This window comes from Microchirus variegatus, assembly GCF_963457635.1.
Source record: "Microchirus variegatus genome assembly, chromosome: 7".
Taxonomy (NCBI): Eukaryota; Metazoa; Chordata; class Actinopteri; order Pleuronectiformes; family Soleidae; genus Microchirus; species Microchirus variegatus.
Window position 1 is genome coordinate 21,274,548 of NC_139808.1, and position 60,948 is coordinate 21,335,495.

Genomic DNA, 60,948 nt, shown 5'->3' on the forward strand with positions numbered 1-60,948 from the left:
ACTATCCCATAAACAGTAGAGATGTGACCCGAGTCTGATTGTCATTAAAACAGTTACTTTTCTAAAATGTGCTCCATCTTTGGGTTGATGAATGAAAAACCAGCAAAAGCTGACTGGTCCATGGAGTCTATGAAGTTCTTTTCGCTGTAAGAGAGACGAGGCTTCTCACTGAGGAACTCCCGATCAAAGTTGCTGCAATCATTCGGTGCTTTCTGCAATTAAACCACAAACATATGTCAGCTAAATAAGCCATACAATTATTACACCATAACCATAATTATCTGAGCAAAGCCTGGACTGTTTTTGTGTGTGAGACATACCACTTTGGGTTTGAAGGGGGGTTCAACCTCCCTCCTCTCCAAGGCCTGCCAGTTAATGGCTTTGAAGAAGGGCTGTAAACGAATATTACCCACGATTCCTAGCCGACGAGTGGGGTCTCTCTCAAACAACTGCAAGAAACGTAGTGATATGCAACATTAGAGCATAAAACACAGCAACTGTCAACAGGGATTGAATGAATAGTGCTATAGAAATATAGATATAAAATAATCAAATATAGATGCAAGGGTACTTCAAAAATTGCTCAGCCTAAACTGAAAACAAGAGCCATGACACGTTGACACACATGACCTTCTCCCAAGAGGAGATTGCAAAGCTGGACCATCAGTGGACCAAGTGCATTGATGTTAAAGGAGACAATGTTGAAGAATTTTTTGAAGTCACCCTTGTATAAAACACTCCAATAAGGAGAAATGGCATCATAAGACAAAAGGTATTAGTATAAGAAGTGAGGTGCAGACCCTCTCCATCAGGTCCTTGGCCTCTTTGTTGATCCAGCGAGGATAGTGAGGAGTATCCATGCGGATAGACTCAAACAGCTCGTCCTCATCATCTCCATGGAAAGGTGACTGTCCAACCAGCATCTCATACAGCAACACTCCAAACGACCACCAGTCAACTGAGAATGAGTACTTCTGTCCCAGCAGGATCTGAATTAATTATATAAAAAAAATATCAATTACATGCAAGATGATAAACAATAATTTGTTTGAGATTTGAACATATCAGAGCAGGAGAGCGTCTCCAAGTGTGAAACACTTCACCTCTGGAGCGATGTAGTCAGGAGTGCCGCAGAATGTCGTGGCGCGATTCTCTCCAAACACGTTCTCCTTACACATCCCGAAGTCTGCGATCTTTATGTGTCCCTCGTGATCCAACATCACATTGTCTAACTTAAGATCTCTGGAAACAAAACAATGTACTCTTTAGTGTTTATCACTTCAGAATGCCACCTAATGCAGTCTTAGATTTGTGAGCATAATGACAGATCTTTTAAGAGGCATGTTCCTGTGATTTGAAAATCAAAATGTGGTATCGAGCTGAGATTTGCCTGAGATGAGGACTGCAACTGACATTTATAATCACTTACTCCGGAGGTTCACAAATATGTAGAGGGGGACAACCCCCCCTAGGGGGTGCCAGAGCTCCAAAGGAACACCCTTTTGACGGTCTGATAATTTTTATATATCAAAATACAGGTGACTAAACATTTTGTTTTATTTTTTTGTTAAACAAAATAAGGGTCACAAAAGTACTTGTACTTAATTACATATTTTTCCAAATCTTGTTAGAATAAAGGTGTGTGTAGATAAGAACACCTGTCCCGCTTTACGTTGTACTGTACAGCAATTTGACCCGCCTCGCACAAATTGAGCGTCTGTCCCGCTTTTTCATTCGACCCTGCCAGAATTTTAGTTATGTGATAATGTGATTATAATCGTAATTATTATTTTTGCCATAATCGTCTAATCTATCTATCTATCTATCTATCTATCTATCTATCTATCTATCTATCTATCTATCTATCTATCTATCTATCTATCTATCTATCTATCTATCTACATTTAACATTTAACATTTAACATTTAGATTTAGATTTTTTATTCAGATTAAACATTGAAATTATATTTTCACAAGAGAAGTAAATATCACAAAATTCACAAATATCAGTGCCTCATACATTCATTCAGAAATGTATAATCGTTTCATGCCTCTACTGTTTTATTGGTTCTGCAAAGAATAAAATTCTAAATGTACGTGGGTTTTTTCTTCTTGTTTTGTAAGTGTGCGGTTTCTTTAATTTACACAATCACAGGAATATGGATCCCTCGAAAAAAAAAAAAAGGAAACTACTGGCTTAATCAGCCAGTTATTTTTTAGACTAATCAGAAAACAATGAGACTTTATTATTTCCCTGAGCAAGTGTAAGGATATATTGTCAAATGTCATGCTTTGTTTAGTCTGAACAGTCAAAGATCCAAAGATATTCAGTCTACTCTCACATAGAATGAATTGTGTGATCTAGATTTAGTCCACTCACTGTGTTGATAAAAAGTATTAGAAAACCTTCAGTATGTTCTCATGCGATTCTGTAAGTGTTTATTTTTCAACAATAAACAGATATAATCGCACTTCGCTCCACAGAATACATGTTTCATCGATTTCTGGACTGAAGCCACAGGGACAGTTTTCTTAACAGTGCCCTCTCACCACTGCAGCACTACCGCACAGTCATAATGAAACTTTCAGAGGTGTCAGAATGCGTGGGATTATCTAACCAAGCAAGTTTAGAAACTCTTTATTTTCACACGACACTTGCAGCTAAACTGACATCAAGGGGGGAAGTGAAATAGACAGCTGTGAAATAAAGAATATTGTTTTTGATGTGGAAACATACAAAGATATTAGTATGGTTGTGTATGTGTGTTGTATGATGTGTCTGTTCAGATGTAATAAGCAGTTTGCTCTGACCTGTAGATGATCCCTTTGGTATGTAAAAACTGAAGACCACAAATGATCTCAGCCGAGTAGAACCTGGAAAGACAAAGACAGAGGAGACAGTATACATCAGTACGGTTTATGTCAACTATTGATCTCTGTAGGAACCCTACAAATCTGCTCACTGCTGAGCTGGCCACTAAACATTGGTGCTACTGCAAACTTATTTCAGTGTCGAGCTGAATTATTGAGGAGGACATTTGTACGTAGCAGGGGACAGGTGAATAACACTTTCATAGTGTGAAACCTGAGAACTGCTCAGAGCTGAAAGATTAGCCTATCCCTCCGACCTGCTTCTCCTGGCATCTGTCTCAAGTGAAACTACCGAGTCCAAAGGGTAGATACGAGTAACCTCTGCTCTAACCCAGTAGCAGGTTGTTCTCTGTATTACCCACTCATGAGGACATTCAGAGTGGTTTATTGTATAATTCGCTTTAAAATAAAAACTATTTGGTTATGTAGCCTTGAAACCAAGTCTTCTATGTTCTTTGGGCGATGAGCTTGCTTTAAGGAGGCCCCCATCTTGAGCTGACGTGATTCTACAGCAGCACCAAAAGCTTATTATGTCAACAAGGAAGAACCAGCTCTGCCTGCATAGGTGAATGGAAAGAGATGAGTCCTCAATCTGTTGCAATCTGCAGAAAGTTTCACTATTAGATATCACTAATTACTACAGAAGTGTCCTACTCTTAAGAAAACGTTTTACTCAATATCTTTTACTTACCGAACTTTGACAGAATGAGTTAGAAAGTGCACACATTCACATCTAAAACCAGCTCAAAAACAACCATATAAACACTACAACAATGTAAATCCAAGTCTATGTATTTATGACTTAAAGAAGGGAAAAGTAACTTAGTCCTGCTGATGAAGACAGATGATGGAAATCTTCACAACACTGGTGTAGCAGGAGCTACGAGAGGAGCTGAGACTTTGAGCTAATAAAGAAACCTACAGTGAATCTGCAGTTCACTCACTGGCCAAGGAAAAACATTACATAACTAAATCCAGGAGATTATTTCCACTCCACTGTGACAGCTTGTGCAGTAGCATAAAAACTCATTTATAATATTTAAATATATGCAAACAAACGTGCAAACTCTCTGAGACGATGAAGCAGCCCTGTTTCTGTCTCACTCACTGTGGGGTAATCTATCCACCCATCCAGCCTAAATACAAGTCACTGAGTGAGGAGGATTTATGTAGATGCCAACACAAGATCAGGTGTCTGTGTTTGCCAAGTCGAGAATAACTCCTGTCATCTCACACATCGAGGAGGCAGACACGAGTTTAACTACAGGAGGTGTACAAGCAGACCACACAAAATCGGTGCACAACCACCATTTGTTTACACTCAAAACAGTAGTACACAAAACAGGTCACTCACTCATAACGGACATTTGAATAATTGCTTTTAGTCCAAGTCAATTTCACATAGCGAGTCCCAGGAATGCATTTCTGCTCTGATTGAGTAAAATACATGCACACATCAAAGTAAAATACCATCAAAGTACTACAGTTCTTGTGCAAGAAAGATTTGTGTAACATGACTTTTGCATATTTGCTTTAAAGCACAGATTTCAATAATGATTTGTGCATGATTTCAAAAGGTTCGTCCGCAGATGCATTTCCATGTTTGTAAACATGAGACTTTTAAAAATGTTACATAATTACCACAAAGATTTGGACTTTATAAAACTTCATGTTTATAGAGTTACTGCATTATTTTTGGAGGTGAGGAGGAATGAGTGGTGAGGTGGGTGGAAGTAACTAATACTTCTGCTTACAATGTGTACACTAAGAGCTGCTCACTCCTTACAAGGTCATCTGGTTAGTGAGCAGCAGCTAATGGATGCCATTCCAGCCCTAGTCCATCAGGGTTCAATATATAATGTAAAAAAAACATATTGGGAGAGAGAGAAAGTGAGTGACAAATGGAGAGAGTACACATAGGCTGCGCTTTACGAGTCTCTGCTTTACATCAGCTAATTGATTGTGTATGTGAGTCTCTGTGCAGCTACACAAATGAGCGTTCAGTAACAATATCAGGTTTTGTGTTGTATATTATTTATGTTGGTGGGACAGGAAAAACTTACGTGGTTCTGTAGAGTTCAAAGCGCCCTTTCTCTTGAATGTGAAACATCAAGTCTCCTCCATTCAAATACTCCATCACAAAGAACAGATGCTCCTGTAAACAAGTTTTACTTCAGTATTAATAATATAACCCAAGCTAATTATGTAGAATGCGGAAAAATTTGACTATGCGAGAAAGGGGGACTACCTTGGTCTGGAAGGTGGAATAAAGGTGTGTGAGAAAGGGGTTATCCCAGGCTAAAGCCAAGACTCTCTTCTCTACCATAGTGCACTCCACATCATCATCCATCAGCACTACGTCTTTCTTCAGTGCCTTCACAGCAAAGTACTCGCCGTGACCTTTCAGCTCTGCTAGAAGAACCTGTGGAAGCAGAGGGAAGTTGTTGCGATGTTCTTGCTTTCATTGTAGGAAAGGTCATTTTTCATTGATAAATCATCACAGTGTGGTTGCTATTGGCGGGCTATCTCTGTAAAAGGGGCTATACAGTATGTAAGAAATGTATTGTATGAAGTCATAAAATACCGCCCCTGATATGTAGGGCTGTAACGATACACAAACTCACAATTTGATTCGTATCACGATTTTTGACCCACGATTTGATACATTCCACGATTTTTTTTTTTTTAATTTAAAAAACATTTTATTTAAACAACATTTACTTGTATAACAACTTAATGTAACATTAAATAACACATATTTTGGAACACTGTGAACAGATTTGAACATAAATAAATAAATAACCAAGGATTTCTCTCTTTTCTGTAACAAAACAATACTGTTGAAAAATACAAAGTAAATGATCAATCAGACTGGGATTTGTCCCCAAAGCATGCTGGGAAGTGTAGTTCTTCATGAGAAGCAGTTTTGTTCCGGTGGAAATAACTTTCAGTCAGTTGTTGTTTTGCTCTTATTTTGGGGCTGGATCTGTGAATTTTGTTCGTAGAGTGATAAAAATGGTACCGTTAAAATCTATGAATTCTCCGCTGTTTACATAATCACGCTGACACTCCTGTGCCGCTTTTCAATGTGTGCGCTGGAACGGGTTTTTCAGCTCCTGCGGGTTTGATCCATCGGTGTTTTGACTGTGTTTGGTGAACATAAGAATGATTTATATGAGCTTTTAGCTGTGTTTCTGAGCTTTCTGTGGGTATGCAGCATGTCTGTGTTTGTTAAAGTTAGACATGGTTTTATGACGCTTTTGTCGCTGCGTCTGACGCTGCCCCCTGGACCGGGGACATCAGTAAAGAAGAGATTAATGCGATTAGAAAACATAACCCGTTAATGATGACTGTAATTAATTAATCACAATTAAAGCGATAATTTGACACCAAATAAAAATAAGTTTGGTAGCACTAACAGCTCATATCATGTGGCTGACTGGAAAAATAACTGCGAGTTATCGAAAACCGCGATTTCGATACGCATATCGTTACAGCCCTACTGATATGTCATCAGAGGTTAAGGATACATTGAAAACACCAGCATTTGTGGCCCACAAGATCTTGTTTATTATTTGGCTTTGTGTTGTGTTCCATTGTCCCATCCATCACTACCCAGTACCCACACCACAACACAGCTCACGGCATCCAACAGACTCCAACGAAGCAAACTGCAGCTATGGCTTGGAAATGCAGGACATTAACACATCTACAAAGCCTCAATACCACTCCCAAAAAACATCTTAACCAGAGGACAGGTTGTTGGTGGATATTAATGTCATGTGTGATAACAGTCTGTCATATGACAAGTCTCCGCTGCTCTAAAGCAGACCGGTGTTCATTGCCAATCTCTCGCCTGTTGCTAATGTGTGAAAATTAACCAATGATAAACACATACAAAACATAAGGTGGCATAGTTATATATGCATATGTGCATGAACACATTGTAATGCCAGGTATAAGCGCAGTTCCTATTTTTCTGTTTCAAACACAGAAACATTGGCAACCATAGTCTACAATGTTCTGAGTTAGGATAGCAGTAACCTTTTTCAATGCTCAAGGTCGTTGTTGTACATATTTTCCTTTAATGGTCTGTTAAGGGGCACTGAATTTTGGATCGAGTATAATTACTGGGTTCAGTCAATTTGAGTTCAGGAAGGTGGGTCTGTGTGAGTGCCTGCAGCTCTGTTTGATCCAACACCTACCTTTCAGTCATAGTTATGACAGCTGTGTTGTTGTTGTTGTTATGTTAAAATGTGATTTTTCAATACATAGACAACCCACATCAACTAAGCAAAGCAAAAAGACTAAACTGAAAATATGACAGACTTTTACTTCACACATCAAACAAACAATCTCAACCTCACTATTGTCATATCAGATAATCTAACATGGAATCTGTTAGATATAAAGTCCATATATTTTCACCCCTGTGAAAATGTGTTTAAGTGAAAAACAATGTTTCTCAAAACAATTGAGACACATTAAACCAAAATTTTAAACACGTGCCACATTTGAATTTTCTGTATATTTCCTTTCAAATTGAGTTGATAAGTTCTATTTGGTGGCTATAGTGTTTTCCATGTTTCCACCTTTGCATTCCAGTGTAGTTACTGTATGTGGGAGGCTATGTGGATATCACCAGGAGTTTCTAGTTCCTACATACAAAAGTGGATGTCACACTTTATCCCAAAACTTATCCTAGATTGAAATTAAATGCCATCCATAATATTCCCCTTCAAATGTTGTATATTGTGTATTTTATTCACAGATATCATTTTTTGCTTTTAGTTCACACCCATGAAGTTTGAACTTTGAACTTAAGGCAGTCTGGTCACACAGTTAAAGGTCACATAGAGTGGTCCTGTTGCACATATATGTTATTTATGGAGGTCTACTTTTTTTTATGGTCAAAAACCTCCTAGTTGCTGTAAACGAGCCGATAGAAATCCTCTTTTCTGACGGTGTTTCCCAGCTGCAAGATTTGAGACTCAACTCTCTCACCCAGAAGACAGAGTCTTGTGATTGGCCAGTACCCGGAAGTACACCCGCTCTCAGAAGCACAGCTCCCCCCTCTGGAACGATGGATGCACTGCTCCTCATTATCAAAACATTGTTTTAACAATGTTTAAAAATAGCTTCTTCACGACTCCCCGCCGCAGTCCCTTTATGACTTTGACCCGGAGTCAGACCCAGAGTCAGAAGTAGGGATGGGACTTTTTTTGACGACAAATCGATTGACAATCGACACGTGCGCACCTCGACAAAAAAATGTATAGTAAAAAAAGTCGAAGTGTCACAAACACGTAAAGTTCACGACCATGGAGGTTAAAGAAGCTGTGCACGAAAAGGTGATCCTGCTTTCCAGGCTCTGTGCGCTCTCTCTTATGTGCGCGTCACCGGCTTGTTCTCTCGAGTGTCTGTGCGCGTCCAAGCGTGTGTGTGTGTGTGCAGTGCGAACAAGGTTGCGCTTAAGTTTAGGGCGGGGGTGGGGGACATAACACGAGCGCTAAATGAAGACGGCATCTCACCCAGTCAGGATCACTGTACTTCACTCTGGTGGACACCTAACGAGCGCAGGTTCAAAAACCTGAGTCGTCTGGCGAGTGGCGACACACGCGTTCCCCCTCATTTTTATTATCGCTGTTCTGATGGTTAATAATGGACATTACAGCCATGTTTTTGAGCATAAAATGAAGTAGTACAGTGTAGAATAGTTTACACCCCTGCATTGCTGCTGTTGCTGCAATGAAAAAAAAAAAAGTCGACAAAATATTCAACACGTGGACCTCGACAATCGAATCTAAAAATAAGTGAAATCCCCAACCCTAGTCAGAAGACACTGTCGCTCGTGAAACACCTCCACAACGGACGTTATTCTTCTTCTGTGGTTCAATGTATGCAACTGGATGTGCCCGGACTAGTGCCCGGAGCAGGACGATCTGCTGTTCAGGAGAACCGCTGTTTACGTAACCGGACCGGGTTTTTTCAGAGATCTCGCTGAGCCCGAGATTACAATAAAACACAGCGTTCTCAGCAGTGGCTGTTTGTTTCGAAACTTCAGGGCTTCTTAAACAAGGTAATGACGCAGATACACACTAAAAAACAGCGTTAATTGGAACTTCCAATCTATGTCCGCTTTAAATTCACACCGAGGTGGTTGTATCGTACCTTGCCAAAGCTGCCTTTCCCCAAAACCTTGTGGAGGATGAAGTTGTCCACGTTGATGCGGGTCAGATGGGTAATACGCGACTGAGGCCGTGGACTGGATCCCTCCCACAGTCTGCCATAGGCAGATCCATCTAACAGTCAAACGCACATGAAAAGTATAAGTAACTTCATAAATACTCATTTACTCAGCATTGTGATAACCCTTGTGTTACCATAACTGAGCGTTCTTGACGCTTCTCATGTGCACATACACAGCATTACTCACTGACCATTGATTTCCAGTCCAGCAAGTTTGTTAACTTCGTCGTAGATTCCAATATCTGGCAGACCAGGCAGATTTGGATCTGAACGGCGGGTGGACGATTTCTGAGGGAATAAAGAAAGAAAACCAAAAATGAAGCATGAAACAGCCACAGTTTCCCAGAAATTGTTACCCATTTGGATTTACGTTCAAGTAATTAAAGCACAATCTGTCGGATCCTCCCTTTTAGCACTGTTTGTATGTCTGTATGTACTGTATGACCCATCTGTCCCTCAAACAATATACATGTGTTTGTAAACATGTCATGTAAAAGAGGGGAAGAGAACTGGGAGTTCCACAACAGGTCTGTCCTTAAACACACCAGGGCAGGAGGCTCGGGTTACTGTTGAGGTCCGGTTAGGTGTCACAGTGTGGGTGGATAAATGTGACACTCTGACAGTCTGATGGTTACACTACAGAGGCAGTCTATTGTTAATCATCAGCTTAATCATCCAAGTGATAATAATACATGAGTGACTGAGTGTAGTCATGATACCGTGAGGAAGGTTTCACCAGATATCCTGTATGCTCTGTCTGTGTTTGGACTTGTCTGTGTTGGGATTAATGTTACAAACAGCCTCCTATAAAACTAAAATGGACTTGAGGGTTCAGCAGCCGTGATGGTGGTATAATAGAAAATATAGTGAGGTTCAGTGGTGACACCATAACGTGTCACTTGTTTTAACATCTGGATATTTGCATGGCTGTCTCAAAAAAAAAAAAAATTCCCTTCCTGGATTTGTTCGAGAATTTAATTCAAAACAAGAGCCTCTTACATTTTACACCTGGGATTTGTGAAATGATGTTGTCTTTAACAGATTAATCTGACCACTCGAACAGGAAATAATGGTAATACTTCTCTGCATTTTTATACAGTCTTTTAGCAGATCATAATATATAATGTATCCCCGTCAGAATGTTTTAATAAGTCTTATTACATTAATCACTGTAAATTAAATTGTTGTGTCTTATATTTTTGCTAACATATTGCTTCAGTAACACACTCTTGTTTGAACAAACTCACTTCACACTGTCCTCCAGACCAGTGTTTCCCAACCCTGGTGCTCAGGGCACACTGCCCTGCATGTTTTAGATGTTGCCCTGCTTCAACACACCTGATTCAGCTAAACAGCTCATCATCAGGGCAGTGTGCCCTGAGGGCCAGGGTTGGGAAACACTGCTCCAGACATCCAAGTATATTGTATACATAAGTGTAATGTAAATAAATGTGGGAAAAGGCATTCAAACATATGGGTTAGTGTTTATTTTCAACTCCCTTTTCAATAGTAAGACAGAGGAGTATTTGTATCTGTACTTTTATTTATAGTAATAATAATATTACTGCTGCCCTGTAGTAACCTGCTTGGAGCTGCTCCTCATCTACCTGACTTGAACCCTCATCCCTCCCCTCTGCACACCCTAACCCCATCATCTCTGGTATTATATCCATCAACCAAACCTGTTACAAAAAGGCCCAGGTCATAGTCTCCACATCCATGTGTCTAAATGAAAAGTCCGTCATCAACTGCCGTGGTGGTCCCAATGGACCCTCTTCAGACAAACACAAGCACACCTACAGTTTGAGACTATGCAATCCGTGCACAACAACTGTAGATGCTCCCTGGAGCTTGTTTTAGTCAAAAGAGAAAACAAACAAGATGAAACCATGGACACTTGCTTGAGATTATGTGAGTACCTATGCAAACCCCTGGTGAGAAAGAGCCCCTACTTTAATGAAATTAAGTACATATGAGGAGAATGATAGACTGACACAGACCCCTATTTCAGTATGAACCAAACCACAGTAATACAGAAATACCAAGCAGCTCATGGAATTTTGAAAGTATGACCCACACCTAAATCCTTTGATTATTCTTCTTGCCTCTTTTTGCTGCTGAGCTCACTCCAAGTAAGGCAATTCCATGACTTTATACTGACTCAAACACTTAAAAAGACAACTGATCTCGAAATGCACTAAAAGGACTAACTCTAATGTCTCCATGAACTCACCTGGCTGACTTGTGTCAGTGCTTCAGCGAGCAGCTTCTGGTTGATACCACAAAGGTTGGCGACTTTATCCTGACACTTGTGATGAACATTCATAGTACAATCTACAAACATAATAAAAGAAAGGAAAGGATTTTAAAGTAAAATAGAACACTTTGACCGGAGCAATCGTTTGGTCAAACACTTTATGCACTGTACCTTCACACTTCAGGCCTTGTTTGACGATACCCCACAGCAGACTTCCACAGTGGTCGCAGAAGGTGGGACTCATGTAGTTGTGGGTCTTGAAGCGGTGCGGCATGTCAATTTTAAAGCGCTCCTTTTGGAACTGTGTGAACAAAAATGGTTCATCGTCAACAGCTCCATGTGTGACTGGTGAAGGAATCCACATACATGGCCTGGGACGCCGTACAGCCCTTCTGCACCTGATCATGTCTGGGTCTCCACTGTGACCACACTCCTAAATATAATGTTACATGGGTTTTTTCCAAGGTCTTTCCCCACTCTGTCTTTATAATGCCTCCCCCATTGTGTGGGTGTTTGTTCATGAACACATGTTGTGGTTATCTGGGTCATTTAGTCTTTGATGTCTTTATTGACCAATACTGATGATCAGTGAAAAGAGATGTGGACCCTAGACGATATCTATTTAAACTCTGACCCATTAGCACATTAATTCAATGAAATAAGCACCATTGTTTACATTGTCGGGGAAAGACATTTCACAAAAGCACAAACTGGAGTGAGAACTGCCCACATAAGAGTGACATTTGGAGATGGCTCACAGTACATGGTGTACTACAGAAATGTGTGTTACTTGCCATAGTATCCCGACTGTTAGCAGCAGTACCGGTGCATCTGCCAATAATCTTGTCTATGCATTTCTTGTGGATGGCTGCATTGCATTCTGATTTTAAAAAAAATAAAAAAACATCAGTATACTCTGATTCTGTATGTGAACATCATATCTGGCAAACTGGAAATGGTGACAAAACTAAAATGTATTACACACACAATTCATGCTCTGAACTGCTTCTTCAAGTGTTATTCAAAGAATTGGGATTTTTGTAATGCATTGTACACTTACGTCTGCATTTGTAGCCTTGTTTGTTGAGCCCCCTGTAGGAGACAGAAGCAGAGAGAGAGGAATCATTCTTTGATCATGTTAACGGTTTACTGATTAATCCTGGTAATAATGAATAGCTGGAGGACACCCGACCTGATTTGTTTATCACGGTTTAATTTTTTAAGTAAACTTCCTTTGTGATGAGACCAGGATGGGCTTGAAAGCAGATTACTGAAGATCCTCTCGGGAGACAAACATTATCTTTGTCCAAGAAAGATATTGCAACTTAATGGAAAGTTGAACTCATCGATTTTTGATCAATAATTTAAAAAGCAAAAAGGTCATCAAATACAGTAAATCAGTGTGAGTTCAGCTGCCTTACAGCTTTAAGTTTTGTTTACATGAGGCTAAAATGTAGGCCTCACTTACCAAACAAACTCTCTGCAGACGGAGCAGAAAGTGGGCTGTCTGAAGAACGTGGCAATGAACTCATGGTTTTTTATGAAGTGGATCTTGGCTTGCTTGATTGCCCCTCGTCTGCGGTTCAGAGTAGGTGCCTCTTCCTCTTTTGTGTCCTGCTTTCTCTCTTCGAGGTACACAGAGAAACACAGATCATTCATCCAATAATACTGCAAATACTGAAAAAAACAAGCTAATTTTGTCTACAGTATGTCACAAATTATTAGCCTTAACAATAATCCATGGGTTGATGAAAATAAACAAAAAGGAGTGTCTTTTTTTCCCAAAAACACCTTGGTTGGATCACTGAACCAGAATGATAGGAATGACAAGCATGAAAACTTCAGAATATAAATCAGACAAACTGATTGGGTCAGTACAGTTTGTGCTCGATCAATACAGTATTTGATTAACTCTTAAGTTACAAGACAGAATTATTATTTTATATAATATACTTATTTTGTATCGGCAGCATCGGTATAGAAGTGCGAAAAAATTGTGTATTTATGTAAAATTATGTATTAAAATATAAAAAAAATTAAAGGACTAATCTTACAAATATTGTTGCGCAGTTAACTTACATTAGACAATGTGTTTTCAGACGTTATTAAATCTTTACAAATGTGTATTTATCTTTATATATACAGATTTGTATAGCAAAAACACACACGGGTAACCAAACAAGAAAAGAAGACTTCCCAAGAATACATCCTTTTTTTACTGTTTTGATTAAGAGACCCCCTAGAGGAAGAAATTATATACTGTGTATGTATAAAGTATTAAAGGAGTGCAAAAAAACAGCTCCAGAAAGTCATACAGATAAGCATGAAAAAATCCACAAAAAGGTAAAGAAAAATAAGTGTTTTCATTTTTGTTCAATTCACCTGTATCCGCTCCCTCCAGAAAATACTGCACTGCCATCATTACTTTCCCAGAAGGATGGAGATCAACCTGAACACAGTTAAACACAAAGTTACTCTCGGCCAACCTAAAACATCGCTCTGGCAAAAAAACAGAGAAACATTTCGAAACATACCCAGAATTCCGCACGTCCGTTGGCTTTCTTGCATCGCTCGGCGAGGACAGACACACCAACAGAGACTTCAGCCAGAGGCTCTTCTGCTGTCTTCATCAGCAATACCTCAAGCACACGGCCCTCATAGATGTGCGCATCAAAACTGGCCTTCCATGCTGGGTACATGGTAGGTTTCCTCTGAACCAGAGTCTTACCTCGTTCTTAGAGAAGGCAGAGGGACAGAGGGACGATGGAGAAACGTGTTTATTCAGGAGTCATTTTAAATATTGTTATTATTACAATAGATAAAATAAGAATGATGAGAAAGCTTAATGCTGAGGTCAAACTACACAATTTGGTCTATTACTATGGCATCACACCTGACAGGAGGTGGACCATGGGGCGAGTCTAGTCGACATTGAGAGAGTATTGTAAACAAACAATGGCAAAAGCAGTGTGAGTGATACTTGTTGAGTTGATGTGGGAGAAGAGAAGAACTTGAGGTAACTTAATCAATCCTCTTTCCACTTAACTATTTTGTTTGAAAGTGCTTGTTACTTTTGAATATGTAGAGCACTCATTGGTCAACATCAACTGAGGTGAAGGAATACGTCATAGACGGCAGGAGAAAACTCAAACATGCCAACATCGTCTACACCTCAATTTTGTGGGCTGACGTTTCCTGACACACTAGGTCTGTCTGTTATAATGTGTAGTCTGATCTCATCATTAGAAAGACTCTGATAAAGAAAGAACAAAGGGATTTTTTTTGTTTACCAGTTGTCAAGGCCTCCTTCATCTTGATTGCACAGAAGGGAGCATCCTCCAGTGGGGGCAGGACTCCCAACTCATACGAGTTAAAGGTGATCCTCAAGAAAGGAGCCATGGTGACAAGTACCAGGGTCACCTGCTGTCAAAGATGGACAAAGCCATTGTTACCTTGGTGGTATTTATCGTTGATATGCTAGTAACAAACACAGATAAAGTGGTCACTGTTGTCTTGGCTGCAGCTCAACCAAGACCACTTTGCCTTCACTCTTGTGCCTGTTCAGAACCATAATTAACATGCATGATATGTAGAGATTAACATGGTTTTTTTTCTATGGCTGAAGACTATCGTATCTATCGATCTAAACCAGTGCAATAATGTTTGGCTGATTTTTATTTTTTCTCATTCTGAAAAACATCAGGCTAATGATACACAAAATTGCTCAACTTAAACATTCACTGAACAACACTTATGATCCCTCTCTCCAAACTGCATGTTGGGTCTGCACTGCACTGCAGTGCATTTATATCTGCTAAATAAAAATAATGTATGAACTAAATCCAAAAATAGATAACAGCACACAGATGGGCCTTCCCCAGCTGAGAGAGTCTTGTGATAAATGGCCGAAATACCCAATGACGTTAGGGTACACAACTGATGATGTGTCATAGAGGAACTAACTGGTCACCATCTGAACACCCCAAATTAGTCCAACTAGCAGAATATAATCTCCTCCCCTCTATTCCCACCTAGTGATCGGAGCAGGGGGGGCGGAGTGTACAGCCCAGCACAGCGGGGGTGCTGGACTCTACCTGAATCTGCCTTCTCCTCCCCATCTTTCTACTAAAAGAGATTTCAACGGTGCAATGCAGATAGTTTAGATAGATACTCTTATAAAATTGTTCGCACCTGACATAAGAATGTATTTACATACATATGTACATACATATCTACATCATGGCTGCTTGCAAGGACCAGATTGTGATTTTTGTTTTATCTTAGACAGCTTCTGTATGTCTGTGTGTGAGAGAGACAGAATCAGTGCACCAGCTCCACAACAAGGTGTGATTTACTCATGTGGGTCATATCAAATGTGTGAAAAACCCATACGTGACAGTGACATGTTACAATGTGATCTCAAAAGCCTCTACTGCATGTTGGGTCCATTCACAGAGACATTTAAACTTAGTCACACCCATGAAGAGGAGGGAAATGAAACATTTTTACACACCTGTTTCTATGTGGAGGATAGATACTCATATATTTTTTATTTCATCTTTTTTGTAATGAAGGAGGAGTGCCAATAGAGGCATATTGGTGAGTGATCAATATGGTCCTACATACTGGGCATACTTACATGTCACAACTCTTTCTACAAAACAAACTACCGTTTCAATATTGTATGCAATGAAAGAGGTAACTCCCATAAACTTGTGCTGGCAGGAACTACAGACACTCCCATGTTACTCTATATCCTCTTTCTTCGTTCTACACCTACAACTATAGCGTCAAATGTGTCAACCTCATAATTGTGCCTCTGCTGCTTGTTGGCTCCCTGTCACTTTGGTGTTTTCAGTTCTGCAGATACTGTAAAGCCGCAGCTGCATAAGTGGAGGTATTTTTCCGTCCTGCAAAAGCAGAGCGAGTCTCAACATGTTGCCGATCCAAACACAGGCATGCAAGTGCTCTGCAGAAGAGCTGGTTTTTACAACCCTGATCTATCCATGCTGAGGCCAGACAGAAACACAAGAAGGAAAACAAAGTGAGATGAAAGATTGGAGGGGGTTAAATGCACAAGCACTGCTGCAGTGAGCTGTGATTTTGGGGCGTTCATCAATAGCAAACACACTGTGTGACTGTGAGTGGGGTAGTGATTGATTTCCTAGCAAACTGTTCATGAGCAGGTTTTCGATTTGTCCCATCTGTTAAATTCACTAGCAACAGCATGCTTGCAGACTTCCACTTGACTTCCCTCCTCATCTTTATGTAAAAAAGTATCAAGTCATTATGTTATTATAATATCTCATCTCGACTTCTGTGTGCATCAAACACCTTTTTAAACACTGTTTTCATCTCAAAATATAAGATAAGCATCCATAATACAGGTATCAAATGAAGAATCTGATCTGTTTTACGGTATTATGGTGCATTAACAAACTCAGTAACAAGAAAATAAGACTAAAGAAGTCTTCAGATCCACTGATTAAAGCAGATTTAATAAAGAAAAGCAATCACTTAACAAGAATGAACAAAAAACAAATTGCATAAAACAGTGCAATTTGAAATAACTGAATAATGGAGGAGAGATGTTTAAAAAGGTAGAAAGGTGACTGAGTGGTTTAAGTAGAAATTCCAGGTTGTGATATTGGTATCATATCAGACACAAAAATGCTTATTCTAATGATCAATAACAAAACACTTACACAAACATATTTAGGGCTAGTTTACTCAATTTCTGTCAATATACCCTATACATTTAAGGGTTTACACGCTGGACATTTAAGCTGTTTTGTGTATCATTTGTTATTAACCTGTTTTGTTATCAGATGGATTCTGCATCACAAATTGGGGTTGCCCTGATTTCTAAATATAGACACTGAAAAGCTACACACAAACCCTTACGGTGGACTTTATTCTCCAAACTATTTTATTCATTCATCGTAGCGGCGAGTCAGTAATTTCTCTTTCTTTCAGTAAGAAGGAGGTTTACCTGTGAATGGTGTGGTTGAGCAGCAGTTTGCTGAACAGAAGGCATCTTTGGCCACAGTTAGAAATCAGACTTTCCTCAGCATGAATGAATGAATGAATGAATGAATGAATGAATGCAGGACAACACACTGATCATTTATCACAATTGGGATTTTGAGATGCAGTGTTTTGCGCTGTCCTTCAATATTTGTGGTATCATAGAGCTTAACTGCAGATGATACCACAAAAATATGAATTATTACTCCCTAATGCAAGGATGAGACCTTTAAAATATGTTTTTAAAGGCACAGAACAAAGCACAATCCAAAACAGAATGGTTAAATTGCAGCCTTTGTGATTTGCTTCACTGCATTGTTTGACATTATCGTTCACCTTAATATCGAGATATATCGTATATCGGGGCATATCTGTCTGCTGTTCAGACTTGCCTTCATCCCTCCTCCTCCTCCTTGTTCTAACGTTTTCTGTGATCCGTGAAATTCCGTGACCTTAACTGGAATTCCACAACGACACCATGGCCACAGCTGAGCACCACCCCGTGGGTTATAGGCCATTACATGACAGATGAATGTGGGCTTTTTTCGTAGTTTGTGTCACAGATTCCGTCACATGGTTTTCAAATGATACTCGCGATACTAAAAAAGAGGAACCAGTGGAGTTTTATAAAGTCTAGTTCATAATTTCCAGTAAACCAGCAGAGCTCGGTAAGAGTCGACGGTGCTCACTGCTGTCACTGTCACTAAGTCACTACTGTACACACACACACACACACACACACACAGGCGCACACTGACTGTTAACGTTACTGATGTTAAGCTAACTTCAGCGCCGACTGTTACGGAAGAAGAAGTCGTAAAAGAAGAAGTAGAAGAGCATGAAGACGAAGAAGAGTAAGAACAAGAAGAAGAAGAAGAAGTAGCTATAACTTTTTTGCGAACGTTACAAACACTCAAAAAGCTCGTGTGTAGAGGAAAACGACAGACACTCACCTCAGTGCTCGCTCTTTTTCACCGCAGCAGACTCGCGCAAAGTCACTCGTTCTTTTCCACACGGTTTTTTTTTCGTTCAGTGATTCCGTCGATTGAGGAAGTGAGGCGCGCGCTCTCTCTCTCGCGCTCTCTCTCTCTCTCTCTCTCTCCCCTCCCTCTCCCTCCTTCCACACACACACACACACACAGACTGTGACGTTCACCTGAGAGAGAGAGAAGAAATAGAGGGAGGGAGGGGTGTTCACCTTGTGTAAAGATAGAGAGAAAAGGACAAAGCAAAAGGAGGGAAAAAAGACAAGAGAGAGAGAGGCTAAGAGGGCAGGATGTGATGTTCAACAGCAAGACATAGAGAGAGAGAGCGAGAGAGAGAGAGCGAGAGAGAGAGAGAAGTCCACCTGCTGTTGGGAGGGAGAGAAGTGAAAGGGGCGGGGGAGTGGGGGGGGTCCCATCTGCCCTATTTTGAATAAAAGTCCTGTCATGACTATTCTGTCACAATAGAATGTCTATAATGTACATTCTATTTTAACTTTGTATCGTATTGCTAACATCTTTCTATATTGTTCTTTCTTGGAAATGCATGTTTATTGTGTATTATCTCTATCTTTACTGTCTTTGTGTGTGCTGAGACAATGTAAATGTCCCCACTGCAGGACTAATAAAGGACTGTCTTATCTTATCATGGATTATACTGCATGTTTCCACACTTCACTTGTTCTTTGAAAATATGTGAAAATGGACTGCAGTCTCACACTGATGTTGACTACCGTAATGACTGTAATGAAGGAGGAGGCCTGTGACAGAGGCAGGCCTTTAATGTTTCATATATAAAGCATGAAGCATGTAACTCCAAGTAAAAGTAAACTGCTGTTAACTTTGTCAGTTTGACCCCTTTATTAGGCACAGTATGAAAAGCGCCCTTCTCATGTCGACAATAAAACACTTTAAATCGGCTTAAATTAAATCCCGGTTTGAGGACATAATGGTATTTTAATATTGATATCAAACCCTAACCCTTATCAAGATGAGAAAAAGACTGACTTTAAAATGTATCAGATTATTGCTCAGATTAGCCCAGATTACCACTTTACACTAATGATTGACATGATTGCGCCACAACTCCAGGGAATATCCTGAGTTTATGTTCCGACATGGGGAAAATAGACATTGGTGAATTTCCGTCATTTGAATAATTGTGAATGGGCGGAATTCTTAAAGGTGCCATATGTAAGAATGTGGCCAAAAACGGGTACTACATTAAAAAAAAAATTGTTACTTCTACTACTACTACTACTTTTGAATTCTACTTTTAGGTTTCGTTTTCGTTTTAATATGAACATTATTCCTGAGTCTCTGTGACACATTAGGAGGATTTTATGGCCAGTTGCTTTAGATGTATTACATAATGCACCTTTAATATTTCATGTGAGTCTTGCTTGCCAACATACAGTCCTGCTGATTGATTTTAAAGAGTCTACCACACATCACAATTAAAAAAAACACTCACAGTAAGTTGATCGTGGAGAATTTCCATCATTAAGTTAATCGTGAATGAGGAAAATTGTAAATATTTCACACGACTAGCTTATGAATTGTCCAGCTCGCTAACATACAGTCTCAGTGATTTATTGTGAGGTGCCACAGGACGGGGGTTCTGATGAAAATGTAAGGTAAAGTGAGTTCTGTGTGTTTTAGAAACATTACATTATACAACAATAACAGAGTGAGTTGTAATTAGTTTGGTGAGGACAATCATGATCATCAGTTAAGTGATGGAGCTGTTTTGACTGCTTTAAACTCTGTATGTTATGATCTAACTCTATTATTATTCTGTGAAGCACTTTGACCATTGTTTTGTAAAGTATTATAATAATATAGTTATTATTGTCTCATATACTGTGCAGTGACAGTGGGTTGATCACCCGAGTTGAGAAGACAAATGCTTGTACACATATATACAAGCATGTGCATGGCTGTCGAGAGAGTGCCCTAGATTTCTGTGAAATAGTCTCATATGTGTGTGTGGGGGGTGGGAGGTTTTCTTTTCTTTCTGGGGTCACGTGGCTGGCAGGCTGCGGGGGCCGTTTTTTTGAGGTTTGAGCTTGGTTTTGCTGAAGAGGTGGCAGCTTTGTCTCCTGCAGCCAAGAAGATATGTTCTTTTCTAAACTGAGCACAAGCACTTTGGAATTATCCACAACCTCACATTTATGTTTGTGTTCATCCACCACCCGTCCGCCCGCCCGCCCGCCCGCACACCCACAAGTGAGCAAGGGTAAAGCCTCATTTATGCCAACTGAGCTATTCCCATCCTGATGACAGAAGTAAATTATTGGCCGAATTGTAGAAGCTCTAAATAGGGAAGGCAGCAGATAAGATAGATTCCTCCAGGGTGAGTCATGATTCCATTTAAATGTTTATACAACTGTATGTGCTTTTGTTAGTAAAGTGAAAGCTGCCAGGGAGGAGGCACAGACGAGGCACAGGTGTGTCCGTGCTCTCCCTTTCTCCTCTGAGGATTTATGTAACAGGCAGATTGTTGACTCATGGCAGACACAGGAAGTTTAGGCAGTGGGATGTATACAGGCGGAGGGTAAATTTAGCATGCACAGCTTAAAGAGAGCCTGGCCAAGAGCCACACACAGAATGCAGAGTCGATGTTTGTATATGACAATGATAACTCAAATAACCACTTGTTACAACCAAGGTATAAAGACGATCATGTGTACCCAATAAAGTGGCCAGTGAGTGTCCGGGTGTATACAGTAAAATATAAATGATAAAAGGCCATACTCAACTATATGATGGTGGAATTACAATCTTATGTGACACATGGTCCATGTGAAGAAGCTGCTTATCACGAGCTGGAGCAAGTTAGACATTGTCTCTCAGCTCATAAACACACTATGATCATGCAGTTGTTGTCTTCTCTCATTATTCAGCATGGACACCATGTATCCTGCGCTTCACCTCAGCATTATCAGATCAACACAGGACACTCGATTGTGAACACGTACAGAAATACCCAGGGGAATGACCACTGAGTGTAGCTTTCTTGTATTTCTGCTTTCTTTTATTTAAAAGACGTACTCTGGGCCCATAAGAATAATGTAAATGAATGAATCTAAAAAGAAATGCTGACAGTTTTGTTGAATTTGATTCCAATAATGTCAACAAAATCATAGATTAGTGGGTTGCACACCAACAAGGATGGGAAGGAGAGAGTTGAGAACTTTTACATTGTTTTTCTCTCTTTTTCACAACTAAAACATATTCAAACTAAATATAAATCAGTGTAAACTCTATGAAACAGGCAGACAAAGAAACAGTGTAATCTTCAAGTGAAAACTAAAACTGGAAACACTGCAGGCCAATTATCGCCTTTTTAAACTGTTCAGTGGGATTTCTACAAACAATCCCATGATACTGTATGTTCTGCTTCTTTTACTTATTTGGATCCTTTGCTGGCCATTAACTAGTCCCACATATGTCAACATAGAAACTTCATTCAAATGTTTACAGCACTAATTAATCATTTCATACTTTCCAAAAAAAAGCAACTATAAAGAAAGTTTATCACACAAATTAATTAAAAGACACTTCAGACACAACGATTACTTACTTACAGTATTTGCCTTTTCTAGGTAGTGACCAAGTTATACTTAGATGCACAGAAAGAATGGAAAGCACATTGCAGAAGGCAACAGGGATAATAAAAGTTCAGTCAGAGGTGCAGCTTGTGCTGCAGGCTGTGTGTTTTTCTGTTTTTGTGCTGTTGAGGGAGAATGGGCTTTTTAAAGCTTTAGGGGAGGAGGAATAGGTGTTACATTGACTTGGCAGTGTAGGCTGCAAAGAGTTTGCAAAGTGGGACATGAGAGTCCGTCCCTCTTTTCTTCCAGCCTCTCCACGTCGATTTTTTTTCTCTCCATCTCCCTCTACCTCCCTGACTCAGAGGGGAACTGAGAAACGCAAGACCAGGTGTAAACCCAGAAGTGTCAAGCCAATGTCAAGGCGGACAAACTATTTCCATGTAAATTTTTAGCTACCGTAGAATGAAATACAACATAATCCTTGCCTTTTCCTGAGAATCTGCAGCCCACACATTCCTGCAGAGGCTTTGTTTGTCACCAGGCTCATGACATCAACACAATCATTGCATTTCCTTTTCTTCATCAAACTGAAAATGCTCAGAAAATGTTATTGTGCGAGTCTGTTGTTACAACAGGTACGTTCTCACAAGTCTGATTTTAGAGCATTTTAAGTTTGTAAAATAATAAGTAGCTTCACCTTTGTAGCATCAGCTGTTAATGACTTCTGAGGACATGTCACGGAACTGTGTCTTCATTAAGTGAGTGTGTTCTCGTATGGGTAACTTTGTGAGGACCAAAAACACCACAGGAAGTGAGGACCTCACATGTGACCCCTTAAAAGGGCTTTTTGAGGGATTGGGCTTAGGTTAAGGTTAGTGTAAGGGTTAGACTTAGGCATTTAGTTGTGATGGTTAAGGTTAAGGGCTAGACAATGCATTAAGTATGAGTGTCCTCACTACAACTGCAGTGCAAACATGTATGTGTATATGATTGATTATTTGCTTTCTGCTTTGCTACAGCCTGTGGCAGAATGGAAGTAGGCTTGGATTATGACACTGTTGGTGCCCCACTGTAAAAAAAAGAAAAGAAAATGAAAAAGCTCCACTATCGGTCCAACAGCCAGCTGTCATTACATTGCAGTACTTGTCATTTTAATTATTTAGTATACACACACACAGTCTTTTATGAGGTCACTTGACTTTCCAGTTTGAGCTCGGTCTGTTAGCCATAAGTCAACAGTTTTCTGCGCTCTGTGGTGAAACCGAGACACAACGCAATAAAAATAAGTAAGGCTAAAAATACAGACGATTTCACATCAAACTTTTACAGTGAACTGCAAAACAAAGTTAAAACCCAGTGAAAGGATAAAGTGAGGAGGAGCAGTAAATGTGGGACAACACACATACAGTATATACTGTTGTTTGTGCATAAGTGTGCCTTCTGTGGCAGCAGCTAAGGAAAGACAACTGGGGTATTTAATTAAAATAACAGAGAGAAGGTGAAAACAGAACTGGGGCTAGAGATGGAGAAGAGTGTGATGAATGATCTGTCCTCTATATAGGACGACGTGTCTGCAACTTTTCAGGAGCCCCAGAAAGAAAACTTTGTGCCTGATATTATTCTGGGTCAGCAAGCCTCGGGAGTGTGGGGGGGAGATGAGAAGCAGAGCAGTTCTGGCCTTTCTCTGGCCACAGAGCTCGTTGGTTGGTCGTTGTTTCACTCCATCCTGAGTGTGATCTCATACACACACTCGTCAGCCGGGGCGTTTGAACAGAACAGGTCCCACATGGGCAACACGCCAGCACAGACAGGAGATGCTGCAAATGCAGTGCAAACAGCAAGGCAACATGGATGTCTCTGTTTTTGATGTACTGATCTCCATCAGCAAGAGCACACGAGTGACAGGAAGTCAATGACGGCCCGCTGTATGTTAATGTTTAGTTCATAAAGAGATGACGCAGACACACATGCTTCAATAATGAACCACCTCCTTTACTTGATTATAAAATAATACTGTTAGAAACAAAGTCAACAAATCATTAACTACAGTACAAAGTTCAAGACACATGAGGAAAATTGGTGATTCTTGGCTGAATGTGGGAGTTTTTACACAAATGTGACTTTATATTTATATTTATTTAAATCAGTTGATAGATATATGATATATGCGCGTCCACATTTACCAATAATAATAATAAAAAAGAGTAGGTATAGTAAATGAAGTAAGTAAGTTTTGCCCTCCATCCCTAATATCAGCGCAAATTAAAGGCATAATAACTATTCACTGGCAGGAACAACAATACAGTACATGACACTTCTATAAAATTCTTTGATTCAGCCTGTGCTTTAACAAATACATACTTTAAACTGAAAACCAGGCCATTTCTGATTCAGGCATTTCTGTGTGAGGTTGAATTTGTGTGTCCACGTCCCGAAAATGAAGGTGAATGTCATTGAGCAGATTATTCATAATGTCCTTGTCCATGTCCTTTTTCCAAATATCCACAATCTTCCAAGTGATTGGGGAGGGGGTGATGATGATGATGATGAGGATGATGATCCGTCGCTGGGGAAAATGCAGGTTATATGAACGTACTGTTCCACACTGGCCGGAATCTGGGCCATGGCCACTCGTGGCTCTGAGCCTCACACCTGCTGCTATAGCAGGTGACAAAGTAGGTGAACGCGTCCTCTCTCAAAGGACAAAATGCCTTCATTTCTTCAGTCCAGTCAGACTAGTCAGATAAGCCTTAATGGTTTCACAGACAGGCAGCATTAGTGCACCTATAAAACTGTGGCTTCTTCCATAGCATTTGCCCACCTGTATGAGGAGCACAGTATTTATTAGGACGAAGAAACAGCATCAACTGCAATGGTGCTAAAAGTGACAGTCCTCTGTCTCTCACAGCACATGTACCCACACAACATCAGTTCTGGCTTATTTTAGTTTATTGCAGAAATCTTGCAGATGTATTTATATGTAAAATAAATGCAATTGCTGTTTTTATTTTGTACATATGTTGTAAATTTTGTATTTTTTAAATATATATATTACCTTTTTACTTTTCACAGTTGAACTGTTGTTGAGGGCCCACTAATTTGTTTTTTCATCGTACCCTAATGTGCAGTGACAAAGTCTATTCTATTCCAGAGTATCTATTTTAAAAAACTTGCACTAAGAAAATATATAAAGTTAAAACATTCTTACATGTTCCGCTGTGACTCGTGGAAAAATATTAAATGACCGCTGATTAATGTGAACATTATAAAGGTGACTTGTCTCCCAAACAGCAATAACTGTGAGCCTTCACACGACAAAACATTGTAGCATAAGCGTCTGGTGAGTCTCTTGTCATCTAAAATTGATTGATTTTCTTTTATGTTCTTACTTTCTTGTATCTGCCTCTTATGCTGCCTCTTGGCCAGCTCCTCATTGCAAACTAGAATTGTTTCTCAATTGACTCACCTGGTTAAATAAAAATAAATAAAAATCTTAAAAAATCCTCAGATCTGATCATAGAAACGGCATTTGAATTGAGGATTGAGACATGTGGTCACATTTGTGAGCTTGAATGCAATCTATCCTCAGGACACATTCAAGATCAGTTTCTGATTTTTATTTCACACTGATCACCATGTGATTTCCTTTTTCTCATGGTTAAAACTTGTCAGACTCATTGACACCACATCTGATCACAGACGACACTTCCAGGATGCATTTTAATGCCAGGTGTGAACAATCCTAATTAAGGCATCATCAGGTCTGAATGGGTTCTTTTTTTTTTAATTTAAAAATTTAATTGATTGATTGAATAATGTATTTAGATTGTACATTTCTTTAGCTATCAGTAAACCCTGGCTCTCACCTCTGGGCTGTGTAGTTGTCCTCAGCTTTAAAGGCGTAATACAAAGTGTTTTTGTGGTAGAGCTTGAAGACGTTGGCCTCCTCCTGTCCCTCCTGTCTGTCAGGCAACTTCACTGTGAAACCCAGCAGAGGCAAACTCTCTGACGCTACTTTCTCCTGGAAACAGAAACTCCATCAGAAAAAAAAGTGATATATAATAATGAGGTTATGTTTTTAACCATGCTTGTCTGTTTGTTTACTTGTCAGCACTATAACTCAAAAAGTAAATGACAGATTTATATGTACACTACCGTTCAAAAATTTGGGGTCACTTAGAAATGTCTTTATTTTTGAAGGAAAAACACTTTTTTTCAATGAATATAACATTAAATGAATCAGAAATACACTCTATACATTGTTAATGTGGTAAACGACTATTCTAGCTGCAAACTGGTTTTACTGGTCTGGTTTTTATTGGAATATGTACATAGGTGTATAGAGGCCCATTTCCAGTGTTCTAATGGTACATTGTGTTTCCTAATCGCGTTAGAAGGCTATTGATGATTAGAAAACCCTTGAAAACCCTTGTGCAATGATGTTAGCACAGCTGAAAAAAGTTTTGCTGGTCCTTTGACGAAATGGAGTAATTATTATTTTGAATAAAAAAATCATTATTTCTAATCTTGCCAATGTCTTGACTATATTTTCTATTAATTTTGCATCTCTTTTGATGAATAAATGCGTGAGTTTTAATGGAAAACACAAAAAAATTGTGTAGGTGACCCCAAACTTTTGAACGGTAGTGTATGTCAAGGTGGAAAAAAAAAATTTGATTTTGGTGTTGATCCACATTTGGATGTAGGATTTTTAAAGTGTATTGATAGTGTTTAGACACTGTGAGTAGCCCTGGAGAAGGTTTGTGCTGTCTGAGTGCTTGAATCAGAGCTGTGCAGGTTGAAGGGGAGCGCATGTGTCCCCTCACCTCTTGAGCTCGGTAGGTGTAAAGCACCTTGTCTTTTAGAAGGAACCACAGTCTCTTCCAGTTCCTCTTGCTCTTCTTGCTGCGCTGCAGGCTGCCACTAACAGAGCCTTCCTCTGACACCGATACCTGCACAAGAGTGGCAGCATTACTTAAAAAAACAATGCTGTCGATCATACAACATCATCAGGAATCTGAACTGTGCAGTGAACATGGCCTCAGGCCTCAGGCCACAGGCAGAGGCAGCGGTGTACCTGGTTGAAGGACAGAGTGCCTTTGCGATGTCTCCAGATGTTGGGCGGATGAATGTTTTGGAAGACAGCAGAGAGAGGGCGGGTGGAGCGGTTTGGACGAGGGCTGTTTTTACCTGCAGACATGTCTCCTGCAGAGACATACGACTTTATATCAACCAGAGCAAAGGACAGGTACAAATGCAACACCCACAGAATAAAAAGCAGAATATGGCAGGTTAAATGGCAGCCGGCTTGTATAAACTAAACTGCACACAATGTGCTGCATACATCTTTGTTAAATAATTGTAAAGAACAGTATCACAAGTTTTGCTTTATCTAAAGGCACATTACAGTGCTGTGCAAAATATTTAGGCCACCATTTCATTTGTTGTTTTAGCAATGCTAAAACTTCCGCAACAAAACAGCTTCAACAGGTTAAAGTGCCAAGTATTTAGTGTGACCTACTATTACAAATGAACAATTGTACAACCTCGGCTCTGGTTAGCTGTAATTAATATAATGTGTTTGTTCTTCGCTTACATGTTAAAATGATCTGCTTTGGATTGTTACACTGGGTTCATTCAAGACAAGCTTGAGCATCACATGCATATATGAGTTAAGCTGTTAAATAGTTTGTTAATATAAAAGACCGTGAAGATCACAGAATGAGACTGTATATTTTTGTGTGGACACAAAATTCCATAAACATTATCCTGCGAACAAACGTGTTTGAACTACAAACAGTACAATAATGATATTAGTACTGATGTACTTGTACACTACGTTTGTTGTACTGTAAATGTGCAACTTCCTGTGCTTTCTGAATATCCTTCCAGCTCTATTTGAATTCCGAGCCTCACATGTTTGACTTCCATCACTAGGTTTCATACTGATAAAGGTAAATAAGGGATGCAGCAGTTAACTGTCAGAAGTTACCATGCTGCCTCTACTGGTTAAAAAACGGCAACACTAACATTTAAAGGCAGTCAGACAGAAGAGTGGAGTTCACCCACCTCTCTTCTTTAGTTCATTGTAACAGTGGTCACACACTTTGGCCATGTGGTCGTTCATGTATTTCAGTGGATATCTGTTCCTGGAGCAGCTTCGACAAACAATCTGAATTACAAACAAAACAAAACAAAACACAGGCCCCAATTAAAACATGAAACACACTTTATTAATCCACTCTGTTGGATATCACAGTCTCATAGAGTACAGAGATGTTGTGTGTGTGTGACTCACTCTCCCGCAGCCATGACAGTGGTGTCTGCGAAGTGTGAGGCTGAAATCTGCCGTGCAGTTCATGCACATCATCACCTGTGAGATGGGAACAAGTGTGGGGGCTTTGTCTCCCAGAGAGAGATGCAGACCGTCTCTGGCCTGAAACAAACAAAAACACAAACACATACACGCATGTTTCTTTGTGGTTGTTGAGGATGAAATGATGAAAAGAGGAAGAGTTAACTCACCTCTCCTGAGCAGCTGTTGAACGCTGCAGATCCTCGGGTGTGTTCAGCCACGGTGCGACTCAGTGTGTGAAACCAGTCCTCTCGTTCAAGGAAGGAGCTGTTAATGATATACATACGTATACATAAAATCAGAATTATCACAAATTGAATGATTGATTTTACAACAATATGACATTTCTCGCCCAGCGTGACCCACCTCGCAGTCAAAATGATGGAGATATCTGTTCCTTCGATCTTCAGTGCATTCAGGACATTCTCTATGATGGGTTTACTGACCTGTAGAATGAATCAGTTTCAATAATATTGTCATTAATCAAAAGATGAAACAATTGAGCAAGAGAATATATTTCTTCTTTTGTCACATTTTCTGTTAACTGGGTTGGTGGCACCATTTCACCATATTAACAATATAATATAAAACATTAATTTACCTTTAATCCAGTGAGAGGCAACAAGTTCTTCAGTCTGTATTTCCCGTCCTGCTGAGGATACGTGTAGAGCAACACATCGTTCATCTGAAAATAGAAGAGCATTTATAACTCACTGCACACACTAGGATGTTTTATTATTATTATTATTATTATTATTATTGTTTTATTATTATATTTTTTTTTTTATGTATGTATACATATATATATATATATATATATATATATATATATGTACATATATATATATATATATATGTACATATATATATAAAATCATGTGTACATGCAGAAGTGTAGCTTTACTTAAATGGTGCAACATCTTCAGCTGCACCATCTTGATGAGTTCACCTCACTCATGTGTTTGCAGAGAACCTCCACAAGGTGGCACTTTAAGCTAATGAAAAAAGAGGTAAAACTGAGCTGAATATAGAGCTATACTTCGTTATTTTCAATAGGATACCAGGCACAAAGCATGCTGGGTGTTCTTTTAAACCTGCTCATAAACAAGCACAAACACAACCAATGTCCACCTAAAGAGAACCGACTTACTTTAGAAGATATAATAGCTATAATAGTTCATATTAATTAAACATGTTTTAATTTCTCCAAGAAGTGTCACTTTTGATTTGACACGTTAGTGTAGAAGTGCAGGAATCATTTCTGTGTGCTTTCTTTAAGCCTTTAAATACAGTGGAATCGTGACAAAACAACTCGGTAGAGCGTAAGAGAGTTGTGGTCTATTGGGCAACCTACCCAAGTGTGATGGAAAACCTGAAGGCTTTAGTACAAACACCCTGAGACCGCAAGTTGGGGAAAACTTTTGTTCAGTAATTACTGTTTTAAATTGTTTTTCCAAGCACCCACTTCGTATACGTCTTAAAGTGTGCCACCGTCGCAGTACAAACCCCTATGATCGTACATGAAGAAGATACTTCAGTAAATAGGAATCACATTGCATCATTAATCTCTGTATTATTTTTCCAGTGTGGTTTCCAGTGTGTACACACTGTCGCTGTGTGTTTTACTACCTTCTTGTGGAGACACTCGGCTCCTGCAGACCTGTTTTATGACGCCGTTTTCCAACATTAATAACAGTTAAAAGCGTGTGATGAGGATAAACTTGCAGGGTATAAGTTATGTAGTGTTGATTACCAACATTCTTCCAGCAGAGACATTTATGAGCATTTTTAGTGTCGAGCCCAGATTTAGAAAATTTAAAAAGACGCCACAGGAGGGAAAAGTGGTGCACTTAGCTGATGCTCTGTGGATGATGAGCTAAGATCTTCGTTTTTTAGAGCTATCTCTATTTTATCTGTTAACAAACTGAATGTTTGGGACAGTCTATTGTTTTCTTTCACTCTCTTTTTATGAAAATATGTGTGGATGTGGCAGTAAAAATTGCAGTTGCACCTATTTTACTCTAAACTAGATCTAATTGCCACTTTATATTAGTACGGTATACAGTTATAAAGCTGCTGAAGCAGACTAATATTAACATAAACATTATATATACATTCACAGGTGTATATATATGCCTCCATTTATAGGAGTAGGTGGTGACCTTTCCCATGCTGTCAGTAAAGAACTGACTCAGGAAGTCGGCATTCAAAAAACATCCTGCAAGGAAATGGCTCAGTCTGGGAAAAGAAACAATCAAAAAATAAATAACCCAACAGGTATCTCTTCAAGGTCCAGTGTGTGACATTTCAGAGGGTTTATCAGCAGAAATTGAATAGAAAACCTACAAGTTGTGTTTGTATATGTGTGTCACTTTAAGATAAAAGAAAATAATGAATTTGTTTTCATGGCTTCTTAATTTAAAGAGGCTGCCATCATGTGCCGCCATGCTTACAACGCAAAGAAAGAAAAATGGCTCCAACCACAGAATTGAAAAGAGGGAGAGTGGAAGAGTTTTGACAAACAGTTTACATCATTTCTGGTACATGAAGGCCACCATAGATCCCTGAAGCATTTGGGAATGAGAAAGGTGAGCAGAGGAGTCCTCATCATTAAACGTCACTAATTCTTACACACTGGACCTTAACCTGTTTACGAAAACCAGTAAAAAAAAAGTATTTACCAAAAACAGATGCCTTGGCTGCTGACTCTTCCTGCTGACCTTCATCAGGGTTCCCTCCTTTACAAAGACCTGATTAAAAAGACAAAATACATACATGATTAAGTCACACTGAACATCCGGTGTCTGATGGTGACACGTACAGGACGTCTGCAATCATTAATGTTGTTTTATTCCAAAGCGGTTGGGGATTCCCGGCTGACTGTGTAAAGGGCAGCACAGGGGTGGTGCAGAGCAGACATGCTGGACAGGCAAGACTCAAACAATGCTCTTATCAGTGACTTACCCTGCCAGGCTGCAGCAGGTCTCGCTGGCCGTGAACGCTGTACTCGATGTTGACGAGACGCAACAAGTTCTCCTGAGCCGCGAAGACATAACAGAGCAGAGAGATGGGGACAGAATTAAGATGGCAGACATAAGAGAAAAGATGAAAGAGTTTTCATTCATCATCTCATGTGGTTGCAACAAGATAGTCTACACAGAAACATCATGATTGGGTAAATCATTTCAACTGATGTCCATCAGAATGTTTTTTTAATCTAAATTTTGGCATAAAATAAAACCTGAATGGAGACATAGAAGATTCATAGTTACATAAAGTTTTTATGCTTATAGGTGAATCAGTGAAAGGTAAATGTAATTTAATGCAGCAGAAACAGGTTCAGTAAATGATGTATGACGTTTAAAAAACATGTGACTGAAAAGTCCATCAAGCTTGAAACCACAACATTTCAAAACCCAGAACAAATGGGAAGCAGCAATTTGCTTTTTGACCACATACACTATTTGATGTTGCATGGTGCTCTTTAATTACAGTATGTAATTATTAATACTAACATTAATATCATAATGTTGCTGTTCTTGGTGAACGATCTCTCAAAATTAACTTGACAGCATGAAATGGAAACAGAAATACATTCATTTGTAGTTTAAATGTGTGATTTTAGTGGACACAAGGCTAATGTATACACCACATTTGACCTTATCTGTCATATATCATGTTATCTGTCATAGCCTTTTCAACACTGGCAACTCCTTGGCTTTTAACCCAGCATGTGAATTGTGTCTCTGGTGTTTTTTTTAGTCGTTTTTATGTCTTTTAATGTTAATTTAGGCTTTTAATGTTTTGTTTTTTTAGTCATTGTTAGAGTTAAGAATCAGTGTGCTGTAAAAGTAGTCGTGATCACATTATCATGATACTGATCATAACTTTTATAATTTTTTACTTTTACCTAAAAGCTTAATTTCTTTTAAGCTTATTCAACTCTAAATAAAGAGTATGTTCATATTGATATTGTATCATTATAAAATAGGAGGTATAAGGGATTTGGGATATAGAGTGATATGTCTTTCTCTGTATAATCTTGTACTGTGGTGCTGCATTTATTCAGGAAACAATTCTTTGTAGATTTATCTGAGTGTGATGTACAATATATTAATGTGCATGTGTATATCAGTGCTGGAAGACTGTCATCTGCGTTTGTACCTACATGTGTACATCATGGTGTTGTGGTTATTCATGTGTTTCTGTTGCATTCAAACAGACAGTGAAAACAAATTTCCTGCTGGACGATAGAGATGATATCTTAACCTTCAGGTGAATGAGTTATTACAGAAGAGTTTTAATACACAGAACCAGCTGACATGCTTACAAAATGAAACATACCCCATGTCTTAAGCTGTCATTTACTTGATCTTCAATATCAGACACTATTCCCACAGCAGCTGAAGAAGACAAACACAGATGAGAAAAATGTAAACAAGTGAACATTCACATATTTGTGCAAAAACAAAACAAAATCTAAAAGTCTGAATTAGTCAAGCGCGTGGACGTGACTGCATGTCTGGAATGGCTCTTATCGGAGATACAGCCAAAGATAGTGTGACTGCAACGTGCCTTCTCATGAATTACACATCGCACAGAAGAGAGCTGAAACATCTTCCTGGAGAGTTTCTAACACAGACAAAGACATCTAAATTGGCCCTCTCATGGCCAGCTCTTCATGCCAAATGAGCATATATCAATTCCCTGGAACACACAGCGACAAACAGAAGCCAATAAGGCTCTCCTGTGAGTAGATGAGAGCGGAGCCAGAGGCCTCTGCTCACACTGACGCTGCACTTTGTTTACGGTACCTTGGGTGTCCTCATATTCCTTGGAATCAGGGGAGAGGTTGTTCAGGTAATCTGTGGGAGGAGTGAAATACATTAATTCCCCTTAAGTGTCAAGAAGGAAACCACTATAAGTGAATTATATTTGCAGTCAGGGAAACTCCACATTTCACTGAGCCTCACCTGTGAGGAGCATGCGATACTGAGCAACGCGCACGATGACCCGCAGGAGCTGATGTTTGAGAGAAACCTTTTCCCCGACTGGACTCTGCTGCTGCTGCTGAAACACAGACATCAAACACACGTTAACATTGTATTCACATCACTGCTGGTCATCAGGACAGTCAAGGCTTTTCCAAGAGTCTGTACAAAAAAACAATGAAAATTAAATTTCTACTGAGAAGTAAGTTATTCCATGTGGGAGCTTTGAATTAGATTCATGTTCTAAGTGTGAACCACGGTCACAGACACTTACTGCTTTCCAGCACAGTGTGTCTTCCATGCTGCAGGGACTGGGCACATATATCTCTTTTAAAATTTACATTAACACAATTTATGTTTAATCATAAAAGGTGCAGTGTTTAAAATTCAGCAACATTTATTGGTGATGTTTTACGTTGCACCTCTCAAGTATGTTGTTGAACCTACGTCGCCTTCAGTTCCTATCTAAACTCAAAAGATGTTTAGTTTGTCCATTGTGGGCTATTGTAAACACATGATGGTCCAAAATGGTGGCCTTCGTAGAGCTGATATGAATATAAATATAAATGGTGTAATGAAAAACATAAATTCTTACAACAAGGTGACTGTACATGTATAAAAAAAATCAAGTATTATTTTATCTTGTGGCTCGTAACAGCCATGTTTGTGCATCTTGGGCTCAGGCCAAAATGTTGGTTCCATGGTAATTTTATTTATTTACTCATGGAGAATATGTACATTGATGAGGTAAAAGCAACAGTTTCAGTTTTGGCCCAACGGGCCGCTCTTAATCAAACTTTCTTTTGCTTTTTTTTGCACATCTGGGGTTTGCTTTGTGCTTGGAGCACAAAAGTCATTGATTTTTAGCAGAATTCATTCCGTCACAAACTACAACTCACTCACGACTCACTGCTTTTTTAACAGAGAACAGAAGTCAGCTGACTTCGCTCCAGTTAAAAGTCAGCCTAAAGGCCACAGTAGACAACGGAGAAGATCTCATTCTTTTGAAGTATGTTATGATCTGTTCAATCCTTAGCATCAAAAAAATTATCGGAATGCTTGTACTGACGTTGCAAAACTGGACTAGTACTGCAGCACCTCAACACTCTCCAGCGTATTCCACCTCAACAATACAAAAGCTTCCACAGAGCTAAACATCCAACTCAGTGGAGTTGAGTTGAAGCAAACCACTAGAGCTGTAACCATACACAAACTCACCATTCGATTTGTATCACAAATGTTTTTTAAATTTAAAAAACATTTTATTTAAACTTATACAAATATATTGGAACACTGTGAACAGATTTGAACATAAATAAATAAATAACCAAAGATTTCTCTCTTTTCTGTAACAACATAATACTGTTGAAAAATACAAAGTAAATGATCGATCAGACTGGGATTTGTCCCCAAAGCATGCTGGGAAGTGTAGTTCTTCGTGGTTTTGTTCCGGTGGAAATAACTTGTTTTGATAAACAGCAAAGGTAAGACAACATTTCTGCTTGTATTTCTTGAAAGTCAGTTGTTGTTTTGCTCTTATTTTGGGGCTGGATCCGTGAATCGTGTTCGTAGAGTGATAAAAATGGTACCGTTGGAATCTGTGAATTCTCCGCTGTTTACATAATCACACTGACGCTCCTGCTTTTAAACATGTGCGCTGTAACGTTTTTTTTTCACCTCCTGCGGGTTTGATCCATCGGTGTTTTAACTGTGTTTGGTGAACATAAGAATGGTTTATATGAGCTTTTAGCTGAGTTTCTGACCTTTCTGTGGGTATGCAGCATGTCTGTGTTTGTTAAAGTTAGACATGGTTTTATGACGCTTTTGTCGCTGCGTCTGACGCTGCCCCTGGTACTGAGGACATCAGTAAAGAAGAGATTAACACGTTCATGATGACTGTAATTAATTAATCACAATTAAAGCGATAATTTGACACCACTAATAAAAATAATAGTTCTTTGAAAAGTTTGGTAGCACAAACAGCTCATATCATGTGGCTGACTGGAAAAATAACTGGGAGTTAGAAAGGGCGTTTCGCGATTCTGTTTTCTCAGCCACGAGACAGGTTCGTGGCTCTGAGTGTCGCGATTTCGATTTCGATACGCATATCGTTACAGCCCTACACACCACTAATCCAAACTACCTAGGAGGGACCCCTGACAGGACCCTATCCTTTAAGGAACACCTGAAAGACATGGCAGCAAAGGTCAAGTCCAGGAACAACCTGCTCTGTAAGCTTCAAAACACTGCACACTGCAGCACTGGCCTTAGCGTTCTCTACAGCAGAATACTGTGTCATCCCACACACACCATGTGGACACCAGGTTCAACACAACTGTGAATCATAACCGGGACTATTGGTTCAGCACCACTCCCCTGGCTTCCTCTTCTATCAAATATAACTCCCCCACACATCCGACGAGTAGCACTTACTCAAAGGATGCTTCAAAAAGTCAAAGACTCCCACCCCATCTGCCAATCCATGCCGACCTTTTCAACCCACCCACTGCTCGTGAACCATGTAGAAGACCGATTTGGAAGAACTCAAACACCTGCCAACTTCACCACCCAGTCAGTTCAGAAAAAGGAATGGGAGTCCAAGGACAAACATCTGGTCAGAGCCCACACAACAACCTCTCAAGAAGACAGTGGTCAACCCTGAACATATTCAGGACTGGATATGGCCTCACAGCCTTCACAAATGGGGAAGTAGCCCACGCTCATTGTGTGCTTGTAGAGAACAATGGAACATATCACTGAAGCTTCTCTGCTCCACAGACTGAAAGGAAGGCGGGTCGCCCTCCACACAGCAGACCAGGAGGCATCTGTTTGTCTTGAAGACTCCTATTATTGAGACATTTGACTCTAAACAACACATTTAAGAGTCAAGAGGAGACAACTTCATCCTCTAAGGACAATAAAGTTCATTATCATTGAATTAATAGCTTTTGAGGTTTTTCAGTTTGGACTAAAGCGGTGAACCAGAACCTTCTGTATGCTGAAGAAAGTGCTTCAAACCTGAGCACTTTGAAACACTTGTGCTGTTAAATCAAACAGAGTGAAAATGCCTCCTCTCCTCAGTGGTCTATAAACGGGAGAGGAAACATAGAAAAGTTGTTTGTTCATAGATAAAATGAATGTATATATTGGGACAGCTAGATTATTAGAAAAGGACATAATAGTCTAAAACACCAATTCTACCACTGACTTTGTACTTAGCAGCTGGCTTGATATATTTTATGTACAAATTTAAAAAGGTGAACAGATGCTGGATTCCTATTATCACATCCTTTTATTTGATGTTTTTTATTTTACCTTAAACATATCAACTCAATATATTCTATTAAGTCGTCTCTGGCTGACTAGTTAATGAAAAAACATGTTCATTTAATTGAAGCTAATTATAACTCCTCACTTAAGCGCCTGAAACATCTGCTGGGGAATGCAAACTACATTAATTTTAAGATTCCCCTGTTTTTAAAGATATGTCCAGAGTTGTTTCATTGCTCTTCTGAGTGGCTCAAGCCAAAAATATGTGTTCCTAACTTCGAATACTTAACACATAAAATGTATATGTTTCCTTTGTGTGTCGTGAATGTTTTCTTGGTTCTTTGAGCAGCAGAGGAAACAGTGTGGTTGCTCTCCTTTAAATTAAATTACTACTTCACTTCACCGCTACGGCACGAGGGACACTTCATCTATGTCACTGCACACACAAACACACACAAACACACACAAACACACACAAACACACACAAACACACACAAACACACACACTGCAGATAAGAGATCATGTGCACAGCTGAGATAAAGATCAAATATACAAGGTTGGCACCAAATGTCCATTATTATTTTTAATTAAAAAAACAGAGATGTTTCTCGAGTGCAAGTATGTTTCCCTATTTTCCTGCAGGCTTTGACTACAAATTGTATTTTCTAATAAATTACAAAACAGAACATTTTATGTATTTGCTTTTATTTGCAGCAAACAGACTCTGGTCAGAACAAGGGCCTTTCTGCATGATTGCCTGTTCTTCCTATGTGTGAGTGGGTTTTTTTCTAGGTTCTCTAAAAACATTCAGAGGATAAGTGGACATTTAAATTGTCCATAGGTGTGAGTGTGAGAGTAAATGGTTGTTTATCCCTGTGGTAGACTGGCGATCTATCCATGGTGCACCCTGCCTTTCGCCCTATGTCAGCAGGGACTGGAACCAGCAGCATTAAGGTCACATTATACTTCTCCGACTGCGTAATGCGTTATCCGACTGCGTAACCACAGAGACCCCTCTAGCCTTCATACTTCTGCGTCGTGGACGGATACGCGCTGCAATTTCCCGCCTGATCAGTAGGGGTCACTGCGCAAGGTTGTTGTGCTTTTGGCTACAGTGAGCAATCACGTCCGAGAGAGAAAGAGAGAGAAAGACTGTTGTTGTTGAAACAGTGTCCCTTGACGGAGTGACGGACAAAATATTTCGTGCAGTCGGAGACGACGCAGAGGGCTCTGCGTAACCTACGTAGAGCACTTTACGTAGGAGTATAAATCGGGCTTTACAAACCTCATGTAGAGGATAAAATGGTAGACTATCTATGGATGAATATGAGTTTGGAGTGACTGTAGGTCTGACCTCAAACTGGTGAACAATCGCTGCAAAGCCAGGTGAAGTCCGGCAGCTCTCCTCCAGCAGGTTCATACTCCGGTCATAATGGCCGATGTAGGTGGTAAAAACCAAGAACTCTGGTTTTCTGGTGAGGAAGATATCAGCGATCTTCTGGCTCTCCTCCCTGCGCAGGGACACAGATGTAAGAGGAAGAAGAAGAAGAAGAAGCAGAAAGAACATGCACCAGATTTCAGATTATATTTATTGCTTTCTGAGGTGCATTAGTGAGCACACTCCTTGGAGCTATGGAAGAAAGTCTATTATAATTAATTATATAAATGATATAAATGTGTGCCAGTATTCCTCACCAGTGTCTGAGTCGATTCTCAAGCTCTGTGAGGATTCTGCGGTGCAGGGTGTAAACATCAGGCAGCTCGTTCAGAATCTCTCGCAGTCTCTCCTCTTCCAAAACGGGCTCCCCCTCATCCCCGACAGCTGCCCCCACTGCCTCCCGAAAGTCCTGGCACATTTATTTAGGTTTATGTTTAAAACAAAGTCTTAAGGCTGCTTTTTATGCCCTTCAGCAGTATGAACATCACACCACAAGACTAACTCTTGGCAGGCAAGTGAAAGAGCAGCACTTGTGTTCCTCTTAATACAAACGTGAACTTGCTGAGCAAGGCACAAAATGCCCTTCCTGCTCCATTCCAGCTGCTCAGAAGTTAAAGGTTCAGACTGCATTTAAACTGAAGGTCTACTAATATGAGTTTCATAAAGGCAGGTGCTATCTATCTATCTATCTATCTATCTATCTATCTATCTATCTATCTATCTATCTATCTATCTATCTATCTATCTATCTATCTATCTATCTATCTATCTATCTATCTATCTATCTATCTATCTATCTATCTATCTATCTATCTATCTATCTATCTATCTACTGTATGTATATCTATAGACACAGTGAGAGAGCGTTAGAACAGACAAAGAGAGAGAGCAATTCATATAGAATTCATTGGCAAATCAAATAAGATTATTGCACTCACTTCCTGAAGAAGCTTCAGGGCTTTCACGTGTCTGTGGACAAAGAAAGTTTAACAAGAGGCTGTGAAGTTTTCACAGGAAGGTAGTGATGTTTTACAGGGAAAGAATTGTTAAAACAACACTTACAATCTCTCTGTATCCACCAGTTCTTTTGCAACGTAAAAGGCTCTGGACCGGCCATCAGGCTGTAAAAACAGAATTATATAATTTACTCAAAATGACCTAAGGGCTGAAAAAAGCTGGAGCATTTTTGGCTGGTTCAACAGCTACAACTGGCTCACACATCACCTCTTAACAGCTATAAAAATATTATTATAATAATAATGAGGACAGCCTGTTCAGAAGCCCATTAACCTCCATTAACCCACATTCAAATCCAGACCTGTGAGGGCAATATAAGCCACTGTTCAAGATGAAAAGCTTGCTTTATTTTGTCATGTTCTTTTATGCTTGCATTTCATAAAAAGGTGTTACCTTCCCCTTTCAAATGATGGTACAGAACAAATCAAATGAAAGCAAACTTATTGAGTAAATAAATTTCCTTTGTGAAAACAGTAAAAACATGAATAAAACAGGTCCAGATCTCAGATGGTTACTCAGTGATGAAGATGATTAAAGGTCCAGTGTGTAAGAATAAGTTACATCTAATGCTGAGATTATAAACTGATTGGAACAACTGTAGGACTCGTCCACTTCCTCTTATCATTCACCACATGAGAGAACTACAGTGGCCTTTGCATACCAAAAAGATGTTGGTCTACCTTAATAGTAAATAAAGCTTTTGCTTCAAAATGCACACTCTGGCTGGTTTGTCTGTTTGGTCTCATGTAAAACACGGTGGCACAAGATGGCGGGCACAAAAAAAGCAATGTTCTTGCATACAGTACATATCAAAGGTTTATTCCAAGGTTCACTCACTCTCACTCATCTTCTACCACTTTATCCTCCACATGAGTGTCACTGGTGCCAATAATGATAATCCATCCATCCATTATCTACCGCTTTATCCTCCACAGGAGGGTCGCGGGGGTGTTGGGCCTCTCTCAGCTGACATAGGGCGATAGGTGGGGTAAACCCTGGACAGATCACCAGTCCATCACAGGGACACATACAGAGACAAACAACCATTCACTCTCACACCTATGGTCAATTTACTGTGATCAATTTACCTAATCCTCATATTGTATGTGTTTGGACTGTGGGAGGAAACCAGAGAACCCAGAGAAAACCACAGGGAGAATATGTAAACTCCATGCAGAAAGGACCTTATTCTGACCGGGTCATGGACCTGGGTCTTGCATCCTTGCTGCAAAGGCAAGAGTGCTAACCATGTGGCCTATTCCAAGGCTACAAAACACAAATTCACTTTAAAGCCATGATACCCTTATTCAAAAATTAATGTGTGGTATATTCAATTTCTGCCAATAAAGCATTCTAAATGTTACACACTGGACCGTTAAGATTGAATCCCATATTAGTTAATTTAATTTTGTTGTTGTTTTTTTGCTACTTAATTTACAAAGTTCTACAACAAATGTGCAGATGCACAATTGCACTGTGGAGCCCAAGATTTGTAATATTTCTCCTGTGAGCCATGCTGGAGTTGGAGAACTCCTTCCTCTGCAATTAAGTGAGATGGTAGATGAGCAGTGATGCATTAGTGAGTGCATTTTTATGGTTTTAAGGTGAAAAGTGCTTTTCCCAACATTTAACTCACTGACTCACATACTTAGTCCGTATTTACATCATCACTTTTTGACTGAACTTACCTGTCTGTTGTAAGTGCTGTGCGTGACTCCGTCTTCCTCATCAGACGTGCGTGCCTGGTCTTCCTCACGCGTCATCTCTCCCCTGACTTCACCCACTGAACCTGCCAGTGGACTCACAGCCAGCGAACATACATTGTACGCTTCCGTATAGGCACTTTGTATGGAGGGAAGGACAGGTTAATCAGGTCAGTGAACAATACTGTAGGTTACACACAAATGCACTGTAGCATCTTGAATACATTCATGCTTCATTCACTCAGTAAAAAGCGCTGAGGGTCAAGCAATCATTTAAGTATATTTCAGAAAATATTGATTATTAGGAAGAGCAGTGATTCAACGTGGTCTCCTGACAAAATTCAAACCAGAATATTTTAAACATCAAATACCTACAATATAATAAGATCCAGTGGTTCTTATACAGTCACCTACACGGAGAAATGCCTGGGCCTGTGTCCTTCCACTTTTGTAAAACTTTCAAGAAAACATTCAATACTATCTATAATACTTTCTTATAAGTCGTTACCAAGATATAAGGAAAATGACCATACTCTTAATCTGTCTGTTCAATACTGATTATCATCCCTGTGTGTCCAGGCGTGATTCTAGACCAGGGCTGTCAGGACTGGACTGTTTATTACATCATGAATCCCTGCACTTCTGTGCCGCCATAACTAACCTAAATCCTCAACTTTTCCCAAGACATCTTAGAAAATGCTGACACTTACATTCATGTATTATGCCTTCGGCAGGATTTATGTTAGTGAACTGAAGCCCTTGTTTTCAGAATTCACCCTTCATTTGGCCATTTTTTTTATGGATGCATTTAATTTTTACTCCTTTAATCTGGGATTGTAGTATCAGATATACATGTACTACATACTGGCAGGACAGTTCTGATACTAATAATAATAATACAATTGTACTGCGGGCCGACAAGGCAAACAGGACTTGAGTTTGAAGTGTTTTGCTCTAGATCAGTGATTCTTAAACCTTTTATGCATATTTTATACCTGAGAAAAGCTGAGAAAAGAGCTCTCGAAGAAAATCCATTATCACCAACGTTTAAATACAGTGGTGTAAATAGTCAAGAAAGAAAGTCAGCTCCAGACTTTCCACAGGAGGCAGATTTATTCCCAATAAGATCATTTACTCTCTCATCATCCTCTTCTTCCACACATATACGTCACACACTGGTATAGTGACATTAGATTAAGATGGAGCAAGAGAAAAGGTGACTCTAATAATTATTTCTTTTTTTGTTATTTGTTTCATTTTCTACATACTCTGGTCGCCTACTCTGGTATATACAGTAGAACAGTATTTCTGATTTTCCTCCCAAGTACCACCAGAGGAAGCTCAGGTACCACCAGTGGCACACGTACCACAGTTTTAGAACCATGGCTCTAGACATAGTTAGCTGCGGTTACAAGCTACACTCCAGGTAGAACCTTTTTTTTTTATAAAGGTTCCACCTAGAACCCTTTTGGAGGGTTCCATCAATAACCCTTTCAAAACCAATCCAGGGAAGGGATTTAAAGGGTTCTCTGGATCAAAATTATTCTTACTGGAACCATTAATGTTACCAGGAAGCCTTGAAAAAACCCTTTCTTCGGGAAAGGGTTTTTCAGAAGCAAATGGTTCCAGGCAGAACCTCATCCCTTGGAACCCTTATTTCTAAGAGTGGATAGCCATCTTGATGTGCCACTGAAAGTGCCACTGTCCACTGAAATATCGCTATGTTAAAAATACTGCATTTAGTATTAGAAGCATATGTGAATTGATAAAGCATTGCAAGACTAGAGAAACCAATTAAGTAACAATGAAAGGCCCATGGTGACAACCTTTCTCAACCAGGGACTTGTGTCTCGTGTATTTTATGCTACGAGATTCTCTTCTGCAGGGAGCCCAAATGAATATGCTAATGGCTGCCGCTCAGTAGGGAGAGGGAGCTATGCAAATAAAAACATGTCCTTAAGTTACAGTAGTAAAGCAGTAGACCACTACGTGACCAAATGTCTTGCCAGTGTTCCTGTCATGTTTGAATCCCAGCACCAATGGACCGAATCCCACTGAGATGCAAATTAGCTTCATATGAACGACATATTTGAGCACTTTTGATCTCTGCATCGTAAACATTACAGCCGCACGGCCCATTACTGTTCATAGGGTCTCACTTTGGATGAGCTACCGGGGGGGGGGGGGAGTTGAACCGCAAACTACATGCACGATTTCTATATTAGGCTTTTATATCACTCTCAGAGACACTGCCTCTGTCACGTCTCACAGTCCTGCCATGTGGTTTCAAGACCCAAGGCAAAAATCTAGGGTGATAAATCACAGAAGGAGATTAAAAAAAAGAAAATTCTGTCTGCCTCAGGTTCCTAGTTGAGCCAGTTATGATCAAATTATCATTATTAACATAATCCCTTCAGGTTATGTGTAACAAAATCTTTTTATTTCAGCAATTAAAATTGTAAAAAAAATTAGCAAAATATGATTTTAATTTTAGCAAAGTTATATCCAGACAAACACTGGTGCTGATTGCTTTGCTGTGATTAATCTTGCTTTATTTAGAAAATAATTAGCATTCTAAGGCCCTCAAACTTGCAGCCCGTGGGCCATATGTGGCCCTCCAATCAATGTCATGTGGCCCACAATTAATATCATTTTAATGAGTTATTTCTCTATGGTTTTGTCCATTTACAGAATCAAAACAAACACTATATGGGAAATCTGTCAAAGTCCTCACAGATATTGTTAGTGTGACATAAAGGCAGAATATTGAAATAGAACTTTAATCTCATATGGCACGCCTCTACTGATTAGTTGATTTTTCTCAAAAGGTTGGCTTTTCTTCACTTGAAAGGCCCCCTATACTGACAAGACGAGACACTCAGTGGCCCTCAGGTAATTAGAGTTTGAGAAGCCTCTCCTAAGGTAACATTTTGTGTTTAATACTCACATATACAGCTCTGGTTCTCGTAATGGAAAGTCAATGACATAGAAATAACAAAGGAAATGTTAAATGAGACATCATCAATATTTTCCTCGGAAGATTCTTGTAAATAATAGATATATGCTGTATTATTAGATATAATTAGATGTCTATATGAGTCATCTATACATATGTCTACCATCTACCTCTTAATCCTCGACAGGGTCGTAGGGGCACCAATCCCAGGTGACATAGGGCAAAAGGTGGGGTTCACTCTGGACAGTTTTCCAGTCCATCACAGCGACACATAAAGACAACAACCATCCACTCACACACCTATGGTCAAATTAATTTGATTTCTAGCCATAGGGCAGCTTGTGTATTTTTACCCCTCCCTCTTCCTTGACTCCATGCTCAGTTGATGCTGACACTGCCATGTTTCACCAGTGTTCTTCTGGTACTGTGCTATGTTCTGTTTTACTATGGCCAATAAGGTCAACCTCGTTTTTGTTTTTGTCCCCGTTTTTCGAGGTTTATCTGCTTTTTGTTAAACATTCCTTTCCGATATTTTGCATGAAGACTGCGGGAGATTGTTGTTAAATTTTGGGAGCAGTCAGTACTTGTCCGAAATTCCTTTAACTCCTTTAATGTTACTGTTGGCCTCTTATCTGTGTTCTCCCAGTTTTCTTGTCCCCTTTTTTAGAGGACATCCTGTTCCTGGTAATGTCATTGCTGTCCCATGTTTTCTCCATGAGTTGGTTATTGTTTTATGGCATATCCAATGTCTTGGAAATTATTTGTGCCCTTCTCCTAATCAATACCTCTGAACAACTGTCTCCTGTCCATACTTTGGGAGCTCTGTGCATCACTTATATTGTAGGTTGCAACTAAGAAGACGTCAGGAAAATGCTACAGGAACAGCTGTGTTTTATTTGAGTCTTTCAGAGTCACTTTAATTTTGCTTTTGATTCTCTTTTTCCTAATATTCACGAGGAAGCAATTATTGCTGTTTGGCTTGTACACATACTAAAATGGCGAGCACAGTGAGAGGGAAGCACTGCAGTGAACAACTGCTGACTACAGAACACGGCGATTGTATCTCAGCCTCGTGTTCGTAACTTGCTCGAGAAGAGCAATGGCTTCAAAATGCTCTGACTATTAATCATCCCGAGCAGCCTGCATGATATGGCCACAACCAACAGGAACACAGGGGGATGGGTTAATGTCAGTACAGCATGGCTTATCATACCAACAAACAGCATCACAGCACACAGATGAGAAGCTCTGCCTACAGAGCATCTACACAAGAGGCTGCTTCTGCAGATGATTTATGAATGAACCCCCCCCCCCCCCTGTTTTTAACTTCGATCTGTTGAGATCACCTCCACCGGTGTTTCCTCCTCTTCCACCAAACATGCCCCAACAGCACGCGGACACTTTCACAGCTGGGGTTTTCGTTTACCTCACTGCATTGAGAAGGGGAAGCTATTGTACTGCACTTACCTCTTTAGCATTGATCATCACATCCATACGGGATGCGATCACAGCGTCAGGGGACTCAACATAATATATGGTTATAAATCATCTTCCCCGGGGGTGCTGTTAAACCCACACAGCAGTCGAGCAGTAAAAAAAACAGTGTTTGGTGTAAAAGGTTGTAAGGATCACTGATAACACCACCCTAAACCAGAGACTGTGTCGATGTTCTGTCTACACTCAACTATTTAATGGATTGTCATGACCTCTGATGCAGAAATTCAGATGCAGTTATGTGATTAACATACAGACAGAAAATCAACTCACAAAAGATCACTTGACAGACATCAAACTTGGCAGGTGCCTTACAAAGGGCATCAGCGTGTGCAATGTCATCTCTGACATTGTTAGGATCAGAAATGTCAGAGATATTCGGCTCATTTTGTGCAGTTCACAACAAGCACATATTAAACAGGCACTGCACTGGTGGTACTTGGATGATAAATCACTCTGGTGTTGGCGATACATCAATATCTTTTCTACAGCGCATGGAGCAAGTGTATAAAGGGTGTGTTCAAACATCACAACTATACCAGGGGCACTGTTTAAAAGGTTTTTTTGTCACTCAATAGATCATCTGTGTGTTTAAAGCATAACACTCAACAAACCAATCAGGGTTCTACTTCCATTCCTTTTAAAAGCTGGTTTGCATGCACATTGCATGCTATCTATTTTCTTATGAAACTAACAAGGACCTTCGTGTCATTATTGGCACCATTTTCCAGCAGGTTTAAGTTTGCAGCCATTGTCTTGTTTACATACCTTTCTGTTTCATCTTCAGCAGAATGAATTTTGCCTTTGAAACCAGGGAGGCTGCTCATGTCCACGTAACCGTCCGTGTCATTTGCAGATGACAGCACTCGACTGGGTCGGTCAAAGAAGATTGGGAACGGTCCTTGTGGAATCGGCCTCCGCTGTGGCACTTGGACGTTTTCATAGTCTGAGCTGATGGGGGGAACATTCTCATAGTCTGAGGTATTCGTGTTAGGAAAGGAGATAGAGCGAGGCTTGGTCAGGGGGAGAGCTATGAAAGGCACACGAGTGCGATCCTCAAAAGACTCCATTCGGATAACACTGCGATTGAGGAATGCCACAGAGCCTCCTTTTCTTTTGCTTTCTTTGTAAAACAAGAAGGAGGAGGACGGCTCAGGTGAAGCTTGAAGTCTACTAGCGGAGCGTGAGTTGAGCTGTGGGGAGCTACTTAAGCTGTGGCTATCTGAATCCAGCAGTCTGTTCTGTGTTTTGGGGCTGGACTCTGTTGAGGACTTGGAGGAGGATGGATTGACATCCACCACGGACTTGTTCTCTGTTTTACGCCTAAACTTAAGCATCAGGAAGTGCTTCAGGGAGGACTTCTTTTTCCTGTTTTTCTCAGCTGAGTCACCTGTAATGAGCAATGAGGGAGAACTCTTTGTGATGGGCTTCTTGGTTATGTAGGCCAGCTCAAATGGAGGAGGAATATCAACGACAGAAGTTGGAGTGGACAAAGGTGAGCACCTGGAAAAGCTGCCAGACGAACAAATGGCCTCTCTCTGCCAGTGAGATTTGTACCCTTCTCTGTAAACACACAGAGGCTTATCGTGTGCCTCCATGGAGAGAGAGCGAGGATACAAGGACAGATAGTGCGGTTTGGAGTAGCTCTTGTTTCGTACTGAGTTCAACATGGGGCTGCTGCTAAGAGCAGGTTGTCCAAATCCACTCATGTGGGGGCTCTGAACAAACTGCACTCCCATCTCAGCCACATTGTTATTAATGCAGTGTGACAGCGAGCGAGATTGCATCCCTGTGGTTTTCCTGTTTGCACCCTTTGAACAGTTTCTCGGCTCCTCATAAACAGGCTCATCACCGATGTCCTGCTCCGTATCAGTGGTGTCGTCCATGAGCGGCACTATGTAACCCTCCAGGTCATCGTCTGGAGAAAGCAGCTGGCTTTCTGAGAGAGAGGATGTCAGCGAGGTGTCAGTGTCTGACGGCACAGATATTGACACCAGCCTGAACCTCGGCTGGCAGTCAAAATCATTCAACAGGGCCTCCGCTGAATGAACCGTGTGCTCCTCAGTTTTGAAAGATGGCCATTTCTGACATCTTCTTACCTTGTTTTCATCCCTGTTGCGAATTAATCCACCGCTGTTAACAATCTTGACGTTATCCTCAGAAGATGCACACTCTATTTGTCCATTTTCTGTTGTTTCCTTGATGTTCCCAGCAGACACACCACTGCCATTCACAGACAAAAGAGTCCGTGGTGTTTGTGGACTATCTGACAGTCCATCAGCTTTGTTATTTCTTGGCGTTGTGTCTGTTTTAATAATGTCATCCGAGGAGACGTAATAAGGCTCATGGATTGGATCATTCTCTATGACAATATGTCCCTTAGTTGCATCACAGAAATGTTTCTGGGCTTCAGCGACAGAGTCATAAAAGCTAATGTTCTGTAGGCGTTCACCCTTTTCCTTCATTTTACAGCCACATCTCAACTTCAGGATGTTGCAAGTGATGCCACAATTTGAAACAGTTTCCTCCTCGTTCTCCTCCGATGGAAAAACCTGTTTTGAATTAGAGTCCTTCCTGTTGTCATTGATGAGGACATCAGCGTCATCTATGAGAGACTCTGTTAAGTCATCTGCTGTACAGTCACTGGCTTCATCCTCCTTGATTTGGTGCATTGCCAGTCTCTTCTTCATGTCTCGTCTGTCAGCAGAAGAACCACCTGCCTCCTCATCAATGCTATTAAAAGAAATATCTCCACCTGAGAGGCCGTCTGTGTCAGCCAGCGCCTCACCCGCATCAAAACCTTCAGTGTCCATGTTCTCCGTCAAGTCCGTGTCCATCATCTCCACCGCTTCCTTAGAGTCAGTGAGTTCAGCACTGACCCACAGTGTTTCCAGGGAGTCCACCTCCAAAGTACTGTCAGATGATCTCCAGTCCTCATCCATCTTCTGAATCATACATTCTTGGATTTTCTTTTCCTCCTCTGTCACCTTTCCGTCCTCCAATCCCTGTGACACACACTGTGATTTTAGGATGGAGGTGCTACATTGCTCCTCTGCTGTAATCCCTTTGTTTAGACGGTTCTCCGTCTCTTGGTCCTCATCAAACTCTCCGTCTGAAGTTAGTAGAGTGTTGTTGCTGCATCGTCCCTGGGTGCCATTAAGCTCTAGTGTGACTTTTGGTTTGGGAGAGATAGATGGTTTGGTCATGCTGGCTGCAGACATGAGAGGGGAGGGCAGCTTCAGGTTAGCGTGACAAACAAATCTCTTCTTTGGAGCAACAGAAGGCTTGGTGCAGTCTGTGAGAACAACAGGAAAAGGAAACTGTTAGATTATGAGATTTAAAATAGCTAACAGGTCACTTGTATTGTGTCCCTGTGACCTAAAACCGTTCAGAGATTTTAAACTCTGATGCAATAAAAATTGTGAATGTGTTTGCACCATTAATTCATTTTAAGTTCATCAGGTTCTTCACAGCAAATTCTCTGCAGCTTACCATGCAAGTGTGTGAAAAATCTCTCTTTAAAGTTCACATGTTAAAGCCACGCAAAAATGTTAAAACAGTCCTTGAAGGACAGGATAATGGATAAAGAATAGAATCTATTCTTTGTAATATAATACTGAAAGAAAAAAAAATCTAAGGGATTTCCCTGACTCACTTCCTGTGATTCAAGAGAGAGAAACACCTCTCAGGCGTAAGGCTTTTAGTGAACTACTGTAAAAGCAGTAGCCTAAAAACAATGTGTGGCCAATTTTGATGTGTAATGAATAAAATCCAACCCATTTATAATAATATAAATAAATAAATAATATAATATTTATATAGTATAGGGCAGATCTTCGTCTCACCAAAACTACAAAAGACAATATTCACAAATAGCAGCATGAATGAGAATTACAGTTTTTGATCAGTTCAGTTTCTTCAATAATATAAATCAAATATAATGAGTACTCATTAAACCTGGCATTAATAGGGACACTTCACTTCATACCACTGGATTCACCTTAGTTACAGGACTGCGTAAAACATCTCTCTTTCTCGATCTGTGCTGACACTTTGAACTTATTCAAGATCCTGTTCACACACAAAAAGTCATTTTAAATACAATGCTCTCACCTGTGTTCATGATGGCGAAGAGAACATCTCCAACATCTGTCACCGAAGCTGCCGCGATTCACCGGGGGTTTCTGTGGAGTGGGAAAGCGTGAAAGGAGTGCGCAACTAACTCTGTCCAACTGTGTCCACAAAGAGAGAGAGAGAGACAGACAGCGAGAGAGATTGACAGAGATAGAGAGAGAAAGAGAGACAGAGAGAGAGAGAGAGAGACAGAGAGAGAGACAGACAGCGAGAGAGAGACAGAGAGAGAGACAGAGAGAGGGAGAGGAGAGAGAGAGAGAGAGGCTGCTCAGATGATCGTTTGTCTTCCCTCCACAGGACGAGAGTGGAAACCAAATGGAAAGAGACTAGAGTCTCGAGACTAGAGTCGCGCTCCTCGTTCCCTCAGCTGCAGCTCCAGCCCATGTGAACAGACATGAACGTCAGTCTGTGTTATGAGGCGCCGATTGTAAAGTTGGGCATGCTAAAATAAACAGATACTTTTTGCCACATTTAGCAAAAAAAACATGTATACAAAACCTGTGAATTTTTTAAATGTTAGTTTTGACCAGATTTACAGCAATATTTGTGAATTTTGTGATATTTACTTCTCTTGTGAAAATATAATTCCAATATTTATTCTGAATAGAACAAACTCAATATAAATGCTAAATATGAATATAAATGTTAAATCCAATGTTAAATCTAATGTTATGTTATGTTTCGTTTGAAACTAAAAGTTTAGCTAATATGCAAATTCACACTGCCGGTAACCGGATGTACCAAAATAAAAGCTCGAGGAGGTCAGGCTGTGTTTATACAATCAAATAACGAATTAAAACCACCCTAGTGGGGGAAATCAACTTGAACATACACTATCGTGAATTTGCATATTAGCTAAACATTTAATTTCAAACGAAAAATTTAGATTTAACATTTAGATTTAGATTTAGATTTAGATTTAACATTTAGATTTCATATTTAACGTTTTTAGATTTTTTTAATTCAGATTAAACATTAAAATTATATTTTCACAAGAGTATGGAGAAGTAAATATCACAAAATTCACAAATATTGCTGTAAATCTGGTCAAAACTAACATTTAAAAAATTCATATATTTTTTATACATGTTTTTTTGCTAAATGCGGCAAAAAGTTGCTGTTTATTTTAGCATGCGCAACTTAACAATCAGCACCTCATAGTGTGTGTGAACGTTCACAGACCGAGTGACTGTTTTAACATATACAGCGCAGCACACGCATAAAGGGTTAATTGCACTTACCGCGTATATAGGACATAATAACAATAATAACTGTTAGTAACTTTCTCAAACTTCACACGAAAATCATTTAAAATGACACCTTTTTAAGGATATAACCACTTACTGACAATTACAGAGGTGTTTTTTTGTTTGATTATTTCTTTAAGTGTGGTTGTATGAGGTATCTGACACTGACAATGTGCCACTGATCCAGACACTCACTCTCTGATAACAGCAGGGACAGATTTAAACCACATGATAATGGTAGGGATGGGCCAAAATATCGATTTAGTGATATACAGTTGTCCTTCCTCATTCAGTACTATAATCGATATGCCACAGCAAATATTTATATTTTAATGAACAAATTAAGGTGCTCTAAAGTCAGAGGTGAAAAGTATTCTGTATTTTTTAAGTACAATTTAAAATCAGGATTTTGTATTTTTGAGTACGTATTGACTCAAGTATTGTACTTACTTTATAAATCCTATCCGCTACTGAGTAAAAATAAAATTCCGCACAATGAAGACCTACAGGGGGAAAATATACAGCAGAACCAGACGAATGATGATGTGATTAGCATCAGCACTGGCGCGTGAACATAGAGGGCGTGGCCAAAAGTGACGTAATATCCTGTGTCGCGCATGAACTCCAAAATAGTTTTGGATTTCTGACCCCTTGTCATATTTCTACTACCCTCACACCCCACGCAAAGTAACTGTGTAACTTTTATTTAAAGTACATTTCAAATGAACTACTTTGTACTTCTACTTGAGTACATTTTCAGATACCTTTACTTCTACTTGAGTAATATTTCTGTCTAAATAAATAGTCCCTGCCAGTGTCACTTGTTGGGTGTTGCTACTTCATGTCTCCTCACGGTGGTCATGATTGTCTTGCTACATATTTATTATCAAAGAATTGTTGCATCCTGATATTATTGGTATTGTGGACCATGTATCACAATTCCCACCCCTAATATAGGGTTAAACAAGTAAACACCTACTCAAGTCTATGATAAATTAGGGATATTTTAGCAGGTTTTTCTCATCATCAGACCAAGGTCATATTTTTGTGTTTATCTGCTATAGCGTCCTCATTAGCCCATTTCCATGGTGGTCTATGCAGACTGTACACGGACAAACAAGAGCACACCTAAAATTTGATTCTGCATGAAGCATATGCACCGACTGCACATGGTCCTTCCGTGTCAATACTTAAAGGTCTCATATTATGCAAAATCTACTTTTTAATCATTTGAATCCTTATATTTGGGACTCTGGAGGTCCTTTCAGTTGGCAAAGTGTGAAAAAAGATGACTCACTCATGTTTTTGTGGTCCTCCTCAGTCTAAGTACAGGAGATAAAACACGTAATGTTGACTTCCGAGCACTGGGACGTCACAATGCGCTAAATTCCTGGAATTGTTGTCTCGTGGAGCTGCACTTTGTCCGTAAAACACACGAGAGTGCTGGCGAGGGCAACGGTATCAGAAAACCGTAAGTCCGCGAAGTCCGCAAAAAGTTCTATTCTTGGCTCCACAGTGCAGCACAGAGTTCTACACAAACTTCCAGCCTCAGAGGATTTATCTGTCCAGTGGACATATGTTATATATGATGGCAATGTGCCTGCTAGAGCCTGCAAATGATCACTTTTCCAAATGCTAACTGCTGTTAGCTCCAAGTAGCCTCCGTGGCTGATGCAATTTCCTGTCCCTTAAGTTTCGTTTTACTTTGGTATTGTTTTCAAGGTGGACTTTAAGAGATACTACTAAACCAAGCGTTCTGAACAGGGCTGTTTTGGCAGGGTGATTGAACTGCTGTGGAGCTTCATCCTTATGGTATTTTGACCAAAGCATGTCACAGACATGTTCATTAGGACACCAGGGAGCTAGCTTAACTTGGAGAAATAGGATATAATATGAGTCCTTTAATTCAACCACACTTCAACGAACCAAAACTATCCCTTCAATAGATAGTTTCCTCATGCTTTACTGATCAGTTATAGCAGTGTTTCTCAATCCTGGTCCTGCACATTTTAGATGTTTCCCTGCTCCAGCACACCTGAATCAAATACATAGGTCGTTACTAGGCTTTTTCAGAGCTTGTTGATGAGCTGACTATTTAAATCACTGTTGGAGCATGGAAACATCTAAAATGTGCAGGATTGAGAAACACTGAGTTACAGGTTATCTGTGAATTTGGGGTTACCAGGTGGTGAAGTGTTTCACTACACTACATCATTTATCACAGCAGACAGTGGCTCTGTCTGTGGTAGAGCAAATCGTCTTTTAACTGGAAGGTTGTGGGTTTGATTCCTGGCTTCGTAGTCTACATGGCAATGTGTCCTCGGGCAAGGCACATAACCCCATGTTGCTCCTGACGACTGTGCCGACGGCAGCGTTTGAATGGGTACAGCTTTGAGTGGTTATCAAGACTACAAAAGTGCTATATTACAGACCATAATAAAAATATGAACATTTATATTTTCATAACATGAACACTGTGGCAAATAAAAGGTTATTATTAGTTAACAATTACTCTTTGGGAGTGGCCATGTATCAGTGGTAAAGTGGGTTGTCTTTCAACTGGAAGGTTGTGGGTTCAATTCCCAGTCACATGCCAATGTTCTGGGCAAAACACTTAATCCCCAAAATTGTTCCTGATGGCTGTGTTAAGCGTTTGAATGGGTGCGTAAATGGGTAATTGATGTGTGATAGAAAAAGCCCTGCACATAGATGTAAGAATGTATGAGTGAACGGGTGTGAAATGGTGAATAGCAAAACTGTGCTAGAAAAGAGTGATATACAGTAAATACAGACCGTTTATCATGAGGAGCAGAGGTTCTCACTTTCTTCTCAATCACAGACTCCTTGTAAGAGAACAGACATTCAGGGGAACAGCTCATGTACTCGCCTTGACATGATGTTGACCAGAAACTGTTGGACTCGCCAGTCATTTATGAACTATATATGAACTTTCAAATTGTAAAATGAATGTAAGACTACTATAATTGATGAATATAGAAACGTCTTACTTAGCATTAATGAAACAAAGAGTTACAAGTTACTGCCTCCATGACAGTGGCACCAAAACAATATGGTTTCAAATTCAAGACATTTTACACAAATAAAATATGTTGTTTGTTTGTTTTTTTCCATTAGTATTGGTGTCAGTGCATCAGTCACAGCACCATCTGTGGAAGGAGTGGGAATCACAGGGTACCTCACAATACGATACTATACATGATATATGGTGCACGATATCAATAACATCTATGATACACGATACAACCATTCTGTGATAATCAATATATTGCAAGACATATATAGCGATACATTGCGATATCTGTCCATTTTCCATGGTAGTTTTTCCTTACCCTGGTCGAGGGTCTAAGGACAGAGGACGTTACCAACCCTGTGAAGTCCTGTGAGACAAACTGTGTTTTGTAAACTGTGGGCTATATAAATAAAGATTGATTGATTGAAAGTGCATAAAGTCTATGTATTGAACGTGGATGGGCCCGCTGTAAACTCCCTCTTCTTCGGCCAGATAGCTTTCGCCCAAGTTTCCCTCATTCATTTGAGCAGCGCCACTGCAAGGAGACATCAAGTAGTGATGCCCAGCAAGTGAACGCCTTAATTTGTTAATTAAAACATTGATATTTGCTCTGGCATATCGATTATCGTATTGCATGAGGAAGGACGACGATATGTGACCAAATCGATATTTTCACCCACCCCTAATCTCCGCTCCCAGCTGGTTGTGGATGATGCTATTATAAAGCTACATTTTGCAGTATGATTATAAACCAGGGTGTATCTGTGTTTGCCTGCACACCCATCTGACTGTCTGATTGGTTTACAGCTCTTTTCTACATAACAGGAAACTGCTCTCCCTGTTTCCTGCTCAACCCAACTTCACATCCTTCGCAGCTTGTGGACATCATTCTCACATTAACCCCTCTGTGAATTAACTGTGACTCAGTGGTGGTGAAGTAAGGCGAGCTATTATTATTCTTGAATGGTGGTCAGCTGATGATGATTTATTACACTAAAACATAAACACTGCGTGTGCTGTGCAACACACAGTAGCTTGATGATGGGGAGTGGTGGTTCTTTGGAAGCAAATCCTGTCCAAACAACAAACAAACAAACAAACAACAACATCCTTCTGGAAAACGCAGGAACTACAACTCTCTGGCTCTACAACAAAACAATGTTAATCTCTGCTTTTCTGTTCTCAAGGTAGACAAATAATCCACAGCTACATAAGCAAAGTTACACATAAGACACAAACAAACACTGTCATCCTGACACTTTAAAGGGCCAGTATGTAACATTAAGCCAGGTTCATTGGAAGAAATTGAACACACTTCCCATAGAATGGTTGTATAAGGGTATAATTCCCTTATAGATACAGTGTGTAAAATGTATTGGTGAAGTTGCATGTTGTAGCTGACCTCACCCTTCCCTTCCAAGGAATTGTGTAGCCTTTAGTTAACATCAAAACTCAAAAGACGTTTAGTTTGCCCATTGTTGGTTGTTGTACAAACGTGGTGGTCTATAATGGCGTTCCCATCATAGAGCTGACCCAATGTAAAAAGCTCATTCTGGGGAAATGAAAAACAACAATTCAAACAATCAATATAATATTTTATCTTCAATATCTAAAAAATGTTAACCTAGTTCCCTGGTGTCCTAATGAACATGTCTGTGACATGGTTTGGTCAAAATACCATAATGATGAAGCACCACAGCAGTTCAATCACCCTGCCAAAACAGCCATGTTCAGAATGCTCTGTTTAGTAGTATCTCTTTAAAAAGAAAAAAAAACAAAAAAACTTAAAACTTAAAAGTGATCATTTGCAGGCTCTAGCAGACACATTGTCATCATACATAACATGTATCCACTGGACAGATAAAACCTCTGAGGCGGGAAGTTTGTGTAGAACTCTGTGCTGCACTGTGGAGCCAAGAATAGAATTTTTTGCGGACTTCTGGTTTTCGGATGCAGAGGGCAATCCTCGCCAGCACTCTCGCATGTTTTCGCATGTTTTACGGAGCTCCGCTGTCACAATCCACACTCTCACTCATTCCCTTTAAGTTTCTGTGTTTTCCCTGCTGCTCCGTGTCTTTGCTCTCTCTCTGCAGGAGGAGTGGTTGACCCACTTTCCCGGTGACGCTGGTGATCACTGTACCTGCGCGATTCCACCCAGCTGCTCCTGATCACCAATCAGGAGTACTCTTAATCGAGGCTCTGCCGTGACACCAGCGTCAGAGTGTAGTTTCGCTACCGCCGGTAACTACTGTGTTTACTTGCTACTAGAAACGTCTACTCTAGCCGACACTTACCTTGTGACCTCTTCAGGTCTCCACATCTCCTGCCGGCTGCCATCGACACAGAGTTTCACGTCTACTCACCTGGTTCTCCTTCGTCTTCGAACGGCTGTTCCTCCGCTTTCCATCTGCAGGCTGACTCACACGCACATACATACTTACCATATTACCAGTTGTTCACCTGCTAACGTTTTATAATAAAACCCTTAAAACTCTCTTTGTGTCCTGTCTGCATCCGAGTCCTTAGTCTTAGTCTCGATATCCCCTTTAAAGGGGAAATCGTAACATCAGCAAGACAACAATTACAGGAATTTAGTGCATATTGACGTTCCAATGAGTGCAGAAGTCAACGTCACGTTTTATAGCCTGTACTTAGACTGAGGAGGACCACAAACACTTTGCCGACTGATATGGCCTCCAGAGTCCCAAATATAAGGATTTAAATGATTTAAAAGTTGATTTTACATAATATAGAACCTTTACATAATTTCACCTTCATTTTACACACTAATTAAATTTTTCTTAAAGGCCTAAATATGATTTATACATTGTATACATTCAGCAAGGGTGATGTTAACAGAGTCCACCATCTTGTTTTATGTTTTACAGCAGTGGTTCCAAAACTATTTATGCCAAGTACCAGTAACATTATCAACAGTGTTAAAATACAGTGGTATAAAAAGGTCGAGCAAAGTCAACAACAGATGCAGATTAATTCCCAGTAAGATAATGTACTCTGTCATCATCCTCTTCTTCCTCACATTGACTTCACACACTGGTGTAGTGACATTAGATTAAGATGGAACGAGAGATAAGGTGACTTTAATTATTATTATTATTTTATTTTACTTATAGGTTCATTTTCTACGCACTCCAGGCAAAGATCCTCAGCTTCACTCCAGTCACATACCCTGGTTTATGGTGAAACAGTATTTCTCCAAGTACCACCAGAGGAAGCATTGCATTGCTGAAGTGTGCTTTTTTCTGTATTTTCTGGCTACCGCCGCCACTCACATTGTAATTCTATCATTAATATGTGCCCACTGCTTTATCTCCACGCAGCTGTCACTATGACCTGCCAGCGCAGTGAAGGTGGCCCCTCTAAATGTCGGCCTCTGAATGTGCAAATCAGTTGTCGGATTCATCTATAAATGCAATCATTGTCACTGGTGTTGTGCTCATTGAAAAACATAACGTGGCTGCACTTCTGACCCTGTTTGTTAAAGCAGGAGCTGAGTTTTCATACTGAGTCAATATAACAGAGGAGCGTGGACGGCTCTGTGGTTCACAGCATGAGAATACTGACAGATCATGATCGATACACGAGACACGGTTCAGAGAAGTGGTCTGACTACATGTTTGAAATAAACATCTTAAATCATTTGGAGAAAGTGAAATCTAACTACTTGATCAGTGAATGCTGCCCATTATGTAATGTTCTGTATATTGTGACGTTTTATGACTCCATGTTTTATTCTTCTTCTAGATATTTTAATATTCTATGAACAGGGTCACACACTCTGCAGTGTCAAGAGTTAAGCCAGGGCCGGACCACAGCAGTAACATGGGACACCCTGATACACAGGGGCACCCACAAACACCAAATGTTCAACTGAAAGCAAAAGTTCAGGTAAAACAATGGACAGCAAAAAATATATATATATATATATTGTGGAATTATACATATTAACACGTGACGATGAATGAAATGAAGAAAGTAATAATTAAAGGTGCCATATGTAACAATGTGGCCAAAAACGGTTACTACACTCAAATTCAAAATACTGAGGTCTTTTAGGTTTCTTTTTCTGACGTAACTGGCAACCTGTGGTTGCTCTGCAGCTGAGACTCTGCTGACTGCAATGATTGGTAGACGGTGGTAGGTGGCACCACATGCCAAAACATGATTTCAAAACATAAACATGATTTGCAGTCTGCAAAATATATTTTTTAATGCAAATATTTTGTCTGTACTGTTGTTGTTTTATGGCCAGTTTCTTTAGATTTATTACATAATGCACCTTTAACGCTGTTACATACATATTTTTGATATATTGTGATTCTATGCATTTTACTACAATTTGTCTCCACTTGTCTTTGCCAGGACCACTTAGTAAAATATGAGATTTTTAATCTCACTGAGGCTTTCCTGGTTAAAGGTGCAGTGTGTAATATTTCAGAGGGGTTTGCTTTGCTTTATGGAGGTCCGTGTTTTGCACCAACACATTTCTAAAATTGTGGGCTATTCCCTCATTATTTCATCTTCAATGACACAGGTAAAAGTTCTGGAGTTGATTCCAGGAGTGACATTTGCATTTTAATCTGTTGCTGTTAACTCAATATGAGATCCAAGGAGCTGTCGCTGTCAGTGAAGCAAGCCATCATTAGGCTGAAAAATCAAAACAAACCCATCAGAGAAATAGCAAAAACATTAGGTGTGTCCAAATCAACTGTTTGGAACATTCTTAAAAAGAAAGAAAGCACCAGTGAGCTCAGCAACACCAAAGGACCTGGAAGAACACAGAAAACCACTGTGGTGGACGACAGAAGAATTATTTCCCTGGTGAAGAAAAAGCCCTTCACAACAGTTGGCCAGATCAAAAACACTCTCCAGGAGGAAGGTGTATGTGTTTCAAAGTCAACAATCAAAAGAAGACTTCACCAGAGTGAATACAGAGGGTTCACCAAAAGATGGAAACCATTAGTGAGTCTCAAAAACAGGAAGACAAGATTAGAATTTGCCAAACAACACCTAAAAAAGCCGTTATAATTCTGGAAGAATATCCTCTGGACAGAAGAGACCAAGTTCAACTTGTACCACAGTGATGGGAAGAGAAGAATGTGGAGAAGGAAAGGAACTGCTCATGATCCACAACATACCACCTCATCAGTGAAGCATGGTGGTGGTAGTGTCATGGTGTGGACATGTATGGCTGCCAATGGAACTGGTTCCCTTGTATTTATTGATGATGTAACTGCTGACAAAAGCAGCAGGATGAATTCTGAAGTGCTTCCAGCAATATTATCTGCTCATATTCAGCCAAATGCTTCAGAACTCATTGGACGGCGCTTCACAGTGCAGATGGACAATGACCCAAAGCATACCATAAAAGCAACCAAAGAGTTTTTAAGACAAATAAGTGGAATGTTATGCAATGGCCAAATCAATCACCTGACCTGAATCTGATTGAGCATGCATTTCACTTGCTGGAGACCAAACTGAAGGGAAAATGCTCCAAGAACAAGCAGTACTCTCCATACAAACATGACTACATGGAAGACGGATTTCTTTGTTTGTTTTTAATATTTGTGGATTAGTCAGTTGATGGTCAATTTTAAAGAGATCTGTTTACAGTATGTGCTGATTCTGTTAACCTGCTTCACCACAGGGCAAAGCAGTGTGTCCCCGCTTAAATCAAAATGAATGCGCTTATATGTTGGAGCTCAACACCAAATCAATAACGTATTTATGTGGCGCTCTGTCATTGTTTATGGTGAAGAGATCCAGGTCAGATAAAACATACTCTACATCTGTGAAATATGACGCTGTTTATATTTAGTAAAGATTCTAAAAACAACGACATGTGGTATGAACCCAGAGGTCCATCTCTGTCTGTGCGTCTCCTCCTCTCTTCTGCTCTGAGGTGGAACAATAAGGCTCGGGCCAAAAAAGGAGCTCCATCTTGATATACTCCTTCCTGTGACTGTTTTCAAGTCTTTCAGCAAAACTGAGGCAGGGGGGGCGTAGCCGGCAAAATTAAAGGATCATTCCAGTTATTTTCAACATGGGCCTCACTATCCTGCTCTTTTCTTTCCATCATGTCAGATTTATATGGTTTAGAAACAGTGTCAGTCGACGTGATAACAGTGTTTTGGCGTCCTATTCATTTTATAAATGTGGATATTTTCTACACTGTGGCTCGTTTAAACATGGCAAGATTTAAGTAGACCATTTATTGTATAATTATGATTACAGAATCAACAACAGTGCATATTTAAAGTGCTTTTCCCAAAAGCTAAATGGCTCATTACACATTTTGTTTGTTTTGTTGTTTTTTATGAGGAACAGAGTAAAATACAAAAGTGAATATTAATCTGAACATTAACAAACAATCAAACAAAAATAAATCAGGTAAAATGTTAGTTGTTGAACCAATGGGATACAGGAACAAACTCTTGTGTCATGGCTGTTTAATTTTAGCTTTCCTTCACATCATGACAAGGAAGAAAACACAGCTGGAGGGTTGTTTTTGTTCTTCTGTGAGAACTCTGACAGCTTTACAATAGAAACTGTTTGTACCAAAGGAAAGCTGTAAACAAGATTTATGATATAAACACCTTTTCTATATAGGAAAGAAAAATGCCTCTCTGACATACTTGTTATTTGATATTTGTAGCTATTAATCCTACGTACACAACCTTATGTATAAAGAGTATTTACCTTCATGGGAAACAATAATAGCACAAAGCTTTGACTCAGGACAATAAACAATAGACAATAAGAGCAGAATCATTTGTACAGTAAGGAAACATTTGTAACTAAATATAAGGCGATAATGTCGGTGATTTATGCTTTTAATACCTCACCAATCAGGATTATAGACAAACACAAGCAAACTGCGTTTGAACACAAGGAAGTCAATGGCATAATAAAACACTGAGGTTTATTCAATCATTTTGACTTTCAGCTAATTTATCACAAGTGAACTAAGTGACATCCATCAGGTTCTCGTCATGGGAAGCAATAAATCTGATGAGCATATTTAAATGAGAACTGATCACATACATCTATAATAATCACACTGGGTTAACCTGAGGTGACCCAGTGTGTGTGTGTGTGCATGTGTGTGTGTGGGTGTGTGTGTGTGTGTGTGTGTGTGGGGGGGGGGGGGGGGGGGGGTGTGTGTGTGCACTTGTATTTGTTACCTCTTTAGAACGTTTTCTGGCATAGACCTTGTCAGGACCAGTAGTCCTCATGGAGACCAAAACCTGGTCCTAATGAGGCAGAAACTCATTTCTGAGGTGTAAAATGTGAACTGTGGTTAGGTTACGATTAGGCAGGATTTTTTTAAAGGATAATGTCTTAGTTA

The 60,948-nt window shown here is 39.8% G+C and overlaps 2 protein-coding genes across 2 annotated transcripts; both read right to left on the bottom strand.

Annotated features, from left to right (window-relative positions):
* Positions 1-53: 53 nt before the first annotated feature.
* prkcda (protein kinase C, delta a) lies at positions 54-18,446 on the bottom strand (the record flags this gene model as incomplete). Its single annotated transcript, XM_083893088.1, has 18 exons — positions 18,358-18,446; positions 14,668-14,800; positions 13,912-14,111; positions 13,760-13,826; positions 12,846-13,002; positions 12,438-12,469; positions 12,172-12,257; positions 11,549-11,678; positions 11,354-11,454; positions 9,312-9,408; positions 9,043-9,173; positions 5,120-5,293; positions 4,935-5,026; positions 2,812-2,874; positions 1,104-1,242; positions 801-989; positions 321-449; positions 54-212 (listed from the first exon to the last, which is right to left on the bottom strand). Exons 2-18 carry the CDS (start codon positions 14,774-14,776, stop codon positions 54-56), a joined length of 2,055 nt encoding a protein of 684 aa, XP_083749214.1. The 5' UTR covers positions 14,777-14,800; positions 18,358-18,446.
* A 6,225-nt stretch (positions 18,447-24,671) lies between these two features.
* fgd5b (FYVE, RhoGEF and PH domain containing 5b) lies at positions 24,672-49,290 on the bottom strand (the record flags this gene model as incomplete). Its single annotated transcript, XM_083891963.1, has 21 exons — positions 24,672-24,762; positions 25,808-25,962; positions 26,768-26,893; positions 27,019-27,146; positions 28,011-28,113; positions 28,240-28,377; positions 28,467-28,563; positions 28,663-28,742; positions 28,898-28,981; positions 30,978-31,046; positions 31,261-31,332; positions 32,641-32,699; positions 33,111-33,161; positions 33,270-33,360; positions 37,914-38,070; positions 38,255-38,406; positions 38,936-38,966; positions 39,060-39,118; positions 40,703-40,856; positions 45,936-48,462; positions 49,281-49,290. 21 exons carry the CDS (start codon positions 49,288-49,290, stop codon positions 24,726-24,728), a joined length of 4,380 nt encoding a protein of 1,459 aa, XP_083748089.1. The 3' UTR covers positions 24,672-24,725.
* Positions 49,291-60,948: the final 11,658 nt, after the last annotated feature.